This window comes from Schistocerca nitens, chromosome 5 (genome assembly GCF_023898315.1).
Source record: "Schistocerca nitens isolate TAMUIC-IGC-003100 chromosome 5, iqSchNite1.1, whole genome shotgun sequence".
Lineage (NCBI taxonomy): Eukaryota > Metazoa > Arthropoda > Insecta > Orthoptera > Acrididae > Schistocerca > Schistocerca nitens.
In genome coordinates this window covers 510,317,710-510,389,798 of record NC_064618.1, presented here as the reverse complement: position 1 = coordinate 510,389,798, position 72,089 = coordinate 510,317,710, and positions in this window count along the sequence as shown.

The following is a 72,089-nucleotide window of genomic DNA, read 5'->3' as shown; positions in this document are numbered from 1 at the left end:
GGTATCTAATACCTGTCTAGAGTCGTCACGACTGAAGAGAGAGCTGCAACATTTTGGCTGTGGGTTGACAAATTTTCACTTGTAGGCATTGGATTTATTTTAATGCCCGATTTCGGCTGATGTCGGAATTTCAATTTTATCGTATTTGCAAACTTTCGTCTCCCGACAGGATCACCCTACCAGTGGTTGTGTGAGCCAACGAGGAGACTGCACATTACTCACCTTTTTCAGGTCTTCAGTATTAATTTTTGTATCAACTGGCTGTAGCACAAAGGGAGGTGGAGAGGGGGGGGGGGCGGGGGAGAAGCTCTCACACGATATCTTCGGAAAACACCTCTCGTTGACTGCTTGCGTTGAAGTTATCTGTCCCTTTCATAAGAAAGAGAAAATAACAATTGAAGAGCCTGTGATTTGTCCCTTAGTATTTAGGCGACTGCCAGAAAACTTTCGGCGGAAAGGCAGAGAAAGATCCATCACCAAGCAGCAATGTCCCACTCGACGGGGTTTCGGCGCCTTGCCGGCAGAGACATTTACGACCCCTTGGTCCCTTTGAGACCAGTTTTCACACGGCCACAAAAGCCACACGACGACATGAATTGCATGTTTCTCTTCACCAAAAGAGCTCGTAACATTGCAGTAACGTACATAAAGCTCCACCATATCACATAATATAGTGGACGTTATATGCTTAACTTCCTTTCAATGAGTCACAATACAAACTAGAAAACGTGCAGAGCTGTGTTTTTATTTACATGCAAATAATGTTGACTTTGAAAATTTAAAACTCAAGTCAATGGAGAAATTCTAGTTGGATATCAAGAAAAATAGTCAGCGTTACATGCCACTGATAAACTTTCGTCAAAATGTAGACACAGAAAACAAACGTTAAAATACGTTTATTGAGTTTATATGCCGCCTGTTATTCCTTTTTTGCTTACTAAAAGCTACACCGAGAAGTTGCTGTGCGACATAAACGAAAGCTGATAGGCGTGTTCCTACATCTGAAAGAAGATGTCTATTTAAATTTCACGCCAGTCGTATAAAAGCGCCGCTAGTAGCGCCGCTATAAGAATGCAAATCGCTTTAAATGTAATCGTTGACGATCGTGAGCCCTAGCTACCTTAGAGATTGCACGTGGTGAGTTGATGTTAATCAAGAATGCCATTAAGACGACAAAGACGCCATTATCAACGCCTCACTGAGTTTGAACATGGTCGTGTAATAGGGTTACGAGAATCTGGATGTTCCTTCTGCGATACTGCAGAAAGACTTGGGAGGACTATAGCCGCTGTACATGACTGCTGGCAGCGATGGTCACGAAAATGTACGGTCGCAGGTAGACCGGGCTACGGACGGCGACATGGCACTACTGAGAGGGAAGACCTTCGTACTCGGTGTATGGCTCTGGCGCATCGTACTGCATCTGCACAAGCAATTTGAGCAGCAGTTGGCATCGCAGTAACACAACGAACTGCTACAAATCGGTTACTTCGAGGACAGCTCCGAGCCAGACGTACTGTAACGTGCATTCCGTTGATACCAAACAATTGCCATTTGCGGCTTCAGTACGTCAAGCAATTGGAGGACTGGATACGTCTGTTGTATCCGGTTCTGCCTCGGTGCCAGTGATGGCCGTGTGTTGATCAGGAGGCCAGCTCAGGGCCAGCAACTAAGCAATCTGTGTGCTAGACACACTGGACCTACCCTCGCAGTTACGGTGCGATTTCGTATGACAGCAGGAATAGTCTCATGGCTATCCCATGCACACAGACTGTAAAATTTTACGTCACTATGATAAATGTAAATGTCGTGTGACTAGGGCCTCCCGTCGGGTAGACCTTTCGTCGGGTGCAAGTCTTTCGACTTGACGTTACTTCGGCGACTTGCGCGTCTATGGGGATGAAATGATGATGATTAGGACAACACAACACCCAGTCCCTCATCGGAGAAACATCTCCAACCCAGCCGGGAATCGAACCCGAGCCCTTAGGATTGACATTCCGTCGCGCTGACCACTCAGCTACCGGGGGCGGACGTCACTATGATGATTCGACCTATTGTGCTGCCATTCATGAACAACATTCCACAATCAGAAATAACCGCCCCTATAATGATGGACCAAGTGCAACAGACACGAACTGACTTCTGGCATCTGTACAACACGATGCATGCCGGTTTGCATGTTTGAATTCAACATTCTGGTGGTTATTAATGTCCCAGCATTTCACATTGTCAATGACTTTTTTCGTGCTTATATTAACCTGTGACCTTGCAATGTTAATCACTTACATACGTTACCTAGACAAATGTATTCCCGAAATTTCATTAAGCTACATTAGTTACTTTTTGGTGCTGCAATTTTTTTCCGTCAGTGTATTTTCACGTTGAATGTATTATTTTCATGTGTTCATAATAAAATGTGAGCGAACTGTATTATAAAAGCTGCATTTTTCGGCCGTTTTGGTCAACTGTAACAAAGCGCCAACATTCAACAAGATGGGCATGGGAATCCATACAATCGATTTTTAAAGAGCCTGCATCTACATCTAACCACCCTGCAGTTCACACGTGCCTGACGCGGAGTTCATCGAACCAGTTTCACTCTGTTTCACTACCGTTGTATTCTCGAACAGCATGCGAAAGAAACGAGCGCTTAACTATTTCCGTGTGTACTCTGATTTCTCTTATTTCATTACAATGATAATTTCTCCCTAAGTTTGTGGGTATACAAAAAATGTTTTTGCACTTGGAGGAGAAAGAGCCTGAAACTTCCCGAGAAGATCTCCCCGCAACGAAAAACGCCTTTGTTTTAATGATTACCATTCCAAATCGCTTATTATATGCCTGACACGCTCTCCCCTGTTTCGTGATAATTCAGAACAAGCTGTCCTTCTTTGACCTTTTTCCATGTTCTCTACCAATCCCGTCTGGTAAAAATCCCTTACTGCTCAGCTGTGCTCTACTACACTCTACCAGAGGACGGACAAGCGCAGTCTCTGCTGCTTCTTTAGTGTATATGTTGCATATTCCATGTGTTTTACCAGTAAAAAGCAGTATTTGTTTGGACTCGTCACCACATTATCTATGTGATCGTCGAAATTTAAGTTGTTCGTAATTCTTCTTCCTACGTATTTAGTTGAAACGACAGCCTTTAGATTTGTGTGATTTATCTGAATTCTGACGGATTCCTTTTAGTACTCACGTGAATGACCTCACTCTTTATTATTTAGGGTCAATTGCTAATTTTCTAACCGTAGAGATACCTTGCCTAAATCCTTTGCAATTTCTTTTGATCTCCTGGTGACTTTACTAAACATTTTCTGTAAAAAAATTTAAAACGGCTGCTCAGACTGTTCCCTAAATCATTTACGTATATTAGAAACAGCAGAAAGCCTATAGCGGTTCTTTTTTTATTATTGTCTAATGTCTGTGTTTATAATGCACGTTATACAATGTTCTTTTAGACATACGCATTAGACAATAAAAAAATAAAAAATAAGGGCTACAGGTCCTCTGCTGTTTCTGATCTATGTATATGATTTAGCTGACAACCTGAGCAGCCATTTTAGACACTACTGACGATCCACAACTGCTGTTTAAATATTGATAAAATTTCTATACCACTTCTCTGCGAAACGCCAAATGTCACTTCTCTTTTACTCTATCATTCACTTCGAACTGTGACCTTTGTCACAGCAAATGACGAATGCAGTCGCACAACTGAGACGGTACTTCATTGGCGCGCCTAGGACAGCTAACTCGATCGTCGTCCTGCCAGTTCGACACCTTATTGCGCACCAGTGCCAACTGCACTGCAGAATTTGTCCTTCATTATACGTCTTGCGCTGTGGTGCACTCCATACAGCTTTAGATCAGGAGAGGGCAGTTCTTCGATATTTTCTTCTCCTCACTTATGCCACAGAAAACTGTGTTTCTCCTTTTTGGCTGACGCATTTTTAACCATAGACCAGCTCAGCACTCGAAGTTGACGGATTATATATTTCAGTTCTATTAGTCCATCTCCTCGTTCCCCTTTCAGTCCATCTCCTTCTACCCCATCTCTCTGTCCATCTCCTCCACCCGCCCCCCCCCCCCTCTTCGTCTACATCGTCCTTCCCATCCATTTCACTGTCCTTCACTCCTTGCTCCTTCTACCTCCTCTCTCTGTATATCTCCTCGTCTTTCATTTCTCTTTCCATCTACTCCTCCCTTTTCTCTCCTCGTCTACTCTTCCCTTTCTCTGTGCATTTCTTCATACCCATCTCTTTGTCCATCTCCTCCTCCCCCATCTTTATTTCTGCTCACCTCTTCTTACACCTTTCTCTCTCCACGTTATCACACCAACGTGATTGACTCTTACGTCACAATATTTTTTCCATTTAGTAATGCGTGTCAAATTTGGATGAAATAAATGCAGGGGCTTAGAAGGAGCTTTTTACCCTCGGCTTTGCCAAGATTTGCACATTTCACCTATATTTAAGATATTTCACGCATATTTGTACACATATCTCACCTGTATTCGTATGTCTAACGAATTTCAGCATTCAATTTCGTTTTCACTCAGCTCATTGTTTATGACGTCATATTTTCTGAACTATGCGTCATAAAATGATATAATTTTCCAGGTACGTCCAGAGGCGTATGTGGACACTGCCTACGAAATGTATTGCTAGTGGAAATTGTAGTAAAGAAGTAATAAACTTTAATTAAATGAGCTGTGGGTACATGGTGAAACATTGTATATTTTATTAACTGAACGAATCAATTTTTAGCGTTGTTTTACAAACTTTATTGTTATTGTATGACCCAGGTTTCGGATTATAAGTCCATTTTCGAGTATGTAACAGATAAATTAAATCGTCATGCCTGTTGCAGCCTTTTTCACACTTCTCAGTTCTTATGATGTCATATCACCTGAACTGTGAAATACAATGATATATTTTTGCTGGTACCTCCACCAGTATACGTGAATAGTGTCTGTAAACTGTGTTGGGAATAGAGTTATTAGTAAAGAAGTTGTGGTGTCACCGCCAGACACCACACTTGCTAGGTGGTAGCCTTTAAATCGGCCGCGGTCCGCTAGTATACGTCGGACCCGCGTGTCGCCACTGTCAGTGATCGCAGACCGAGCGCCGCCACACGGCAGGTCTAGAGAGACTTACTAGCACTCGCCCCAGTTGTACAGCCGACGTTCATAGAAATGGTTCACTGACAATCACGCTCTCATTTGCCGAGACGATAGTTAGCATAGCCTTCAGCTACGTCATTTGCTGCGACCTAGCAAGGCGCCGTATTCAATTGATATTTATATTGTGAAGCATGTATCATCAAGAGCGATGTTCTACAATTATGGATTAAAGTTAAGTATTCAAGCCACTACGTTCTTTCTTTATTAGACTCAACTCCTTTAATTGTTCCAGACCTCACGCCAGTCTGCGTGAGCTTTGAACGCGTGTATTTCGGCCTCCTCTAGCAACACGGTGTTGGCTCTTCTGCCAACACTTCAGAAGTAATAAATTAAAAGGTCATGCCAGATGCAAATGTTCACTGCATGGAAAACGAAAATTTAGTGAGCGATAAACATATTTTCTTCGAAATTATGTGTGAAGTTTGTTGAGAGCCGCTAAATGCTCTCATTCTCAAATACCGTCGAGTACGGTCTGGCTGTTTGCACGTCGTGACAATGCTTCTTTTTTATGCTCACCCTTTTGAGAGGTAGGTGGTTATTACTCTCACAATGGTGCTTTCTAGACAGTGATACGTGTACCAAGATTGGTTGATATCAATCCAGTGGTTTAGGAGGGGATGTGAAACATACATTCACTTTTATAATATCTACGGCCTACGTATCGTATGTTCATGTTATTCAAAGTATAGTACAAATCGCTCTGCCATGCTGTGGGTCATATCGACAGTAAACACCACTTCAGACTTTCGACCCATGAGAAGAACTTTGACAGCCATTGAATCTTTCTGGCAGATTAAAACTGTGTGCCGGACCGAGACTCGAACTCGGGACCTTTGCCTTTCGCGGGCAAGTGCTCTACCGACTGACCTACAAAAGGATGACTCACGGCTTGTCCCCACAGCTTTACTTCCGGCAGTACCTCGTCTCCTACATTCCAAACTTCACAGAAGCTCTCCTGCTCTCGCATTGTTCATTATTGTTGCTTCTCGAAGTGTGTTTTGTAAGACAATTTGGAGATGGATTTGGAGTCACGAGGAAGAAAGCGATGGAGCGATAAGAGAACACTATCGTCGACATAAATCACACTGCGTCACGAAAAAGTCCTTGTACTAATTGTAAGTAGCAGACGGCCAGGACCGTCGCATCAAACATTGCGGTACTAGATGACAAAGTTATGAAAAATCAGAACAGTCTTTGACATTTGTCATAGGTGGCAGAAAGCAGCATTGAGGAAGACCTATTGATAGTGGGATAGATAGAGAGGAGGACCCCACAGCGGTCAAGTAGCACGGTTTGGCACGTCACTCGCACCTTGCAGGTACTCCGCTGTCTTTCGGGATCGTCCTTGAGCGGCAAGGTTGCGGCTGCAGCGTTCGCCACACGTGCTGAGTCGCAACTCCACTCTTGGCGGGACGATGAGGCCGTGCATTTGTATCCAAGAGGTCGTGCGTTGCATTCAGAATGGCATGTTCTCGCCTTAGATTCCCACGATCAACCTATATGGCTCCAGGTAGTCGCTCTGAAATACAAACACACACACACACACACACACACACACACACACACACACAACTTGCATTCATGCTTACACGAGTGCACGGCTGTAAGCAGTATTAAGAATTTCACTTTCCTCTGTCTTCCTTATTCGCCTTCACTTTCAATGACATTAAAAAGATAGTGGAAACAAGAAGAAAACGTTACTTGAGGACCAAATGAAGAACACATGATGTAGTAGGTCAATGTTTTTCGATGCGCTACTGAGAACTCAGAGGCTTTAATACAGTTTACTTTGTAAAAGTTACAGAACGCCTCAAAATTAGACAGAACAAAAGGCATTTCTTGTTAATTGTGACAAACATACTAACTGTGATTGTCACTTAGTATACATTCTGTTAAGAATTCGTTTTCGGCATAAGGGACGTCAACAAGTAACAGCCGGCCGGAGTGGCCGTGCGGTTCTAGGCGCTACAGTCTGGAGCCGAGCGACCGCTACGGTCGTTGGTTCGAATCCTGCCTCGGGCATGGATGTGTGTGATGTCCTTAGGTTAGTTAGATTTAATTAGTTCTAAGTTCTATGCGACTGATGAACTCAGCAGTTAAGTCGCATAGTGCTCAGAGCCATTTGAACCATTTGGACCAACAAGTAACAACTGACTGGGCGCTGGGGTCCACAATAAACACAGTTCTGTAATAGAACAGGTCAGTGGTGCTATTTTTTGTCACGCATTCGAGAGTATGATGCTCGCATTAAATTGATGACGCGATCCAATAAAATCAGAATCAAAATCAAAATCAAATGAGAAACGAACACTCGCCACAACAGGACCACAGAATGGTTCCATTCAAAAGTGATCACCACACGTGCTAAGACACTTATCCGACTGGGAAACGAGAGAATCAATTCCCGTTTCTCATTTAATCGTGCGATTAGCTAATTTCGATTAAATAAAAATCACATTACAGCCTGCTACGGACAATGTTTAAATTTATTAAACGTCTAGAGGCTGTGGATCCCCACAAATTCAAAGTTTTAATTCCCGTTTCGTAGAACGTAGTCGGCAGCTGACAGATCCACTCTCGCACTCCCACGCCCGTCTGAAACCGACGACCACGCATGTCTTTCTTCAGGTCGCCAAAGGTGTGAAAATCTCACGTCAAAGATGCGGCCTGTACAGAGGGTTTATGGTGTTTCTCAACCAAATCGCTAAAGCGTAGTCTTCATTCGATTGGCAGTGTGGGGACGGGTGTTGTCGTGCAACAGGATAATTCTGTTCGACAGCATTCCTGGGTGTTTTGACTTTATGCAGGTTCGAATCCTGCCTCGGGCATGGATGTGTGTGATGTACTTAGGTTAGTTATTTTTAAGTAGTTCTAAGTTCTAGGGGACTGATGACCTCAGAAGTTACGTCCCATAGTACTCAGAGCCATTTGAACCATTTTTTTGACTTTATGCCGCGGCGCAGTTTCCGTGAAGTTGCAATTTATAATGGTTCAAATGGCTCTGAGCACTATGGGACTTAACATCTGTGGTCATCAGTCCCCTAGAACTTAGAACTACTTAAACCTAACTAACCTAAGGACATTACACACATCCATGCCCGAAGCAGGATTCGAACCTGCGACCGTAGCAGTCACGCCTAGAACTGCACGGCCACCGCGACCGGCTGAAATTTGTAAGTTTTTGCTTCAACTGCAATAACTGGGAGAGGTGAAACTTCTAAATTTATTTGATTCTGAAGCAGCTGAGTGAAACTGAACGTACTGATCCTACTTTCTCTTTACTTATTCTTATCATTTCAATACCGACCTACAGAATTTACCCTGAGAAAGAGAACTCAAACTTTTCCTATTCATTAATTACTCACAATATTCAACGGTAACGTGATCTGACTGCATTAAAATTAACTCAAAAGGATGACCCTGAATTTGTAGAAATCCTAACAATAACCCATACATATCATAAGTCACTTACCTCACAAAAATCTTCATTACACGAACTACTTCCATACGGCAAGTGCCAATACAGCCAGCTAAGTAAAAGATTCTACTGTAGACTCTAACTAGTAATAGGCAAGTGGTTAGCAAAGGAAAGATTTTGTTTTAGAGTAGACATTGTACTCGTTTTTACCTTAATAACCTGACAACCAGTTCAAAAATTATATAATCATTAGTAATAAATTTCAATGACGGATATACATTCAGACCGTCCGCTCGCGCTAATACTGCAAACCGCCAACACTGCTAATTATTAACCTCTAACCTCCTTCACTACTGACTGCTCACATCTAACTTCCACCACTGTTGGCTATTCACCTCCAACATCCATCACCGCTGGCTGTTAACTTCCAACTGCTAGTGCGACCAGCCACAGAGTCTCCTACAGAGTGCGCACAGCGCTGTCAGAGTTATCAATGCAGAGCGCTACATAGCGCTGCCAACTTACAAACACAAAAACAGGCTACTTACAAACTGTCTTCATAAAGTTGAACACTGATTGTGGTTCTATGCTCGAGGAACTCGACGAGTAGAAGGCTCCTGCAGTCGAAGAAGAAGCTCATCATGACCCTCCCGGAACGTGTGTGAACAACTTTAGATTTTTTCGGCGATGATGATGTGGGACGTTTACACTGTTGGCTTTGCAGTTTGCCCTCGGGCTCTCGGACTCGAAATCTTCCTGTTGCATGATAACGCCCGCCCCCACGCTGCCAATTTGACGAAGGCGATTTGGTTTGGAAACAATGAAACATCCTCCCTATAGCCCGGATCTTCCACCACGTAATTTTCACGTCTTTGGCGATCTGAAGAATGACATCTGTGGACGTCGGTTTCAGTTGGACGAGGAGTGCAAGAGTGGGTGCGGTTGTGGATCCGTCAGCGGACGTCCACGTTCTACATAACAGGAATTCATTGTCTCGTTCCCAGTTGCATATGTGTCGTAATGCCTGAACGGAACCATTCCACTCTCCCTTTGTGGCGGGTGTTCGGGTTTCATTTGACTGCTAGTCGTCGTTACTGTAATTCGCGATAACATAACTAACGTGATCTTACTTGCGTATGTTTTACTAAGAAAAGTGAACATAAAAAATTAACAAAAGATTTATTTTCAGAAAACATAATTATTTTTCATATTTCCAGTTTGATTTGAAACTTTTATTATATTTGAAATTGTTGTCGTTACTCCTATTTTTATAATTTTTTCTGAATATATCTGCAAAAGAAGTATTTAATTATACACTCCTGGAAATTGAAATAAGAACACCGTGAATTCATTGTCCCAGGAGGGGGAAACTTTATTGACACATTCCTGAGGTCAGATACATCACATGATCACACTGACAGAACCACAGGCACATAGACACAGGCAACAGAGCATGCACAATGTCGGCACTAGTACAGTGTATATCCACCTTTCGCAGCAATGCAGGCTGCTATTCTCCCATGGAGACGATCGTAGAGATGCTGGATGTAGTCCTGTGGAACGGCTTGCCATGCCATTTCCACCTGGCGCCTCAGTTGGACCAGCGTTCGTGCTGGACGTGCAGACCGCGTGAGACGACGCTTCATCCAGTCCCAAACATGCTCAATGGGAGACAGATCCGGAGATCTTGCTGGCCAGGGTAGTTGACTTACACCTTCTAGAGCACGTTGGGTGGCACGGGATACATGCGGACGTGCATTGTCCTGTTGGAACAGCAAGTTCCCTTGCCGGTCTAGGAATGGTAGAACGATGGGTTCGATGACGGTTTGGATGTACCGTGCACTATTCAGTGTCCCCACGACGATCTCCAGTGGTGTACGGCCAGTGTAGGAGATCGCTCCCCACACCATGATGCCGGGTGTTGGCCCTGTGTGCCTCGGTCGTATGCAGTCCTGATTGTGGCGCTCACCTGCACGGCGCCAAACACGCATACGACCATCATTGGCACCAAGGCAGAAGCGACTCTCATCGCTGAAGACGACACGTCTCCATTCGTCCCTCCATTCACGCCTGTCGCGACACCACTGGAGGCGGGCTGCACGATGTTGGGGCGTGAGCGGAAGACGGCCTAACGGTGTGCGGGACCGTAGCCCAGCTTCATGGAGACGGTTGCGAATGGTCCTCGCCGATACCCCAGGAGCAACAGTGTCCCCAATTTGCTGGGAAGTGGCGGTGCGGTCCCCTACGGCACTGCGTAGGATCCTACGGTCTTGGCGTGCATCTGTGCGTCGCTGCGGTCCGGTCCCAGGTCGACGGGCACGTGCACCTTCCGCCGACCACTGGCGACAACATCGATGTACTGTGGAGACCTCACGCCCCACGTGTTGAGCAATTCGGCGGTACGTCCACCCGGCCTCCCGCATGCCCACTATACGCCCTCGCTCAAAGTCCGTCAACTGCACATACGGTTCACGTCCACGCTGTCGCGGCATGCTACCAGTGTTAAAGACTGCGATGGAGCTCCGTATGCCACGGCAAACTGGCTGACACTGACGGCGGCGGTGCACAAATGCTGCGCAGCTAGCGCCATTCGACGGCCAACACCGCGGTTCCTGGTGTGTCCGCTGTGCCGTGCGTGTGATCATTGCTTGTACAGCCCTCTCGCAGTGTCCGGAGCAAGTATGGTGGGTCTGACACACCGGTGTCAATGTGTTCTTTTTTCCATTTCCAGGAGTGTATATGGAGCTCTTAATATGTAAAAGGTATATTCTTCGTAAAATCACAGCTTTTGCAGTTGGTTATATCGCAGGTTGTTTTTGTTATGAAGTTGGTGCAAGAAGAAGTTATGGAGAAGTAGTTAAAATGAGTTGATTTTACAAGAATTGAGACAGAATTCGTAACATTATACTAAAATGCGACATGACGATAATAAAAGAAATAATGAAGAAATTTAATCGTGAAACGTCCGAATTTTCAAACGCAAACGAAGATGACCATACTGTCTAAACAGCATTGTTTTCAGCGAGCCATGATTTTAAACGAGCTACAGATATCGACGAGGACCTACACGAACCAAATGAGCAATTCGTCTTATTAATTATTTCGAATATCATTCTCGCTTAAAATAGCTGCACTGTATCTTAAAAAAAGCGCCCATGAATAATATTTGGTTTTTAGAAGTAATAGAAAGGGCTTCGTAATAGTACGCACATGAACAAAAAACTCAAAGATAAAGTTACTACTGGACACGTGAAATCTTTGTTCGTATCAGTAGGGATTAATTATTAGAACTCAGCTAAGTGTCAAGTTATGCTGTGTCTAAACGTCATCTACTGAGTAGTGAATATTTATGCATTGAGGAGGGCCAGCCTAAGGGTCATCCACAACAGCGGACCCAAACGTCTAGCACCCGTAAGGACAGACACTGTTCCCGCAGTCATACAGGATCGTACAACAATGTCATGTACCTTGAGTCAGGACATGGATTTGTTTGCAGCAAGACAGGTATCCATATGGACAGTGCGACGACGTCTGAGACACCACAGCCAATATTAATATAGACACGATACTGCTGTGTCCGTAAGTGACTGCACAAAGAACAAAAGGCTACTTGATTGCAATACAGACTAATTTCTACGATCACACAATTTAGTTTGTTTAAAGTGAAACATATAGATACTATATCACAGAATAAGGGCAGCATTTAAATTAGAGATATTTGTACAACGAGTATCACAATAATTGAACAAAACGTTGTATGATAGGGAATAACTCTAAAAATTCCGATCACTGACTTACAGTATAGTTTGTGCCATCTCACACTAGTAATCCTTTAGAATCGAATGACAGCAAGAATTTATGAAATTCAGTAAAATGAGTCTGGCTATCTTGCATCGTTTGATGCTGACAACATACACTTTCATTTGTACAACATACAGTATTTAACTCCCTCAAGGATTATCCTTTTATCGACATTTCAGTTGGCCTCTTTAATTGGAACTGTACCTGTAGGAATGTAGGTTTTCCCTGAATTATCTAACATGTTACCGCCTGTGGCTGATTTTAGATCTTTTCGAATATTTTGTAAGCTTTCTATAGCAAAATTATCTGCGTGTAACAAACTGAATATATTGGTGTTGCGCATGTGAACAGTGTCGTGAAATAAAATTTTAACCTCCAAGAAATACAAAATTTGAAATAAAGAAAATGAATCTAATTAAATGTCAAAAGAAACTAGTTCTGTGTTCAATGTAAACTATGTTACTAAAACGCAGTACCGAAGTACGTTGTGAACGTTGCGTGATTTGAGGTGCAATGTTTGACTTGGAATATCCACGAAAATAAATTACTGCTCCACTCGGAAGAAAACAACTGTAAAAAATTACCCAAGACTGTTGGTTGAAAATAATCTACTTGCTAGAGCGACACCTGACAATCCCAACTACACACTTTTTACTCAAGAACGAATGGTGAGAACAGTTCAGAAATAAAAGTGACTTCATTCTTACTGAACATGCTATTTTGTGTCTGGTGTACTGACGTTCGTGAAAGTAAACAGAAATCAGCAGATGCTGCAGCTCAAGAAAACTAAACTTCTATCAATTTTATTATTTTTGTTTGTCAGAAACAATCTGTGATTTCGTGTGGTGTAAGGTGCAATGCACAAACGACTTTACTATGAAGCATAGAATTAGTTTTACTTTAATGAAATTCGTTCTTGAGAAATCAAACTCTGATTATTGACAAAAAATTGTGCAATATAATTAGGCCCTAACGATTACAAATTTATTTCATTTCAAGGAAAAAAGTAGACGTTTCAACCACTTGAGCTATCTGTGACATAATGAAAAACAAAGAGCTCTGTTAGCACTAACCACAGAAGTTATTACTAGCTGAGGGACAAAAATTTCCTTCAATTAATAGTTCTCACAAACAGATATTGCATTCTTGGACATGCCTTCGTTACCTTTAAAATTCCTCCAAAATCTCCTCCATCAATGTAAAGAGCGAGAAAGTATTATAAATTAGTTTTCATCTCCATCATATTCAAAAATAACAGATCTCATTCTCTGAAAAACTCAACTGATAGTTACTATCCCTCAAATACGATTCCTCAGCATTGCATAACTGACTGACAAGCCAGTCAGCCACAGAGAAAACTAAACACAGAGTCAACGATTTTATTCACTAGTCATGCAGTGCGCTAATTCATCTTTGCGCTAGTACATTGAAGGTGAATTATGAATTATTTACGATAGCAGAAAACATATGAGAACCTTACTTTATCCCCTGCCCCAGAAAAATTTTAATACGGATTGTCTTAGCTGTGGTAGGGCAAGGAGAATGAAATTTGAAAAACGGCAAAGAAGTGAATACATTAAGTTACAATTATAAATAATATTGCAAGTGTTCGAAATTAGGCTACAAAATGTACAAAAGATTGTTCTGATTGTGTTTTAGATATGAAGATCGTCTTTGCACAGGGAGGAAGCACACAAACAATTTGCCATGTGCTGTAGACTGCAGGTAAACCTTGCATCACTCACAACCATCGAATACTTGCTGTAATGTATCATATAATTAATCCTGATGCTAGTATGTGAATACAACTGAAGGTAAAATGTTGCATTACTTAGCACAATCCTCTGGCGAAGACAAACGCGTGGTTCCTGAAGAGGGGCAGCAGCCTTTTCAGTAGTTGCAGGGGCAACAGTCTGGATGATGTCTGATCTGGCCTTGTAACACTAACCAAAACGACCTTGCTGTACTGGTACTGCGAATGGCTGAAAGCAACGGAAACAGCAGCCGTAATTTTTCCCGAGGGCATTCAGCTTCAATTTATGGTTAAATGATGATGGCATCCTCTTGGGTAAAATATTCCGGAGGTGAAATAGTCCCCATTCGGATCTCCGGGCGGGGACTGCTCAAGAGAAAGAAAACTGGCCTCCTACGGATCGGAGCGTGGAATGTCCGATCCCTTAACTGGGCAGATAAGTTAAAAAATTTAGAAACGGAAATGGATAGGTTTAAGTTAGACATAGTGCGAATTAGTGAATTCGGTGGCAGGAGGAACAAAAATTTTGGTCAGGTGAATACAGGGTTATAAATAAATACAAGATCAAATAGGGGTAATGTAGAAGTAGGTTTAATAATGAATAAAAAAATAGGAGTCGGGGTAAGCTACTACAAACAGCATAGCGAACGCATTATTGTGGCCAAGATAGAGACGAAGACCACGCCCACTACAGTAGTACAAGTTTATATGCCAACTAGCTCTGTAGATGACGAAGAGATTGATGAAATGTATGATGAGATAAAAAAAAATTTCAGATTTCTGTAGAAATTGTAAATAGCCTTTCGCTCCCTGCATTTTGCCCCTGCCACCTTCAAAATTTGAAAGAGTGTGTTCCAGTCAACATTGTCAAAAGCTTTCTCTAAGTCTACAAATGCTAGAAACATAGGTTTGCCTTTCCTTAATCTTTCTTCTAAGATAAGTCGTATGGTCAGTATTGCCTCACGTGTTCCAGTATTTCTACAGGATCCAAACTGATCTTACCCGAGGCCGACTTCTACCAGTTTTTCCATTCGTCTGTAAAGAATTCGCGTTAGTATTTAGCAGCTTATAAAACTGATAGTTCGGTGATTTTCACACCTGTCAACACCTGATTTCTTTGGGATTGGAATTATTATGTTCTTCTTGAAGTCTGAGGGTATTTCGCCTGTCTCATACATCTTGCTCACTAGATGGTATAGTTTCGTTAGGCCCGGATCTCCCAAGGTTGTCAGTAGTTCTAATGGAACGTTGTCTACTCCCGGGACTCTAGTCTTTCAGTGCTCTGTCAAACTCTTCACGGAGTATCATATCTCCTGTTTCATCATCATCTGCATTCTACTCCATCTCTATAATATTGTTCTCAAGTACATCGCCCTTGTATAGACCCTCTATATACTGCTTCCACCTTTCTGCTTTCCCTTCTTTGCATAGAACTGGGTTTCCATCTGAGATCTTGATATCCATGGAAGTGGTTCTCTTTCCTCCAAAGGTCTCTTTAATTTTCCTGTAGGCAGTATCTATCTTGCCCCTAGTGATATGACACTCTACATCGTTACATTTGTCCTCTATCCATCCCTGATTAGCCATTTTGCACTTCCTCTCGATCTCATTTTTGAGACGTTTGTATTCCTTTTTGCCTGCTTCAGGTACAGAATTTTTATAGTTTCTCCTTTCATCAATTAAATTTAATATCTCTTCTGTTACCCAAGGATTCCTATTAGCCCTTGTCTTTTTACCTACTTGATCTTCTGCTGCCTTCACTATTTCGTCTTTCAAAGCTACCCATTCTTCTTCTACTGTATTTTTCCCCCATTCTTGTCAATCGTTCCCTAATGCTCTCCCTGAAGCTCTACAACCTCTGGTTCTTTCAGTTTATCCAGGTCCCATCTCCTCAAATTCCCACCTTTTTGCAGTTTCTTCAGTTTTAATCTACAGTTCATAACCAATAGAGTGTGGTCAGGGTCCACATCTGTCCCTGGAAATGTCTTACAGTTTAAAACGTGGTTCCTAAATCTCTGTCTTACCGTTATATAATCTTTCTGAGACCTACCAGTATCTACAGGCTTCTTCCATGTATACAACCTTCTTTTATGATTCTTGAACCAAGTGTTAGCTATGGCCGAGCGGTTCTAGGCGCTTCAGTCTGGAACCGAGCGACCGCTACGGTTGCAGGTTCGAATCCTGCCTCGGGCATGGATGTGTGCGATGTCCGTAGGTTAGTTAGGTTTAAGTAGTTCTAAGTTCTAGGGGACTGATGACCTCAGAAGTTAAGTCCCGTAGTGCTCAGAGCCATTTGAACAATTTGTAAGCTATGATTAAGTTATGCTCTGTGCAAAATTCTACCAGGCAGCTTCCTCTGTCATTCCTTACTCCCATTCCATATTCACCTACTACGTTGCCTTCTCTTCATTTTCCTACTATCGAGTTCCAGTCACCCACGACTATTAAATTTTCGTCTCCCTTCTCTATCTGAATAATTTCTTTTATTTTATTAGACATTTCATCAATTTCTTCGTAATCTGTGGAGCTAGTTGGCATATTAACTTGTACTACTGTAGTAGGAGTGGGCTTCGTACCTATCTTTGCCACAATAATTCGTTCACTATGCTGTTTGTAGTAGCTTACCCGCATTCCTATTTTCCTATTCATATTAAACCTACTCCTGCATTACCCCTATTTGATTTTGTATTTATAACCCTGTATTCACCTGACCAAAAGTCTTGTTCCTCCTGCCACCGAACTTCACTAATTCCCACTGTATCTAACCTATCGTATCCATTTCCCTTTTTAAATTTTCTAACCTACCTGCTCGAGTAATGGATATGACATTCCACCCTCCGATCCGTAGAACGCCAGTTTTCTTTCTCCTGATAACGTCCTCTTGAGTAGTCCCCGCCGGGAGATCTGAATGGGGGATTATTTTACCTCCGGACTATTTTATCCAAGAGGACGCCATCATCATTTAACCATAAAGTAAAGCTGCATGCCCTCGGGAAAAATTAAGACTGTAGTTTCCCCTTGCTTTCAGCCGTTAGCAGTACCAGCACAGCAAGGCCGTTTTGGTTAGTGTCACAAGGCCAGATCAGTCAATCATCCAGACTGTTGCCCCTGCAACTACTGAAAATGCTGCTGCTCCTCTTCATGAACCACACGTTTGTCCGGCCTCTGAACAGATACCCCTCCGTTATGGTTGCACCTACAGTACGGCTGTCTATATCGCTGGGGCACGCAAGCCTCCCCACCAACGTCAAGGTCCATGGTTTATGGGGGGCAATTTGGAGGTAGTAGAAACAAAAATTGATCCAACCAGGCTAGATGGTGAATGTCTTTGCCAAAATTTAAAAAAACTTTGAATTTATGAACAGCGAGAAATTGCTTGTAATCGAAATTGTCATTCAGTGAGAGACGGAATGTTCTCTATTGCGCGTGACGGGCGGCTCACTGTCATATCTTGGTGAAAAGTATCGTTCTCTGGGAAATACACAAAGATGCAACAAATTTTCACTTTAATCACAAGTTTTAGCTCGTGGGTGTGAGTGTGAACGCATGAGGTTTTGGTGTCGTCATCACTGTTTAGTTTGCGTTCTGTATGTATCAATTGTTCTCGCCTTTTTTTAAGTCGCTTTTCTGTTGTTGATTCGCTTTAATCCGACTTTCTTAAAAATTCGTAAGCACCTGATATTCTGCTTTGTCTGAAAATAGTACAAGATGTGTGACGTCAGGATCATTGTCGGTATTTGTAAACATATTTGCCATCTTTGTCGTCAAATCTTCGAAATATTTTGTTCATTTTTGAGTGACGAACGAAGTTGCTCTTTTGTTCGTCAAAATTCAGTTTCAATGCATTTACCTGTTGACTAACTGTTTCAAAAGTAATATTAAGTGGTCGTCACATCCTGTGAGTTACGAGATTACTTCGTTCTGTACAGTGGTATTTACTCGTATTTTTGTTAGTAGCTCTTCTTTGTCTTTCTGTTGCTGAGTTTTTATATTATTTTGTTCAGTTCCAGGGCTGCGTAGCTTTGTCTGTAGCCTTATAATAATGGACTGTAAGTCATCCCCAATCCCTTGGCGGATTTCTACAGAAACGTTTTGCTGTTTTTCCTTAAGTTTCCGAATGGTATTGTGAGTTCATTTGTCATACTTCTGATATCTTTACTCACTTTTTGTGATTTTTTGTCTTGTTCCAGTGCTCTGTCCATTTTTAGTAGTAGCTCTCACAAAGTTGGATTAGTACTTTCCGTATATATGTTTGTTGGATTTGCAATAACTGAGTGTCTCTTTTAATTGATGTTGCCTGCATTACCGTCTGATTAAAAGAAACTGAAGCAAAACCCAAATCGACCGTCTAAAAACGTCGTTGCTGCGAAATTTCGCATGCCTGAGGCGACTTTTCTCCTGTCGATTCGTCTTCCAAAATTTCCGTTTCACTGTTGGATATCTATTCTGTTGCGTTTCCTATCAAAGAACTCAAAATTTCTATCTTTGCTTAGATAACTGAAAGTAATAAATTCTTTTACACAACAGAAATCTAGGTAAAACCGAAATATTTCATACAATTTGCACTATTGTCTGCCTGTAAAAAAAAGATCTTCATGAAGATTTTTCGCAAAATGAGAAAAAAGTTTCACACCAAACCACACACAGCAATGACAATGAAATTACATTAACAGAAAGACAAAATACGTGTAGTGCTGATTTGCTTTCGAGAACCTGTTTTGCAATCTGATTACGCAATCATAGAAATACCAGAGGACTATCGGAGGCAAAAAGGTTCGATACACGTAAGCCTTCTATAAAACATTCTATCAGATAAAACTGAAGGTATTGATTTCAAAAGCTTTGTCCTGATGTAGCGTTATACTTTAGATATCGTAGTCAATTGCTGAAAAAAACTGACTGTTGGTTGGCCCTGTGTTTCACATGTGAAAAGGGTCTTGAAACAAAACTTTAAACTTCTTAAAATCCAAAATTTAAGCTAAAGAAAATAAATCTAATTAAATGTCGAAAGAAATTAATTGTGTACTGAAGGTAAACTATATAAATGCTCTGAGATAAAAGTGACTTACTTCTTGCTCAGCATGCTATTTCGTGTCCGATGCACTGACGTTCTCGGAAGGGAATACAAATTAGCGGACGCAGCAGCTAAAAGAGAATAAACTGCTCATTATTAATTTCTGTTGTTCTGCTTGACAGACACAATATATGGCTTTGTGTGGAGTAAGGTACAACGCACACCCGACAAAATACTCAAAACGTTATTATGGATGATGGAGGAAGCTTTTACATTAAAGAAAATGGTTCTTGTGAAATCAAACCCGATTTTTGACAAAAAGACTGCGGATCATGACTGTGACAGTTACATGTTTATCTCATTACAAAAAAATTACAAACATTTTAATCAATTGAGTTATTTGTGACATAGTGAAAAACAAAGAGATTAAATTAACACAAATCAAGAAATTCATTATTAGCTGAGGGACAAAGATTTCCGTCAATAAATAGCTCTGACGAACAAACATTTCATTTTTGTGCGTGCTTTCTTTACCTTTGAAATTCCTCCAAAATCTTCTCCATCAATATAAAGAAGGAGAGAGTATTATACTCGTAAATGATTTTTCATCTCTTTCAGCTCTGAATCAATTCATGACTCTCCCTGGTCCTTTTAATTAAACTCCCATGTTGTGAGCCAGCTAAAAAAAAGCTCTCCAAGGCTGCAGAAAATGACAAGGACATCACCGTAATAAAATAAATCAGCTGAGCCATCACTGGTAGTATTGAATATTATCTGTAGTTATTATGCAGCGTTAAACAGTCGACTGTTTTGAGCATGGGTATGTGCATATAACTTTATGAAACATGTTATATTACAGTTTGAAGATAAGCTTCTACATATCCCAAGATATGACGCTGATTTGTACTATCTGCACCCCTCTGTTGATAGCCTAGTGAGCTTTGCCTAAATCTTCTGCTAGAGGTTTTCTAAGGGTTCCTGCCAGTCACTGTCATAATGCCGTAGGCCACGTCGTAGAAGGGTGAAACTGGTTTAAACTTTCCACCCTTCTTGTAGATCCTGTAAAACATTGTGAGTTGCTGGGTGGGAATATGAATTTGCTGACAATGTCTCACAGAACTCCCTGTTCTGCGCACATACGTAGCACACCGCGCCCAGTACACGTCCACCGCGGCGCTCGCAGCACCAAGTTCGTCACCTGAAGATGGAGTTATGAGAGACCGAAACGGGTCGTGTGATAATAAAAGAACTTCACAACTGAAGCGGTATTTTCAGCCTCTGGACTAAAGCTTGGATATGAGTAAAACTGCATTTACACTTGTGCACTGTGGGCAAGTCGCTGTGTGGCTGTGCTTGCCCCACTGCAAGTAGAGGCACAGGTGTAGGCACATCGCTATTTCTCAGCTGGTGCACTTGAGTGATCCCATTCACACCTAGATTCATTGCATGCGTCAGTGCGCTACTGTGACGAAATGAAGTTGTGCGCACATCGGCCACTCTACTATATTACAGAAATTATTGTATGAAATAATTTTGGTTCTTTTATTTAAAGGCTTAAGCATCAGCTTCAAATTGAACTTCTTATCATTTCGTTAATGGGCATAGTTCTTGTGATATTTAGGAATTATGTCTATCGCCGAATAATTTGCAATGAAAATAAGAGTCGCTATTAGTTTGTGTTTGGTGGATGTAAGGTCATATATTGCTACGTATCAAATGGTTTAAATGGCTCTGAGCACTATGGGACTTAACTTCTGAGGTCATCAGTCCCCTAGAACTTAGAACTACTTAAACCTAACTAACCTAAGGACATCACACACATCCATGCCCGAGGCAGGTTTCGAACCTGCGACCGTTGCGGTCGCGCGGTTCCAGACTGTAGCGCCTAGAACCGCTCAGCCACTCCGTCCGGCTGCTACGTATAAAATGTAGCTATTATATTGTATTCTTCTTTAGACTTGGGAGGATGTCTGCATCTACCTCCAATACCGAGAAAATCGATTTTATTTATATCATTCACTTCCATCCGTGTACACAATGATATAGCTATAGTGAATTATTCATGATCTCCATCATATTACGCAAACGGTTCAGGATATCGAAATGAGTTTGTAGCAAGAGGTAGCACCCAAAGAGAAGAGTATTTTGGGATGTTAATAAGGAATACTTTCATATATACTACATCAGAAGTAACTACAAATTTTTCAATGAGATATTTTTTTCGTTCGGTTCGAATACCTACATAATTTTATACAAAATTCATCAGATACGAGGCTAATTAACACATATATAATCATTCTTTTTATGAAAAAATGCATGTCTTCTTGTTTCTAACTACATATCACATGCAAAATTCCAGTCTTAATCACAAATATAAATTCTTAAATATCGATATTATATAAAAATTGTTTAAATTAAAAAAAGATAAGTTTATTAACAATGTTTTATAAACTACCGATAATTAAGACGTTGTTCAAAAATGGTTCAAATGGCTCTGAGCACTATGGGACTCCATTTCTGAGGTCATCAGTCCCCTAGAACTTAGAACTACTTAAATCTATATAACCTAAGGACATCACACACATCCATGCCCGAAGCAGGATTCGAACCTGCGACCGTAGCAGTCTAAGACGTTGTGTTTGCAATTTTGCATGCAATATGTAATTAGAAACAAGAAGACGTGCCTTTCTCATAAAAGTAATGATGAAATATGTATTAACTGGCATATAGAGAAATTTTATATTTAAATGATGTAGGTATTCGAACTGAACAAAGAAATAATAAAATTAAGAAAAACAACCACGGCAGTATTCGTACCACCGATCCATTGATTACGTATTTACGGTTCTCCCACACTACAAAGTGAGCCACGCTACCAGTCGTCCAAGTTGCCTTCGTTGTCTCCATGCTATACTTATTTGCCAGAAAAATAGACAATCAGTCCCCTTAATTTTGTCTTCATAATCGGAAGACTTGACGAATCAAAAATAAGGAAAGGAACTATAATCCTCCACAAATTCTATTTATTTCTCATTACACCAATTAGCCATGGCGGTATTGCAAACGCGTGCAAGGAACTGAATCTTTCACCTATCAGTTACAGTGAAACAAACCAGTAAACACAGAGAATTGTGGACACGTGCATGAAATATCTCAAATGAGACTGTCAGATTACACAAGTAACGGGTAAGGCGAACTCTAGATTGCGGTTTATTGATATAATCCTGAAACGATACAGTCCTTCAACAAAGGAAATTGCTTGCAATACTTTAGTTCATCCAGTCTTATAGTACTGTTCGTCTGTATGGGACCCTTACCGGCTGGGTCTGATTCAAGAGATTGAGAAGATGCAAAGAAGTGCGGCAAGATTCGTGACTGGCACATTTAGCCATCGCGAGAGCGTTACAAATCTCATAGAAAGTTTGAAGTGGGACACACTTGCAGATAGACGACGCGCTAAACTAAAGGGGCTGCTCACTAAATTCCAAAACCTGATCTTCACGGAGGATGTAGAGCATATATTATTATCGCCAACTTTCAAATCGCGCAATGATCACTATTCGTAGATAAGGGAAATTAGAGCTCGTACTGAGGCGTTCCCCTTCGTACACATAAGAGGCGTGCGTTAACTTCACACTGCTGCATATACTCTCTTGCCTCTATTTGCAATGGTCGAATGTTCGTAGTGCGCACAGAACGTCGCACAGATGCTAAAGCACCTTAACACCGTGTCGCTTATTGTGGACAATCCACACGCTTGCTTTTAGCGGATGTGAACTGGATACCAGACCATACTAACGAACGGTGCACGCTCAACCAGTTCTCGAATTAATCCAAATAATTCAGACGTTTAGAATAGTGAACTACGATTGCAACTTCTTTAGAACGGCTGTTACTAGGCAACTCTTCGCCGCTTTTTCTGTGCTAGATCAGAAGTAATATATCAACAGAATCAATCACTGGATTTTAGTTTTAAGGGAAATTGCTGTATTAAGTTAATTTGATGAGATTTTTGAGAATTCGTTATTTGGAAAATTAGTCGTAGGCGTGACTGAGTCAAATAATATGAGGCTTTTCTGAAACTTACTGCATAACGTGAAAATTTCACTTGTGTGGCAAGACTTGAGAATAAGGTATGTTGGTGCCCGAGAAATTCGTCTGCGTCTCACTCTACAAACATTTTTAACGTCCTCATTTTGACTTAGAATACGCCTATAGAAAGATACCCCAAACACTGAAGCGAACTGCAACTAAGCAGTCTGTAAAATACCTGACTGATGATCCGTGACATATGGAACCGAATGACTTTTCTCGACCTCGAGCCGCTGGCTCCTGGTGTCTCCCTGAACCAAGAGAGTCAATATTCCAATATCACTTTCCATTAAATAGTTCCTGAAACCGTCACATAACATTCACTTGCCCACTACATTATCGAAAAAGGAAATGATAAAAAGAATGTGCCTCCACACTCGAAATTAGCATGTAATGATGAAATAGAAAACTAATTTTCTCAAGAATAAAGCAGGATTTCGGATGCTGTGGTTCACAGTCTTAAGAAACGAAAAACTCTTTTCAGTTCTTTGCACCACACAACGCGACATGGTCTTCCATCTGCTTCTCTGTCAGAGAGAGAGGCACTCAAAAAGAAGTAACGGTTGCTCACTTTAATTTGTTTTTGTTTTATGCGCTCGTTTGCCCCTACCTTGTCACAGGGGACCAGACTAGTCATGTTTTACGATTTAGATAGGCACATTTGTATGTGAAATTTATTTTTAAAATGTGAAATGGATCACCTCTCTAATGTTACGGGACACGTTGTTCTATTGTCGAGTGTTTGCATCGTAGATGGACTTGGCCAAAACACCTATCCTTTAACTGGTTGTTGTTGTTGTGGTCTTCAGTCCTGAGACTGGTTTGATGCAGCTCTCCATGCTACTCTATCCTGCGCAAGCTTCTTCATCTCCCAGTACGTACTGCAACCTACATCCTTCTGAATCTGCTTAGTGTATTCATCTCTTGGTCTCCCTCTACGATTTTTACCCTCCATGCTGCCCTCCAATGCTAAATTTGTGATCCCTTTATGCCTCAAAACATGTCCTACCAACCGATCCCTTCTTCTAGTCAAGTTGTGCCACAAACTTCTCTTCTCCCCAATCCTATTCAATACCTCCTCGTTAGTTACGTGATCTACCCACCTTATCTTCAGCATTTTTCTGTAGCACCACATTTCGAAAGCTTCTATTCTCTTCTTGTCCATACTAGTTATCGTCCATGTTTCACTTCCATACATGCCTACACTCCATACAAATACTTTCAGAAACGACTTCCTGACACTTAAATCTATACTCGATGTTAACAAATTTCTCTTCTTGAGAAACGATTTCCTTGCCATTGCCAGTCTACATTTTATATCCTCTCTACTTCGACCATCATCAGTTATTTTACTCCCTAAATAGCAAAACTCCTTTACTACTTTAAGTGTCTCATTTCCTAATCCAATTCCCTCAGCATCACCTGATTTAATTCGACTACATTCCATTATCCTCGTTTTGCTTTTGTTGATGTTCATCTTATATCCTCCTTTCAAGACACTGTCCATTCCGTTCAACTGCTCTTCCAAGTCCTTTGCTGTCTCTGACAGAATTACAATGTCATCGGCGAACCTCAAAGTTTTTATTTCTTCTCCATGGATTTTAATACCTACTCCGAATTTTTCTTTTGTTTCCTTTACTGCTTGCTCAATATACAGGTTGAATAACATCGGGAACAGGCTACAACCCTGTCTCACTCCCTTCCCAACCGCTGCTTCCCTTTCATGCCCCTCGACTCTTATAACTGCCATCTGGTTTCTGTACAAATTGTAAATAGCCTTTCGCTCCCTGTATTTTACCCCTGCCACCTTTAGAATGTGAAAGAGTGTATTCCAGTCAACATTGTCAAAAGCTTTCTCTAAGTCTACAAATGCTAATAACGTAGGTTAGCCTTTTCTTAATCTTTCTTCTAAGATAAGGCTTAAGGTTAGTATTGCCTCACGTGTTCCAACATTTCTACGGAATCCAAACTGATCTTCCCCGAGGTCCGCTTCTACCAGTTTTTCCATTCGTCTGTAAAGAATTCGCGTTAGTATTTTGCAGCTGTGACTTATTAAACTGATAGTTGGGTAATTTTCACATCTGTCAACACCTGCTTTCTTTGGGATTGGAATTATTATATTCTTCTTGAAGTCTGAGGGTATTTCGCCTGTTTCATACATCTTGCTCACCAGATGGTAGAGTTTTCTCAGCACTGGCTCTCCCAAGGCCGTCAGTAGTTCTAATGGAATGTTTTCTACTCCCGGGGCCTTGTTTCGACTCAGGTCTTTCAGTGCTCTGTCAAACTCTTCACGCAGTATCGTATCTCCCATTTCATCTTCATCTACATCCACTTCCATTTCCATAATATTGTCCTCAAGTACATCGCCCTTGTATAAACCCTCTATATACTCCTTCCACCTTTCTGCCTTCCCTTCTTTGCTTAGAACTGGGTTGCCATCTGAGCTCTTGATATTCATACAAGTGGTTCTCTTCTCTCCAAAGGTCTCTTTAATTTTCCTGTAGGCAGTATCTATCTTACCCCTAGTGAGACAAGCCTCTACATCCTTACATTTGTCCGCTAGCCATCCCTGCTTAGCCATTTTGCACTTCCTGTCGATCTCATTTTTGAGACGTTTGTATTCCTTTTTGCCTGCTTCATTTACTGCATTTTTATATTTTCTCCTTTCATCAAATAAATTCAATATTTCTTCTGTTACCCAAGGATTTCTATTAGCCCTCGTCTTTTTATCTACTTGATCGTCTGCTGCTTTCACTACTTCATCCCTTAGAGCTACCCATTCTTCTTCTACTGTATTTATTTCCCCCATTCCTGTCAATTGTTCCCTTATGCTCTCCCTGAAACTCTGTACAACCTCTCGTTCTTTCAGTTTATACAGGTCCCATCTCCTTAAATTCCCACCTTTTTGCAGTTTGTTCAGTTTCAATCTGCAGTTCATAAGCAAGATATTGTGGTCAGAATCCATATCTGCCCCCGGAAATGTCTTACAATTAAAAACCTGGTTCCTAAATCTCTGTCTTACCATTATATAATCTATCTGATACCTTTTAGTATCTCCAGGATTCTTCCATGTATACAATCTTCTTTTATGATTCTTGAACCAAGTGTTAGCTATGATTAAGTTATGCTCTGTGCAAAATTCTACAAGGCGGCTTCCTCTTTCATTTCTTCCCCACAATCCATATTCACCTACTATGTTTCCTTCTCTCCCTTTTCCTACTGACGAATTCCAGTCACCCATGACTATTAAATTTTCGTCTCCCTTCACTACCTGAATAATTTCTTTTATCTCGTCATACATTTCATCAATTTCTTCATCATCTGCAGAGCTAGTTGGCATATAAACTTGTACTACTGTAGTAGGCATGGGCTTTGTGTCTATCTTGGCCACAATAATGCGTTCACTATGCTGTTTGTAGTAGCTAACCCGCACTCCTATTTTTTAATTCATTACACTGGGCAACAACCAAAAGAACGTCATGGGTTTCTCAGCTGATTTAGACTAATTTTGGTGATCTGAGTCCGAATATCACATTGATTTTGCTCTATCAGGTCAACTTTTTGAGATACAGCCATAGGCCTACATGACCATTTTTCCCTGAAATATAAGCCTTTTTATAGGCTTCAATATGCTAATATTAGGGGTTTTAAGGGGATTATTCAGGACATATGAAAACGAAAGAAGCCTTTAAGATTGTAACAGTTAATCATTCCAATAGATGCCTTTTTTTCTTACTATAGTATAAAATTTATTCTAATTTTTATTGTCTGACAGTCAACTGCATATTTCTATTACTATTTCAGATTGATATGGCTTCTGCGCGACGTTCATGCATGAATAATGCAGACGTTTTCTGCTACATCTGCGGAGAATACACGCTTTCAGTGGACAGGAAGAACATCACTGGATTTGTGAAGAACGCCTACCAGGCTTACTTTCAAGTCAAGCTGGGTGACCAAGATAAGCCCTGGGCACCGCACACGGTCTGCAAGAAGTGCGTGGAATACCTCCGGCGGTGGACGAAGGGCACGAAAACTTCACTGAAGTTTGGGATTCCGATGGTTTGGAGGGAGCCCTTTGACCATGCATCGGATTGTTACTTCTGCGCCATCAATACTACTGGCATCAACCGGAAGAATCGGCACAGCCTCCAGTACCCCGACCATCCATCTGCCCGCCGTCCAGTTGCTCACTGCGAAGAAATTCCTGTACCAGCGTTCACAGAGCTTCCAAACATCGTCGACGAGGCCACCACTGCAGACGAGGGAGGATATATAGCAGACGAGGAGTATGAAGCACAAGATGGTCGGCAGCTCTTTTCACAACGTGAGCTTAATGATCTTGTTCGGGATCTCAGCTTGTCGAGACTTCATCCGAGCTGTTGGCCTCCAGACTCAAAGAGAAAAATCTACTTGGCGAGGACGCGCGTATCACTTTCTTTCGTAGAAGGCATGAGGACTACATGGGCTACTTCTGCCAGGAGGAAGACCTAGTGTACTGCCGAGATGGCGCCGGTCTTCTTGTTAAACTCGGGGCTCCTACGTACGATCCGAGAGATTGGCGACTCTTTATTGACAGCTGCAAGCGCTCTTTGAAGTGTGTGCTCCTCCACAACGGGAACGAGTTCGCCTCAATCCCTCTTGCTCACTCCACAACTCTCGTAGAGAAATATGAAGCAGTGAAGTACGTGCTCGACAAAATCCAATATGAGCAGCACCAATGGATCATCTGCGTCGACTTCAAGATGGTGAACTTTCTACTTGGTCAGCAGTCCGGGTTCACGAAATACCCATGCTTTATATGTATGTGGGACAGTCGAGACAGAGCCCAGCACTATGTAAAGAAAGTGTGGCCGTCACGAGAGCAGTTAGTACCTGGTGCGAGAAACATCATAAACGAACCTCTTGTTGACCGGGAGAAGATATTGATCCCACCGCTACGCATGAAGCTTGGGTTAATGAAACAGTTCACGCGTGCTCTGGACAAGGATGGGAGGTGCTTCCACTACCTGTGCCGAGCCTTTCCGCGACTGACCATTGAGAAGCTGAAGGCCGGCATTTTCGATGGGCCACAGATACGGCAGCTCATAAAGGACACAGAGTTCGAAAACTCCATGAACACGCGTGGAAATCGTTTGTGCAGGTGGTGAACAACTTCCTGGGGAACACGAAGGCAGCAAACCACGCCAGACTCATCAGCAGCATGATAGAGGCCTTTCAAAAGCTCGGGTGTTTGATGAGTATAAAGATGCACTTCCTGTACTCACACATGGAGAAGTTTCCTGAAAACCTTGGGGCGATGAGCGACGAGCAGGGAGAAAGGTTCCATCAGGACATGCGCCAAATGGAGGATAGGTACCAGGGGAAGTGGGACGCAGTCATGATGGCGGACTACTGCTGGATGCTGAAGAGAGACAACCCAGCAGCTGCTCACAAACTGTAATCGAAGAAACGCCGATTCATGCCGTGAACTCTGAACTTTTGTGTCACGTAACGCTCATTGTTATACTAATATTATGATAAATATGCTTATTTACTTTGATGGAGTAAATAAAAACTTAATGAATTTGCATACGTTGACTTTTATTTCTTGAGGAAAACGGAAAAAATCTTCCGGGGTTTCTCAGCAGATGATACAAAGAAATTTGTTTTTTTACGAAAAATCGATTTTTAAAAATTTCTGTAGCAAAAAATCCTGACCTGATAGAACAAAGCCAAGGTCATTTTCGGACTCAGGGCATCAAAATTAGTCTAATTCAGCGGGAAAACCCTAGACTTTTTTAAAAAAATCTTATTTTGTTGCCCAGTGTTATTAAACCTACTCCTGCATTACCTCTATTTGATTTTGTATTTATAACCCTGTAATCACGTGACCAAAAGTCTTGTTCCTCCTGCCACCGAACTTCACTAATTCCCAATATATATAACTTTAACCTAACCATTTCCCTTTTTAAATTTTCTAAACTACCTGCCCGATTAAGGGATCTGACATTCCACGCTCCGATCCGTAGAACGCCAGTTTTCTTTCTCCTGATAACGACGTCCTCTTGAGTAGTCCCCTCCCGGAGATCCGAATGGGGGACTGTTTTATCTCCGGAATATTTTACCCAATAACTGATATCATACGATTTTGTAACGTAGCCCGAATCATGGTGTCTTTCGCACCCCTACAGTTTACTATTGAATTATTTTATATTGTTTTAATTTCTTGTTGTTTATTGAACTAAGCTAACTGTAACATATGATTTCAAGTATATGATAACAAAAAGCAAAGTAAAATGCTAATCACCAAGGAAGTAATAGAAAAAAAATTGTATGTGATATTCCAAAATAGTGAACTTCCCTACACTTCTCGAGAGATTAGAAATAAAACTTCCAATTACTGATACTATGCAAACTCGGCTATGCTGATCCCAAGTCTTGAACCTCATTGTGCAAGTTGTGAAGAAGGAGGAGGGAGAGGAGTAACAGCCTTACAAAACATCCGCGGTTCACCTGGCTCTGTAAGGGCTCCATGCTATATTTATAGTGAAGATTTCAACAGTAGTGAAGGTGGAAAGAACGGATCTTGTAACGGGGGAACTAGCGGAATACGTAACACAAGAAAAAAAAATCAACAATGCGTCTGACTTGCAGCAAGCAACAGTGGTGAGCATGTGTTCACCAGAGGTGCGGCTGGAAACATATTCCTCAGAGCTAACAACCCTGAGTAGTATTATTAGGGAACTTGTTAGCCTAACTCAAGAAACAATGAACAGTAGATATGCACTTTGTAGGAAATTTTGCCCCAGGGAGCTCCCAATCTCCCATTTCCAAGTAAATGAAAATTAGGCATTCAGATCCTAGGGGACCTACGACACAGTGCAAAGAATGAGTCGGACCATTCTGAAACATGCTAAAAAAACCATAAAATCAAACACTGAAACATAAAATACCTAGCCACTTTCAATATAAATGCACTTTTAAAAACAGCTAAACTTAAAACATTCGGTAAACTTTGTAAAGGAAAAAATATATAGTGATAACAACTCTGCAGGAAACAAGAATTGCTGATGAACTTCCTTTCAGTTCAGAAAGATTCAAGATATTTAAGTGAAAATAAGGAGAAAGAATTATGAAACCCATACGCCAGTTAGTGACAGATTTCATTCTAAACAAAAATATATTAAACTCAACAATAGAACTTAAATCAATTAATGAAAGACTTTCTACAATAACACTTGAATCATCAAATAAAGTTTGCACTATTTTAAATACACATGTAACTGAAAAAAGCAGAACACAGAAAGAGCAAACAGAAAATTTTTCCAAACTGTGTCAAACACCCTCCATTACATTTCATCGAAAAACACACTCTTACTTGCTGGGGACTTTAACGTACAAATTGGCAAAGAATGTCAGCACAGATCAATAGCAGAAAGACTCCCTGCACAGAAAAGAACCATGCAAACGGAGGAAGACTTTTAAGCCTATGCAGGCAGTATAACGTAGTGCTAAAATCTAAATTCATCAAAAAACTTCCTAGAAACAAACCTCATGGGTATCACCAAATCGGATTTGTGATGAAAAATAACTCGATTACGTTGCTGTAAGTAGACACTCTGCAATGGAGGTACTCAATGTAGAAGTTGCCAAGAGCACCGTTTTAGGGTCAGACAACCACCTATCATTAAATTCAAGGTTAGACGAATATTTAGAAAAAATAACCAATACTAACCCAGAATGTTTGACATGCAGAAGCTATCTACAGAAAATGACTAAATAATGCAGTTGGGAAAAGAGAACACCTAAATACCGGGAACAAGTTAAAAAATTATTGAGACTCCAAAATGGAAACATGTTTAGTGGAATGATGATTGTGGGGAGTTAAGTATATAAAGAGACAACGAGCTTGGGATATCTGGAACGCAAATAAAAAATGGTAATAACAGGAAATATTTTATAGAAGCAAGGAAACATGCATCAAAAGGTCTCAAAGAGATCAGGGTGCAACATATAAAACATCAACTAATATCAAATGAATCGCGTTTTAAGCAGAACAACACAAGGAACATTTATAAAACATTCAAATATAGTTTAAAGAAGTACACACCAGCAAGTTTAAAGTTTATAGATCCAAAACCACAAAAGATTTCATTTAATAACACGGAGAACTGTAGAATATTTGTGGACTATTTCAAACAATAACACAACTGTGATTCACCAAAAGGAGAATTTCATTTTGATAACGTAATCCAAAAGCAATGAGACTCAAAGACATCAACAATAGTGGAAATCAGTGAAACTATAAAACAAGTTAAATAGAGAGCATCAGGAGAAGACAACATGGTTGCTGACCTCGACAAGAACTCTAGTGACAAAATTATTCTATGTCTAAAAGAAATCATTATTGAAATCTGGACAATAAACAACTTACCATCCGAATACTTCAACTACAAAAAAGGAAAGAAAACTGATCCCAACAATTATAGAGAAATCTCCCTCTTACCAGTCACATATAAGATCTCGTCCAGAGCACTTTTAAAGAGAGTTGAAGCAATACTCGATCCACAGCTAGTAGAGTGTCAATCAAAATTTGAGAAGGAAAGGTCTTGCGCAGAGCAAATATTACCACCCCTGCTTTTTAGTTGTGCACTACAGAAGGTATTGAGAGAACAGAGAAAATCGATCAATACTAAGGGTGTTCAGCTAGGGAGAAAACCCAATAAAATCACTATAGATAGTCTAGCTTCTGCAGATGATATGGCATTAATTACTGAGTCACTGGATAGTAACAAAGAACAAGTCATAGAACTACAGAAATAAGATGATAAAAATAGCAAACAATTCTGTCAGAGGGGCATCCATAACTGAGCATTATAGCAGAAGTTGAAAATATTTCTACAGTTGAGTACTAGACGCGGTGTATCTACAGCGAGCGCAGAACTCCGTGATAGTAACCTGTCGTTGATCCACAGTCAGTTTCAATGTTGCCAATCATTTTGATACGGGTAGTTTCGCTATTGTTATGTTTCTCAACACCTAATTCGTGAATGTCAAAAAGTTCGTCATCCGTAGATGGTGAGTTAACCATTCGTGCACTATCTACTCGTTTAATACGAACGAGTAGACAATATGTGAAGTCATGCTTCCGTCAGCTGGTGTGACCACATACGTTTCCATTTATAATTTCAATACTGCAATATTATATTCAGTAATCGACGAAGTAGTTCAACATGAGAAGGAAACTACTGTTACAGCTTTGAAACTCTGAACTATCTCAAATGACATACTAACGTGGACAGTTTTCATCACGCACTGGGAGATCTCCAGTCTTCCACTCGCAAAACCTTGAGATGAGCTTCACTGAAAAATATTTCGCTACATTCCACCCTCTCAGTGAAGCATGTGTTCATGATCGCTGATCAACAGCTGTGAAAGCAAACGATAGGGTTAACCCGAGTTCACAGTTATAGTAGAAGGATAGGCGGCTCTGGTTTTGCAGTGCAGCATCTTAAATGCTGCGCCCACTTGTGTACGCAGGCGGATACTAGAATACACGGTAGGGGTCACTCGCACTCGGACTGAGTTGTTACGTCATCGTGAATCCTCTTGCGAAGCCGCACTCCCTTGAACCTTATAGGCATAGTCGCATACGTCTTTTAACTCTTACGCGATACGAATGTAATGAAGATTTTCCATGTTTAAGTGTATTTAGTGTTATTCTTTAGCTTTACATTAGTTGGACTATGTTTAACGGTCGATAAAATGTTAGTGTAAAATCTCCCTATGATGTCCACTTCTTTAAGCATCTCCGAGAGCACCGCCTTTTTTTTTCTCCTGGGAGAAGAACCTCACACAGGCTCACAGATCTGCAGTACGGAGAAACCGCTAAAGTGTCATTTTAAACTCTTTAACCGTATTAACTGGTTTTCTTTACCTATTCTGGAAAATTATGTTACAACTTTTTTCATTTTTTCAGATTTTGTCTTTGCTCACTCTCAGTTAGGTTACTACGAAACAAATCTCGTTACATAAGGGCTGAAATACAACATAGCCCCAATACTACAGAGAAATTCCGTAAGGCATTTTATAGCCAATGCTAAAGTTGCAATAGATGTAGCGAATCTCTCATACAGAAAACAGAATGAAATTACAGTTAATGTAACAAACGTTATAGATAAGGAACTAAGCAAACAAAATGCATACTACACCAAGACGGAACAGAAACTGCTATTAAATGATGGTATAGCATTAAAAGCTGGTAAAGGTAATAGTGTGGTCATACTTAACAAAAACGACTATGTAGATAAGGTCATGTCATTCTTTGGCTCTAACAATCTTATCGAATTCCCACACAACCATTTCAACAGGTTTGCAGCTAAAATAAAGGAAGCCACTAAAAACTGTAATAACATTCTCACTGAACATGAAGAAAGAACATACATGAGAATGGATCCAATTACATCAAAATTACGAGCCCAACCAAAGACACATAAACCGGTAGTTCCGATTCGGCCCATCATATCTGATAAGGAAAAAAACTAAACACACTAATAACAAAACTTTATACTTTCAACAAAAAATACACAATTAAAAACTCGCGTACTCTGGCAAGAGATATAAAAGACATACAAATACCACCTAATCTATACACCAATGCGCCAGTACTGGAAAGTATCCAAATAATAAAATATAACTTGATACAATATAGGAAAATATTCATGGCTGGAACACTTGAAAGTGTAAATCTTTTGGAAATAACACTATCATAAAATTATTTCGAATTTAACTACAAAATCTGTACCCAAGCAGATGGAGTCGCCATGGGTAATTGTTAGTAGGCACATTAGCCGATATTTTGCTAAATTCTCTGGAAGAGAAAATCTTTAACTCGGATTAGCCTAGTCTCAACCAAATTAAATTCACCATGGAAACTGAGTACCATTAACATTCTAGACTTCACGACTGGCAAAAATAATAATCGCCGCGCAATTGACATCTACAGAAAGAATACCAGTTCTGAGAATATTAAAAATGCCAATTCCTGTCATCTAATGTCTCATAAACTAGCATTTTTCTGTTCAGTGTTTAATAGACTACATAACCTGCCTTTAGAAAAGCCAGCACTCAAAAAGAATTTAACAAACTTTGTTATATAGCCTAAAGAAATAATTCTGACGCCAGCATAATCACAAAATTATACTAAAAATGTAAAACATCAGATCAGAACACAATACACAGGGAGATATGCCCAACTTGAGAAACATCACCGACACAGAAAATAAGATACGTTCCAGCAGTCTACCTTGGTAGAATCTCTTACAGAATTTATGCACTTTTTAAATCCACAAATATTCATCTAGCCTTTCGAGCCAATACAATCTTTCAATAAAACTACGTTCCGCCACCATTAGAACATCAAAATATGATAACCCAGGCATATATAACATTACACGTGGCTGTTGTAGTAGCTTTTACAGTGGCCAAACAGGAAGAAATTTTAACGTGAGATATAAAGAATACGTTTAAAAGAGCGAATACAATCAGTCGAGCTTCTTTCTACACTTGAATATCAAAATCATACTGTTGGTACGATCGCAAATGCACTACAGACTCTGCACAGAATACCAAAAGCTTTTGCAACGAATATTCTTGAAGAATTAGAAATGTATATGTACACCAGAAAATACCCATAAGAGATATTAAACGAACATACAAAATTTAGACACAGTACTGCCTCAAAAACTTAAATGAATTTTTAGAACACGAAAATGGCTAAATCAGAAGTAACATACGCAACAACTAAAGACAAAAATTTCAGTTAATAATAGTGCAATCTTTGTAAATATACAGCGTCGTAACAGTGGAACTGTCAAACTTCTGATACACAGTAATTAACATTTTATTTTCAACATCTTGATATCATTTACCATCTTATTAAACCAGTGACAGTTAAAAAACAGTCCACTAACTACGTAATATGGACTCACATCAATCTAGAGGTGAGTACAATACAGCTACTTTAATATAAATGAAATTGGCATCCATTCCTGTTCTCACCGAAATTGTAATTGCAGGTACTTGAAAATGGCGATAAAGCCGAAACAGTCTGCCGTAAATAAAGATTATTTATTATAAGCAGCTGGTTGGTGTACCTACTCCACATAATCAACTCCACGGAGAGTTTACGGCAATATTTAACCTCATAACATATCCGTCAACATTTCTTCTTTGTGGCTGCTACACATAGCGATTTTGCGGTATGGTCGCGCAGTACCGCTGATGTTGCGGACTGTTGCATATCGCTGCCGACGTTTTCCCAAGGGGTTTCTGGTGTTGTCCGCCAAGGCTGGAGAATATTTAGAATTGTGGAGCAATATCTATCTCTGTCCTTACCCGTAAACGCTTCCCAGTCGCTCTCTCTGTTTCCTGCTTCTCTCATCAGCAGCACTGCAGTTACGTACAGGAGCGAAAACAATATCGTTTCTCTATTGTTCGACCGTTTGTGCTACTATTTTCGTAGTTTTTAGTTGTTGTGAGTTTGTTGTGTAAACCAATGGAGCAGTGGACAAACGAGAGGACTATGAATTTCATAAATGCGAGTAATCTACAATCAGAGCTATGGGACGTCGAAACTAATCTATACAAGGGTTAAAATTGAAAAAGGACATTTGCTAAGCTGTTGCCGATGAACTCGGAATCACTTTTGATAAAGTACACAAAAAATTCCGAAGTCTTTGAATCTACGCCAAATGTGAGGCCAAGTAGTTACTTAGGAACACCACATGATTTGCATTTGATGCCCTGAGTTTCGCCATATCATGAGACGGGCGTGACGCAATATCTGATAGTGTAATAGTGGTGTGCACTGCTGAACTAGAATAAAATATAAATAAAAATTTTATTCTTATTTCAAACTTACCGTAATGTAATTCTTCAGTTCTTCTCCACAGCATTGCATACTTCTTATGCCAATAGTGATGAAAAGTGCGCTTCAAAGACGTACATTAAACTTCTATACGAATAACCAGTAGCTAAAAACTGAAGAATGACCAACAGTCTGGTTGTAAACACTACACATTTTCATACTTGTGGTGATTTCAGAAAATCTCGGACTAAGTGCTTGTACGAGATATTTGGAATTGTGTGTCGACATTCTGGAATAATTCTGGACAAGATGTATATCCAGCATGAGCTGAGGAGTAAAATTTTCCGATGCATTCTGCTTATTTAAAGAAAGAACGCAAACACGAGGCCCGATTCGTCTTGTTCATTCTAATTTTATTCCTTGTTTTTTAGGAAACCAACAGACCCGCTCTCACTTTGTAACGCCCCCCTCCTAATCACTAATTTGATAGTGTTTCGCATGTGTCCAACATCAACGATAAAATTTTGAATAAGGCTACTGTTTCAGAAAACATCCGAGAGGGAAGATGTGTACAACCAGATACTCCGAAAAATAGCATTCCTCTCCTACTGCTCTCCTGCTATTAAAATTTATTTTGTCTTAGTTGACAATTAATGGAATCGCTCACGTAAAATACTGCAAGAAAAGAGGACCCCAAGAAGAGACTACCCACAACAACGTTCGATAAATTAGTAATGACCTGAAAATTCGTTGTTAGAAATAATACTGAAATAATCCTTGGGTTACAGAAGGCGCACACACACGTAGTTAAAACTACAAGCAAAAAATAAGAATAAATGAATATTGCAATAAATAACTTAGGATAAATAATGTAGTTAAATGAAATAACCTGGAATATGCATTGAAATGCAGAACACTAAATTTAGAGGAATTGAAGCTCACTATTGTTACGCCAAAGTTACATAACCGCACGCTATTGATTACTCGACACCAGCAGTTTTTTAGAAAACACAAATGAATTGAAGTTTAATAAAATAGTTCATAATACGATTCTGTATCCCTCTTGAAAGTTAATTTGAGTGGAAACTGATCATTTGCTTCCTTGATTACGAGAACTGCAACGCATCACTGATAATGCACTTTGAACCAAGCCAGTACAATCAAGGATAATGATGTTCCATTACGTTTCGGGTGTGGAGCCGCAAGAAATCTCCTTCTTCTTTTCATATTTCGGCTGTATAACGTTCAGCAATCTTCAGAGTGAGCCGCAAGACTGCTGCTCCGGTTTTTTTTTCTTTATTGATTTTTTTCAATTCCCCTGAAGGGGGCGGGCTGGCAGCAGCTTAGTACGCTGCTCTACAGCCTACAGACTTTGTTTCTAAAAACGGAAGAAGAAAAGAAACAAGAAAAACAGGCAATAAAACGGTGATTTAAAGTGTAGAATGGCGGAAAAATGCGGAAAGTTAAAACAGAAAGCAAAAGGGGTTGTCAATGTTTATAAAAGATACAGGAATCAGACAAGTAACATAGTACACACACAATTAAAAAACATGGCGACAATCTGGTTTCTGCTCGCAAGAGATAAAAAGCACACCCAGAGACAGTATGATGGCCGTTCGCAACACTTCCCAAAAAACACAACACAGAACACTCACTGTAAAACACTGCACGAAAATGGCGGCACAAAGATGACACTCCCGAGCCAAAGGCTGATGGGGGGGGGGGACCTGGAGGAGGGGGAAGAACAAGGAGGGAGGAAGGAAAAAACGAAAAGGGGGGGGACCAAGGAGGGAGAGGACTCATAAAGGGGGAGAGGGGCAGGGCAGACGCGAGAGGGAATGAGAGGAGGCAGAGGAGGGAAATGCAAAAGGACTCGGAGAGAAGGGGGCAGAGAGAGGGGAGGTGGGGAAAAAAGAGGATGGAAGGGGGGGAGAGGGAGCCTGGGAAAAGGACAGAGCAGAGTAAGGATCAGAGTTGATAGGAGGGATAAATGGAGGGAGAGAGGGCATCATCTGGGAGGGGGAGTTGATGGAAGCCACCTTGGGAAAGGAGATGAATGGTGTAGAGATGGAGGGTAGGGGGGACACAACAGTGAAGACGTGGCACGGGGGTGGGGATGGGAGAGGAGCAACCAGGGGGTGAGGGGGATCAAGGAGGTGGGAGGTGTAGAGGATGTGGATATGTTCGAGGAATAGGAGCAGATGGGGGAAAGGAATGAGATCATAGAGGATCCGCGTGGGGGACGGGAGGCGTATACGGAAGGCGAGGCGGAGTGCATGGCGTCAAGGATCTGGAGGGACTTATAGAATTTGGGGGGGGGGGCAGATATCCAGGCAGGACTGGCATAACAGAGAATGGGACGGATCAAGCATTTGTAGGTGTGGAGGATGGTAGAGGGGTGCAACCCCCATGTCCGGCCAGAGAGGAGTTTGAGGAGTCGGAAGTGGTTGTGGGCTTTGGTTTGGATGGAATGGAGATGAGAGATCCAGGTGAGGTGACGGCCAATGGTGAGGCCAAGGTAGGTGAGGGTGGGGGTGCCGCTCCAGTGCTCGCTTCGTCCCTTTATACTCGTGTGCCGCGCGACTGCGCATGCGGCCACAGATGCAAATGCATCAGAGACGTTGGTCGGCGGCAGAGACGTGCATAATGCGCGGGTTGTATCTATGACTCCGCAGTTGATCTGCGTTGGCGTATCGATGTACGAGGGCGGTTCAGAAAGTAACCTCCGATTGGTTACAGTGCGGGTTGTGGGGGGAGTAGCGACGCCATCTGTGCGTTCACGCACTCAACAGGTCAGTCGGCATCAAGCCGTGGTCGAGTGAACGTCGTACCTGCGCTAGTTTAGTTTTTGTGGCAGTTTGAAATGTGTGCTGCAATAGAAAACCCCGCCAAATGTGAAGTGCGTGCGGTCATAAGGTTTTTTACAGCCAAAGGATATTCTGCAGCAGCTATTCATCGTGAGCTTTGTGCCATGTACAGACCAAGAGTTATGAGTGAAGGAGTTGTCCGTGAATGGGTACGTTTATTTAAAAGTGGACGAGAAAACGTTCATGATGAAGAGAGGAGTGGTAGACCATCATTGGTGACTGACGAACTCGTTCAGACAGTTGATGCAAAAGTTCGTGAAAATCGACGTTTCTCAATGTCGGAGTAGTCTACTGGTTTTCCACAGATTTCTAAGACTCTCTTGTACGAGATAGTGACAGCAAGATTGCGTTACCGTAAGTTCTGTGCACGATGGGTGCCCAAAATTCTTACCGACCACCACAAAACTCAAAGAATGGCCTCTGCATTAGACTTTCTGTCACGTTATGAGGACGAAGGAGAACCATTGTTAAACAGAATCGTGACCGGTGACGAAACCTGGATTAAGTACGTGAACCCTGAGACAAAAGAAAAATCAAAGATGTGGGCACATTCAAATTCGCCTACCAAACCAAGAAAAGCCTCGCAAGATTTTTCTGCCAGAAAACTGATGGCAACGGTGTTTTGGGATGCCAAAGGGGTGTTGTTGGTTGAATTCATGGAACGTGGTACGACCATTAATCAAGACGTGTACTGTGAAACAATAAAAAAGTTACGACGGGCTATACAGAACAAACGTCGTGGTATGCTGACTTCCGGTATCGTTTTTTTGCACGATAACGCCCGTCCTCACTCTGCTCGCAGAACAACGGCCCTTCTTGAGTCCTTCAAGTGGGACGTTATCAACCATCCACCTTACAGCCCAGACCTGGCGCCAAGTGATTATCACCTCTTCATGCATTTGAAGAAATGGCTCGGGTCACAGTGGTTTGATGACGACGAAGAGCTCAAAGATGCGGTCACAGGCTGGCTCCAGGCACAAGCAGGTGATTTTTATGCAGAAGGAATTTCAAAGCTTGTGAAGAGATACGATAAGTGCCTCAATCGCTATGGAGACTATGTAGAAAAATAGTGCAAAGATGTAGTTGTAAGATGTACATATTAAAATATTTTTATTTAACTTCGTGTATTTTTTTAAATCAACCGGAGGTTACTTTCTGAACGGCCCTCGTATCATTGTGAGCTGCACTGTGACGACGTCTTTGCGAGTTTATTACAGCAAGGTTAAAGGATGTAACAGTATAATGATATTGTTTCACTTATTATTTGAAAAATGAACAAAATCAAGTCGCTGGGCAATGCCTCAGTTTCTACACGACATAAATTTGCATTAGCCACAGCAGATTCAGTGGCAAGATATTCATGTAAAAGGTGTTTACTTCATCTGTCCACTCTTGCCATGGAGCAGTGTCTCCCACCCCATACGTATTAAGTGGCTTCACGTAACCACAGCCATACAGAGCAGGCTGCTTCAGCCTCCAAAAACTTCCATCACTCAACTCTCAGTGAATATCTCTTACCTCACTCACTCTCTGACGCCATGTCTCACTCACCAGAGACTATGCTCTTTACGTAGCTGTTACTCTTTTACCATTGCCACTTACCTAGTATCATTACAGTGTTTAACATTAACAATTCTAAATTAGGTAACACAATATTTGACGTATTTACATTACAAATAAATAGAAACTTATTACAATTTTACATAATATCGATAACACAATACGTAAAATTGGCGAATATATTAGGTGGCACTTTGTCTTAAAGATGTCACAACTTCCTCCTGCTCGTGTTCATTCATGTTTTGGCAACAGTGTGGCCCTGTGTCAAAACTTCTGGGTCAGATACGTTTTGTAGCAAACGGGAAACAGTGTTCAGTAATGTTGTGTATGTGACTGCCACTCGTGTGGCCGCAATGTTGCTGGCCAATATGTTCTGGATGTTTGTAAATGTACCGTTACAAACACTGGGATGCTGATTCGGCCATACTATACTACAAAGCATATGAACGTCACAGTAAAATAAAAAGAAAGTAAGGCTGCAGGGCAATTAGGTGACAACGTTTTGCAATCCAACTACAATCGCAGGCTGTTCTTTGAGCGGGCGAAGCTGGTCTCTTGCGTGGCGCCGGGGGTGTGGCATGGGAGAGAGTTGGCGAGGGTGCGGGGGAGGGGGAGGGTGGAGAGGCGCCCGTCCCACCAGAGACAGCTACACCCCTCGGAAGACAGATTTCAGCAATGATGAGTTTTCTTTCTCGAAAGAGCAGTTTCAGAATGGACGTCACGATCGCCGCCCCCCTCCCCCCCCCCCCCCCCCCCACCTGCAGCCCACCATACCTGACCTCGAGAAGAGAGAGATTGTGAATGAACAGAGAGTGGGAAGAGACTAGGCTTCGAAATACCGAATCCTAGATTACGAGCTAAAACAATACGAAGTTTCAAAACTAAAAAGACTACTATTATGGGGAGATGTATACAAGATAGTCAAAAACAGTCTGAAAAGCTTGTTATGGCGTTGCATAGGATGTTGTGCTGAGGAATGAGAAATAATTCTTCGGAAAAAAATTGATACGTTGCGCGTTTTCAGAATTATTTAGCACTGGAGTTAGTCAGTCAAGTTATCATGGGCGTAAATTCAAGCAGTCTGCCAGAGGTGGTGTCACCAAACGTGTTCTTCGTTTGGTTTCCTCAAACCGAACAAACCTAGCTTCACCTAGGTTACATTTATCTCTGCCTAAAAAGGTAAATTTAATGGAAATGAGCATTTCAACAAGTGGTAATTCACAGACTCACAGATGTTTGTACATTATCGCGTTTTAGCGCGTGCAAGTGCTTGAATTTGCACACGCAACGATCTGATGGGCTAACTTCAATGCCAAATAACTCGGAAACGGCTTAACGTATCAAATGTTTTTCTTAACAATTATCTCTCAGCGCAACATCCACTAAAACACCCTTACAAATTTTCCAGACTGTTTTGCCCACCCTGTATTTTCTGAATATTACGTAGTGATTCAGTAGTTGAAAAGAAAAAAAAGGGGGGGGGGGCTGTGGCATGACTTGTGGTGAGGAATTGGGCGAAAGGCGATTGGCTCAGTGCAAAAATCGAGCAGTTAACTGCGATGAGGACCCCAGCTCGCTAAAGCATGAGAGCAGGACCTCACTATTAGCTGCAATTTGATAGAGGAAGAACGTGTCGTAGCTGCTCCAACAGATTGGCCGAGTAAAAATTCCATGAAAGTGGAATAGCACACATGGGTGAATATCTAATGTTGGCCATATAGTGAGCCTACTGCTATGCGAGTAACATACTCGTATAGCAGCAATATATTGCTGCCAGGCTGAAACGTATAATAATACTTTGTGGCAATTTTAGGCAATGGTAAATAACAGCAGTAATGCCATTTTTAGGTTAAGCAAAATGGAGAACAATAAACTTATATACCACCGAATGCCGGTATGTAGTTCCATAGAAATACCATCTACATGTTCTCTGCTTTCAGCACTGGTGGAAGAGAAATGTGACAGAGGTACAGTTCTGATAACTCCGTACGACGATCCAGAACGAAGTATGAGTCTATCGTGTGTAGCATCCAACAGGTGTTTGTGAAGAATAATGTGATGCTTGTGTTGCTATGTATGAGTACCAAATAGAACTCGTGACAGCTACGACTTAAAAGTTTGCTTGAATTCAGCGTCCCCAATTGGTGGACGAATTACCGTGAATAGAGGCGCACGTTCTCACTTCATGAGACACTGCACAGAGTATTCACACAACAATCTGGTAATTAAGAACTTCCCTCTCCTCGGTGGGCAGATACTTTATCATCTGGATTCGAACGGACCACCCCCGAGCTGTCATTTCACGTACATGGGTTAGTTACCTTGTTTGTGGTGGCTGATTATCACGTCAGAAATTATCCTGAACGAAGTAAGATGAGACAGAAATTGTGATTCTTTTACGAATAAACTGAGTATTTTCTTAACACAAGAAAAACGCACACGAATTATATATTATGCATATAAACGACAAAAAAATTGAAAAAAGAAGAAACCAAACAAGCGGACCAGTAAACCACAATGTTGAGCTACGTCTTTAATTCGTTTATCTTGTGTGTGACAGCTATTTTGTTCGTCCTCCTTCTTAAGATGACACTTGGCGGGCACGCCCTAATGAAGTCGTAGTGGTAATAAAGCAAATCTCATTAGAGAACAATTGTTACCTGCGGCGCTTGTCGCTTCCTCATAATTATCGGGACGGGACAATGGACAATGGAAGACACAGCACTCGCTGCGACAATGGATACAAAATGGGACAGGGGGGAACTTCACGAAAGTCGTTTGGGGACGTCAGAAAACTACCTTAATGTCGCCCATAACGAGCGTGGCAGTGGAAAGTTGTCCGACCCAGTAAATACAGCTTTGTGGGCTGTGTTTTTTATTCCGGACAGTGTCCAACCCATTACACACAATATGTGTCTCGAGAAACAAGCTCTCGTCTGATACTTACAGTGAACAACCAGTGCAGGGAACAACTTTTAACAATTAAATATGCTGATGTTAATAGAGGAAAATAATGGAAGCATCCAACTAATACATGATTCTCTTAAGACTCTATACTCCAAAATAAAATTCACAGTAACTTTAGAAAATAAAAAAACAACCATAAATTACCTAGATTTTATCATAAAAGCATCAATAATGCATACGAATTAGTGATTTATTGGAAACCGACCACAACAGACAGCATTATTAACGTGCATTCCTGTGATCCAAACCCCAAAAATACGCTTATATTCGTGCTATGATTAACTGATTAATAAACCCGCCCAGGGAGCACGATGCCATACAAAAAGAGATACACATCCTAAACCATGTTGCAGAATGAAATGACCTTGATCCTGAAAGTGTCATGTAACTACACGATAAAAACACTGAGCTTATAGAATTCACCATACGTAAGGAAATGACGCTGCCTAGAGAAATGCCAACAAAACAAAAATTTACATACATACACCCGGCCTATGTCTAGGAACAACATCTCACCCAGTTAACGCATTACTAACACACACTAACATAAAATTTGCATACCAGATACGACACAATCTTCGAATCCATAATATTCTAGACAAACAAAATCAACCATATATTCAAATGCAGGGATATATAAAATTCTGTGTAGAGTATGTGATAAATTCTATTATCCGTGGGTCAAACTGGATGGAATTACAAAATTCAATACCGAGAACATATTAGAGATGGCGACAGTAAACCATCAACTTTCTTCCAGCTCTTGAAAACAGAATGACACGCAACGAACAATGTAGGACGAACCGTCGATGTTCTACACATTGCACATAAATGACCATTAATGAATATTCTTGAATAAATGGAATTATATTCACACACGCAAAATACCCTCAAGAAATTCTAAATGAACAGATCAATTTCAAACACGCATTTTAAATAGAAATTTGTATTGAAATTATTCTTCCAAAAAAGAGATGAACAGAAAAACAAAATCTACAAACATATCAGAGACAACGCTAAATCGAAATTAAAAGTAAGCACTGGAATGCTTGCATTTACGAAAACAGCATCGAGAAACGGTCACAAACCTCGCTCACTACAACACTACCTGGCACAACTAATTCCATAAGAATTCCATAGGATTAAATTACATATGATAGCAGTACGACATAAACACGAATCATACAAGCAATATACAATATAGCTGATAAGAACGAAGATATAACTTAGGAAATACCAAAGAAGGAAACAGTCTGTAGCCATGTAACATCACAGCTGTCACGAAATACATTTTCATAATTCGAGAACTACATAAACAAAAGCTCTAACAAAAATGTAACTTCTACTATAGATCCAACAGCATCAAAAGAGCAAACTTATGCAACAGTGTGATATATGACGGCCACTGAGACATCGATGTCATATGGATATCAAGATCACCTGATGTTCGCAGCAAACCATAATTCCACAATTGGTTAAATTACCTACTCAAAAATTTGAAATATTGTATCAAACTACGAGCACGTACTTTTCACAGATGACCTGAAGATGGTAATCACGCCGAAATAGGCCTATAGTAATAAGCAATATAGTAAAACACAAGAACGTCCTTGGTCTCACAACTTAACATAATAATGTCCTTATATGACACATACGATGCAGCGGGCCCAGATGAGTACAAATTAAACAAAGACGTTGGCAGGCAACATCCTTCATGAAATGAGTGCTATAACCAGGGCTGGTTCGAGAACTTTTTTCCACACAACCGGCCGAAGACACACCTCCCCCCCCTCCCTCCCACCTCCACCTCATTTTCTTCCGCACACTTTCTCCCGTGTCAGTTTCCGCTACAAATTGTGATCCGCACTGTACACAAATCTTGCACTTGGGCGCCCTTCTCCTTCTCAGCTTGGCACCCCAAGTGGCAGTTTGTGTCGCTTGGGCGCTACACTAGCACTGCGGGCACTTCAGACTGAGGTTGTGCAGTGATTAAGACAATGCAGTCAAGAAGACCTGGGTTCATAACTTAGCCCGGAAAATCTAAATCATAATGACCGTATGGAGATTCGAACCTCCACCCTCCCGAATACAACGCCAGTCTGTTTAAACTGTCCTACCTCAATCTGTATATCCCTAGCGTACAATACTATTTTGCGAAGAAGTTATTTGACAATGTAAAAAGTTAACGCCACACCTTTCATTCATTTCTCACTCCCGATCGCTGCACTCACTACACACATTGTACACACATTATTTCATTACGTAGCGCTACACACACGATCACCTGACATCAAAACCATAGCGACGGTGTTTGTTTCCCGTTTCGTGTACTGGAGCTTCTCTTTTGCTAGCCTGAGAAGCTGAGTTAGCAATCGTCTATAATCGGTGAGAAGTTGATATGAGTAAGATAATAAGCTGTAAGTACTATACATTGCGTAGCTTTTGGAGTAAGGTTTTACACAAAAAAAGGTAGTATGAAAGTGTTATGTGTAATCATAGATATTTTATTATTATTATTTACTTGCGTTACATTTTTTATTAAATCCCGACTCCGTTTTATCTAGACAGTTCTTCAGAGTATAGAATGCACTACTTAACAGGTTTTATTTTCTTCCATTATAAATAACTTCTTTTTAGTAATCTCCGTAATCTGCTTGGGAAATTGCTTGCACAGTTTGATTCATTGGTACAAACAGCTGTTACGAGTTTACGTTTATTCATTAGTATTAGAAGTCCGAAATTTCTTCCTCAACCATCGTCGTCTTCCGCTTCCCAGTTCACGAGAACTGAAGATGTGCTATGTCTGTTGTCCATACATTCTCCAAATGTCTAGAACTCTTCAGTCAGCCTCCTCGTCTTCTTGGAGGAGCATCAGTTTCCATGTTTTTAAAAGACCACCTCCCGTGCTCCACTCTAGAGGGTCAGAAGATATTTAGCGTGCATGCTGTAGTTATGGAAGGGATACTGGTGTCCTGAACACTTACTATCATTTTATATCAACGATCTGACCTACACTCCAGTCGTATGCCTCATTTATAACCTATGAACGCCTTACTGTTATCTCTCTTGTTCTCTTACACAGCACAAAGCATCGGAATAGATTACATTTTCTGTAAACAAAAAAATTAGTTAGAAAAGCGGAGAGACAATCTGAAATAGGGCTTTACATACAATCTGAAATAGGGCTCTTCGTATCTGAAAATAGGCAGATGATCCCAGTTTTGAAGAACGGTCGTCGAACAGACACTGACAGCTGTAATCCACTGTCGCTTACGTTTGTACCTTGTAGAACTTTGGATCATGTTTTTTGATCGCATATTATGCTGTTTCTGGAGACTAAAATATCCCCTGCAGGAATCAACATGGATTAAACAAACAACGATCGTGGAGAATCCAGCTCACTCTCTTCGTCCTCAGGATACAGGAGACAGTAGAACCGGTGCCCAAGTGCATGCCACGTTCCTAGACTTTCGGTATGTTTTCGATACAGTTCCTCAGTGTCGCTTGTTGAACAAATACGCGCATAAGTAATTCGAAGCGTCTGATTAGATTGAGGAACTCCTAGCTAACAGAACGCAGCATGTCATTCTTAACGGAGAGAAATCTCAAAAGTAGCTTCAGGCGTAATGTAAGACCATTACTGTGCATAGTGTCTATTTATAAATTACCTAGTGCATTACGTCGAAAGCTCCATGAGGCTGTTCGAGTATGATGCTTTTGTAAACAGAGAAGTTGTAACGCTATATATAGGGTGTTCACATAAAACCTGTACCCCTCATACCCGAGATCCGAGTAACAACGCACTAACTAAAAAAGAATAGATAATAGTAACGTTAAAAAACACGTAATTACCTGTTGTGGCCATGAGCATTCAGGCATCGCTGACCTCGTGTGATGACGTTGCCAGTAACGACCTGTAATTTTGCAGGCGTGATGAAGTTAATTTCTCTAGTAATGTTCCGTTTGAGATCGTCTATTGCGCAAGGATTCTCAACATACGCTTTACTTTTTAGTGTGACCCACAAATAAAAATCACACCACGTTAAGCCCCGGGACCTTAGTTACCAGAGGTCTCTAATGAGAAGTCTGTCTTCACATTGGTAATGTGGGCCATATTTTGGTTGGAATACTGCATAGAGCCTCTCTGCATCTGTTAACTGTGCACAAAAGGAGTCAAAGATCTCTAGATATCTCGCACTGTTTAAGATGTAATTGAATAAATATTGGGCCAATAATGTGCTTGTCGTACTAAGCACTCCAAACACCTACCTTCTCTGACTGGAGAGGTCCTTATGCATAATATATGGGTTCTCCTGAGGCAAAATCTACAATTTTGGGAGTTTACATAATCTGACAAATGAAATGAGGCCTCGTATGACATGAAATAAAGAAAGGTGTCCAAGAAACCGCTAACAATTGATCTTAACAGACAGTTACAATAATGAGCTCTTCTTTTTTTGATCCTCAAAGCTCATCCCTTGCACCACACTCGCGCGTTACGCTTTGAATTTCATATCATTTAGTACAGGACGACACGATGTACGAGATACACCAACGATCTGCGATAGCCCCCTTACCGACTTGTGGTGACTTCTCGTAATGTCCAAGTGAATTCTGCCTATAACTTCAGGGGTCCTCACTGTCACTCAGCTATTCCCAGCACTTCCTGAACGGATCCTACAGCCCTCAATTTCTTGTACAGATCTTGAATAGTGCTGGTCTGGGAAGTTTCCTTTCAGGACACTTCGCTTAAAACATTTCTTTACATTCCTTGACGGAGCCTGTCTTTTTATAACACTTCACAATATCAATTCGCTGTTCTAACACAAACTGTCCCATTTCTGTAACAGCTCAACAATATGAGATTCTCAAAACAGCTGATGCACGAACACACAGCATCTTTCCGATAAAATGCAGTGTAGCCAAGTTTCGAGACAGTGTTGCCACATCACAGGAGACTGCGCCACTCGAACTCTCAACACAACTGGCACTGCTATGAGTATCCTATAACTTTCACATCGCTGGCAATGGGTTATAAAAACTTTGAAACACGTATCTATTTTGTACGAGTTGTAAATAAATAGTTGCCACTATTAAAGTTCCAACTCTCATATGTTAAACCTTTCACCTGCTGACATGCAGGAGACTCCTTACTCCTATAAATTTATATGCCTTTTCTATGTTTGTCTGTCTCGACAGCAAAATCACAGGTCGAAAGTGAAGTCACAATAGTTACTCTTTTGCAGGTGTGACAGCAAGTTTCTGGCGCTCATACTGATGGAGTATCCTAGTTATTTGACACTTTTTCAGAAATAAGTGTCTCTAGCTGTTACAACAAACTCGAATGCTTCAAGATGTAGGTGTGAAAGCAGAGAAGTGCTATTACTGTGAATAAGTAACGTGATTACAAAGGAGGATGTTGCAGGTTAAAATCAATTGAAAACACGAGATGTGTGAGAAAACTAATGAGACTGACAACACTGTTAGCGATCTGGCAACACTGTGTTGTTCTGCTTGTGTAAACCGGTGTATTCGTCCCTTCAAGAAGATCATCTCGAGTTTCAGCTCCGTACAGCCAACGTGTGTTTCTTGAGACCGCCATCGATAAAGTTGTGTGATTTTTGTGTGTTACGGGAATGGAACAGTGGAATTTAGAGCAACATTATGCAATCAAATTTTGTGTTAAACTTGGAGAATGAGACCTTCGAAAAGTTGAAACAGGCCTACGGGAATATTCCTTATCAAGAGCACAGGTTTTCCACTGGCACAAATCATTTTTGGAAGGCCAGAACACGTTGAAGATGAACTTCACTCAGGGAAACCTTCAAAAATCAACGAAAACGTCGAACATGCATGTACAATTGTGAAGTCAGACCGATGTTTAACAATGAGGATAATTGGTGACCTGTTAACACTTTCACTGTACATCAAACTTTGACTGAAGATTTGCACTTGCAAAATGTTTGTGCCAAAATGGTGTGCCATCACAGGTGATGAATCCTGGATTTTTTTAGTACGATTCTGAGACAAAGTTGCTAAGTGAGAGTGGCACACTGAGACATTTCCTCGCCCGAGAGAAGCTCGAATGAGCAAATCAAAGATCAGAACAATGCTGATGTGCTTTTTTGCCCAAGGGGTATCGTGGATAAGGAATTTGTGCCTCCAGGACAAACTGCCAACCATGTGCTTTACATAGGTGTCCTTGAAAGGCTCAGGAAAAGGGTGAATCGAGTGAGATCAGACATTGCCGACAAACGGATGCTGCATCGTGACAATGCCCCATGTCACACTCAATTTCCATCACAGAATTTTTGATCTGAAAGCAGCAAAGTTTCTCCACACCTGTCTGGCTTAATAGTCCAGACGTAAAAAAATAGATGTACAACATAACGAGGCCATGTGCATTGTTAGTGGGTCAATAAGATCCCACATATGCTGGCTACCTATCTTGAGGCACATTCTACCTACTAATAACAGACGGAACAGTGCGCTACTGCGTGAACACCAGAAGATTGCTAACAACACCGACCTTCCAATAATGGATGATGTATTCCCTGCAGAGCGGAAAAGACTAAGCTCAAGCCATGCCACACTCATCACAGCCAGAACTCTCATGGAAACTGAATTCGTTACCATCGATGAATGGAAGCGCTGCTGGGAACAAAAATGTTCCCCACAATGCCTGAAGCTGCCCTGCATCTAGAAGAAACCCCCTGGATTCGACCAGCCTCGGGCATTTTGGACTACCTTGAACCGCATCTGAACAGGCCATAGACGATTTTTATACACTCTCTACATTGGGGGGAATCTTCATCACTATCGTGAGACTCTGATGCAGAACGACAGACAGTTGCTGATGTTGTATCAACATGCCTCGCACGTGCCTACAAGGGTCCTTTCGAAGATTTACTCACAGCAATGAGTGATGTTATGAAATACACGAAAGACCTTGATATCCACATATATTGTGATTTGTGTTATTTTATGCTGGAGAGCTGTGCTTAAATGTTGACATGTAGTAGTTTTGTAATATTAGTATATGTATTACCATACGATAAATAAATAATGATCTCAAAAGGCATTCCTGTTGTTCAACAAAAGACCCATATTTATCTGACCTGAGTCCTAGTGACGTTTTTTCTTTTCTCGAAATGGAAAAATATCTTAAAAGGACGTAATTTCGGACTTTGAGAACAATTAAAAGAATGTGACCAAAATATTTAAAAGCCCGACCAGCTGAAGCCTTTCAGTGCTACTAGCAACTCCACTGATGTATAGTTGCCGGAGCGAACAATATTGATGTTTGAAAAAATAAAAACTTTGCTCGATAAAAAATCGATCTCATTACCTTTCTCGCACACCTCGTAGTTTGTTCATTACACTAGCCAACAAAATTTTACTTCTTTTCTGTAACTGGCATGATAACAGCTAATCTTCATGTTTTCGGGTGTGCTGGTAACGAAAATATTAATGAAATTGCAAGATTGGCTGTCATTTTTAAGTTATGATAACTTTACGTTATTACCTATATAAGCTTACGCATGTCTTTACTTCGGTGTTATCCCTTAGAAAAAGGTCACTAAAGGCGTAACTGCTTGCCTGACGTTTGTAGTTTTCTGATTGTGATACCGAGATTAGTGTCCATCAATAATCAGGTAACACTAATGCATTCACTTTCCCTGGTACCTCATTCCCATGTTCGAAATTTGCTGGAGGAAGCGTCCTCTCTACCTGTTGGTTTTAGAACGACAGTTCTCAGGAAAGAAATCCAAGTGGGAATCCAGGACATGTTACTTTAAGATCATGTTGCATCCCCCCCCCCCCCCCCCAGTGCAGAACATTTGCCGCTAGATCTTTATAATCTTTTGCATACTTATTTCCCAGAAAGTTTGTTGTTGAACGAAGGCATCCTACGCTAACTTTTCGTCACCTGATACGATGGTGTTGAAATGCTCTTCTTTGTACAGTTGGCATATCTGAGGACCTATTTTCGCGTCACCAAGACGTGGAAATTTCCCGCACTAATAGAGAAATACTTCCCCAGTTTTACTTAACGAAGTTTTTCAGTAGGCCCAACCTTATATGAAGAGCACGGAAAATTATGTTGTTGGATTCAAGTGCTTTATGTATTACATTGTGAGATCCTGCTTCAAGTACTTAGGCCAGTCTTTCTTTTTATAATGACATGCTTTGGCACGTCTATCCCAGAGGCATAGGAAGCAACAGAATTTGGTGGGCCATGCTGTAGCCCAAGTAACATGCCTATGACTGTCAGATCTCCGGCAAGCTGCCATTTAAACTTGTCATAGTTCTATCACAACAACAGTTGTTTCGTATAATCATATGCTTCTTTCATGTCAGGTTCATACACCAATCGATAATAACATGTTGCCATTACGCAGTACTACACACTTGAGACTTACTTCAGAGGAGTCGATGAATAACCTCCACTGATCACTTTTTTAGTCAATGCCCATAGTCTCCATCAGTCCCTGTACATCACCTTAAGTTCTTTTCACTTTCGAAAAATGGAAGGAATGGCATATGGCTGTTACGGAACGCAGTCATATTTAACGTCTTATCAACGCGATTCCACTGTTGTTGTCCTGACGCTAATAGTTCAGCTTTACTTTCGGCAATCCCAGATATTTCACTATGTCTTTAAGTTCACACTGTGCTACTTTCCGAATCTATATACACTTATCGTTATACATAAAATCAGGGTCTTTCGAAGAACTTGGTTTTGAAGGCGGTGGTGCAGCACTAGCTTCACTATCGCCCTCGTCACTATCACAATCAGGTGGGGCATGAACAGGCAGTCGGGAGGCACTGGTCGCATGGCCGGTGGTATGTTGGGATATGCCAAGGAAGACTTTTCCTTCTTGGAAATACCATGTGTTAAGGAAGTCGTAATATAAAAGTAACACCCACTCATATGGTTTGGTGTTTCTCACCAGATCATGGGTATAGCAAAGCCCACGGAAGATCTTTTACGATTGAACCACGAATGAAGACTCGATACACAAGATATACAACATACATCGGGTGCCGAGGGCTTGTCCTGATCCTCGAATTCACAGCCGAAATACATTCAGTACGCCTTCCTAATTACAGCGTTATTGACCTCCTTTGCGACTTCATAGTAGGCTGTCCGCAAATGTTGCAAAAATTGTCAGCACTGTTTACACATTTTCGAGGCCTATTGAGTCACACGCACCACCTAAACTTCAGTAACACTTTCTTCCAGCAACGAATAAAACATAGCTTCTAAACACCCTGAAGCTACGCTTAAATGAAACATGCTCCGCTCATCCCTTCCACTTCGCCTTTTCCTTGTTGCTACGCGCCCAAGCTGAAAATAGTAACAAAATACACACAACTATTGTTGCCTGAAACATCATCACTCTGCCTACCGTCGACGGGATTTAGAAGCTTATATGGGAAGGGACTGACAATGAATGCAAATAAAATATAATTAAGTCGTCCCTCTTTAACTTAGAAAGGAGAACTGATTCGAATTTTTCATTGTCATTTTCGTCATTATTGTGGCCGATATGGATAACAAACATTTATTTCGGTCCAGTTACATTTGCATTGTTGATTGGTGTTACTGATAATCGATAATGGCTCTTTCAGATTTTACTTTTTGTCGGTAATGATACATCTGATAAATATATTGCCTTCTTTCGTATTGAGGATATGAAACGAATTGGCACGAGGGTGAGTCAAATGAAAACCTTAAATTTGTAATAACAAATCGAAATTTCGCGCCATAGTCCTGTAAGTTGGTAAGCGTGCTACAAACGGCGTGCAGAATGGCCTGTAGGTAGTAATGCAACTCTATAATAACACATTATGAGATACGCAAAGCACAAAACTGTAAGAAGATACGGTATGACGGAATATAGACCGCTATCAGCAGAGAACAATGATAATAGATTTGGTAGACCATTTTCGTAAACTGGTCACTGGGGACGGAAAAATGAACCCTGGTATATACAGTGCAGATGCACACATACCGTCGCAGCATCAGTATAAAGATGGCCGCCCCACTTGCGACTTGCACCATGGGAGAACAGTGTTCCGTTATTCGGTTTTCCGTAGTGAAGGTGTGAAACCTATTGAAATTCATCGACGAATTAAGGTTCAGTACGGTGATGCATGTTTGTCACAGCAGAAAGTCTACGAATGGAGTATGAAGTTCGCAAATGGTGTGACTTCAGTGGAAGATGCTCCTCGTCCAGGTCAGGCACAACGAGTTGTGACTCCACACAACATTGCAGCAGTTGAAGCCATAGTGAAGGAAAACCGCCGAGTGACACTGAATGACATTGCAGCATGTTTACAGATGACTCATGGGTCAGCACACCACATTGTGAATGATGTGCTCCAGTTTCACAAAGTGTCTGCAAGATGGGTGCCATGGCAGCTGACTCCTGAAATGAGAGAACGAAGTGTTGATGCTTGTGAAGAACTTCTTCGGCACTTTTAACGAGAAGGTGGCTTCCTTGCAAGAATCGGTACTGGGGACGAAACCTGGGTTCACTCCCACCAACCGGAAACGAAGAGAGCGAGCAAGGAATGGCGCCATTCCTCATCACCAAAACCAAAGAAGTTTCGAGCAGAACTATCAGCAGGGAAGATTATGCTGACTCTCTGTTGGGACGAAAAAGGCGTCATTTTGGAGCATTACATGCCTAGAGGGAACACTGTCACCAGTGCATCATACACAGATCTCCTAAAAACTCATCTTCCGCCTGCAATCAAATCGAAGCGACGTGGATTTCGGTCAGCAGGTGTCGTTTTGCAACATAACAATGCAAGGCCCCACACAGCCCGCACATTAGTTGCAACAATCACAGACCTGCATTTTGAGTGTCTTCCTCATACACCATACTCACCAGACCTTGCCCCAAGTGATTTCCTTATGTTTGGACCACTCAAAGACGCAATGGGAGGAAAGAAGTTCCGTTCTGATGAAGAGGTACGCCACGCGGTGCATGAGTCGTTGTGCAGACTACCAAAAGATTTTTTTTTTCTAACGGAATTTATGCACTTTGTAAGCTCTGGAGAACTCGAATTGAGGGGGGGGGAGTATTTAAGGTTTTCATTTGACTCACCCTCATATATTTCCTGTCAACACATGCAACAAATCAGCCATATAACGCGAGTTTTGCGCGGATTAAAAATGTAGTACCCAATGTAATTTAAACAGGTCTAACTTGTAACAGGTAGCAGGTGACAGGTAATAGGTAACAAGTGACCACAGATCGTCTGAAATCTCATTAGATATTCTGCAAGGAAATTATATCACATCTTTAATATGAATTGTATTGCCGAATGCATTCTGTTTTACAGTATATGGCCAAAGGGCTGGGGGCTGCATACTGAAATTTCCTTGTGTGACCAATGAAATCATTTAAGCTGACTCAGTACAATGGTTTTCTGTGAGAGTGAGCAAGCCGAGACAGTTGAGGGATTTCAATGATGCATGATTGTAGTGGCCTAAAAGAAAAGACATGCGTCAGGTATATTTCACAGGAATTACGGCGCTAGACCCACACTTCTCTGTGCTGGACGTAAGAAATCAGCTGGAAGGAACCAGGAAGGGAAAGAAAATTTCAGGCTTTAACGTCTCGTCGGTGACGAGGTGATTAGAGACGGAACACGGCTCATAATGGAGAAGGAAGAGGAAGGAACCACCCCAACATTCGACTTCACGTCAGTATTCGACTGCGGCAGGATCGTGAGTGCAGTTTATAGTTCGGCACACGGCTGCTCGCGTTGCTCGAGATCCCGTGACTGTGCTGCGAAGATGGGTTCGGGGCTGCCGCTTTCAACATCGTCTTATAGGCTCAGAAGCTGGTGTCATGGTATGGGATGCCACTGGGTACATAACACAGTCGCCTGTGGTCCGCTTACGAGGAGAACACGGTTGAGTACCATCACCCGATTTCCCAGGAGCTTCGCTCAATAGAAGAGGGGTCGAAATAAGTGGACACGTATCTCGACTTACCTGCAGGTACTCTATCGTTTCTGAAAAAACAACGGTCAAATGTTCAGACAAAATGGTGGCGTAATGGCTAGCGTCGCGGCCCCTTAATCTTGGCCCCGTGAAGGTAATCTCTGAGCTAGCACTTCGTCTGAGGATACCACGCGGTAAAAGGGATATAAAGTACCTCGAAAATACCTCTAAAATTTGACCCTCGCTTTTTCAGAAACGGTCGAGTATCTATGGACAAGCTTATTTCGACCCCTCTTCCACTGAGCGAATTTTCTGGGAAATCGGTTTATGGCACTTACCGTGTTCTCCTCGTTAGCCGGTAATGTGGACAACTTTTTACGGTTCTGGCTTCTTAAGCCCAATGAGTCTTGCCTATAGTTCAGGTCTCCGTTACGTTATCTTTCGACCAGATGACACACTAACTGCAAGTTGTCCATATTATCCTGATATACCTCGGTACACAGGGTACTCTGCTGTTGTCCTGATCTGCATATTCTCCAGATCTCTCATCCACTGAAAACATCTGGTAATGAGCCGCTGAGAGACTGGTTCACCATCACTTGTGAGCCACTACAGTTTATGAACTTCGGCATAGAGATGAAGCAGCATGGAATGACGCACACGTATCTATCATCAAAGGTTGAATTGCATCGATAGCCAGCTCGGTTAAATCCATTGTTGCTGACAGACGTTGTACCACTAGGTACTAAATTGCGCACCCTGTGTAAATGTAAATCGCCTATAAATTTAATCTTCCAGTCTTCTTGCTATAATACATATACATAATAACAAGAATTTCGTTATTTGACACCTTTCCTGTTGCATTTTTAGTGACCAGGCTTGTAATTGAAAGTGTTGTGTTAGCAGCTAATATTTTTCCTGTCGTAATTGGTAACACAACAGTTTCATCATGTGCATCAGGAAGGCGACAGAAAATGAAGTGCACAGATCAACCGTCTATGGTATGTATCTACTGCACTTGACAATACGGCAAGTTAACAGGAGTCCACTTAAGGAAACATCCCGCTTATACCTGTGTCATCCAAGCACCTCTGGAGACCTCACGGGCTGCAGGTGACAGACTCTAGCAGAATACCAGTTGCATCTCACTGTTGCGAAGCCGTGCCTCGGTATGATGTCAGTTGCAGAAAGTGTGATGATTTGATAGGGTCGCATTAATGACACGTTCGGTTTACTCACAAGGAACGCCTTGTGTGCGAGGTCGGAAGCTCAATCTTTACTAAGGCTTATAACTGAAAGTGTTGTGTTAGCAGCTAATATTTTTCCTGTCATAACTGGTAACACAACACTTTCACCATGTGCATCAGGAGTGCGACAGAAAGTGAATGTCCGTGAGGTGCAGAGATCAACCCTCTATGGCATATATGTATTGCACTTCACAAAATGGACATCTTCGACGTTCAGGAAATGTTCAAAACAAACCATTAGCTTGCACCATGAACACCGAATGAAAAATGGCGCGCCACAGTGAGCACAAAGGTTCGCACAATCAAATCGGAGGCGAATTCCTTGAGAGGTACAAACCGTGCAGGGTGTTCAGCAAGGTACCAACTCGTAAAGAAGTCATCCAGAATAATATTGGTGTAACGGGGTGATGAGAACTGATGGAATGTGATGGCACGCAACTGAACGTAAAACAGTCTGCCTTGGAGCTTATCCTGAAATTGGCTATCCTTCAAAGCCTTGCTGCGTACAGTGCGATAATATTTTTACAACCACGCAAAAAAGAGACGTCTAGGGGCTGCATTTGTCTAAGTTTCCACATGGTATGAATTACAAGGTCACAAAATCTTCGGAGTGGACAGTATGCTGCAAAGGAGTGTGATTTTCATACACATACCAGGAATCAAACAAAAGCAAGTTTTTTTGGCCAGCTATTGCCCAAGAGCAGTACTCATACCATAATTATAGTTCCCTTTCGTCCATTTTCCCACTTTTGGTTGCTGTGACATAAATATTCCCTAGTGTCCTAGCAAGATCACGCACACGAGAAAGACTTGTAGGGGGAAGAGCACCTCCAACTTCTGGCAGCACAATAAATAACTTTCCAGCCAATTTACCATCTACATTAACAGTCGGCATAATTGTATACGAATGCGTTAAGACATTGATGTTAGCTGATCTTGATTCAGTTCTCTTGGTACCTCTAATTTCAGGCTTACTTTCATACGCATTTCCTCTTCAAATCACGATTAGTCGGAGATGAATAAAAATTCCTTTCTGAACGATGGGATGAGTTTGTTCATTTCATCTACAAATTTTTGGCCGATTCCATAGTTACGTGCACGTCAAGCTAAAGCTTTGTTTGATATTTCTCTTACCTTACGTCTTCCAACTCTGTAGCACTGTTTGAAGTTACGCAACTATCCACTGTTTCCCTTGAATCTCTGTAATCTATATGTCGCGTGCAATTTGATGGGCACTACGTAGTAGCCCACTATCATGCACACCCTGTAAATCGCATCGCGCATCACTGAAACGAGCCAACCCCAGTACTTGTAACAAGTGCCTCCCTTGAATGTCCATAGTTTATCTTATGAACTATGCGGTGATATTGCTGTGAACTTATTCGAAATCTGTTCATTTTTTTTTTTTTTTGCCTTGGTTGGTCTTCCGTGTACATATATATGTCTAGTACCCTCTCCTTGGACAACGACTGGTCTCTACTGTGTCTCGCTGAATGCGGGATTTGTGGCTCCCTGTCCGAGAAGGATGATGAGCTACATGGATCGATATCTGTTTCAGTATCGCTTTCGCCTGTTGAGCACGTATCGTCATCATTGTACTCCTCAGGTGCCTTGTCCACGCAGTCGAGTGAATGCGACAGCACACATTCCACTGACTCGTCTTGCAGAAACGCTAACATTTCATCTGCCACTTCTTTCTCACTCTGCGAAATTACTTAGGTTTCTTTATGATGAAAAGTCAGCTTCTTTAACTGTTTTTGTAGATATAATACAATGTTCGCTTCGTTTATCGTTGCCATTATACCAACATCACTATAGTGACAGCAGGGGCTGTGGGCTGTGATTCTCCCGCCTCTCGGCTTTGTTGCCGTGTAGGTCCGTTAGCAGTGCGGTAGGTCAGAGGAGCTGAAAGCTCAGTGTTACCGTGCTATATCGAGCGTTCACGTCTGATCTCAGTGCCTTACTGTCTTTAGAAAGGTGCTTTGACGTATGTTCGATGGTGAACAACAATGCAGGACCAACGGCCTACTTGTAATACTCCTCCGGTCGGTGTGCGTAAAGGGCGGAAAGACATTCGTAAACAATCGAAAATTATCATATCGAATGTATTCAAGTTTTTTACTGATATGGCCGACAATGAAGAAGCGAGGAATAACTTAAATTTTGCGCAAATTCATGAACTTACTGCTAAAGTGTGTGGTGTCTCCAAGTCAACCGCAGGCCGTATTAGCAAATCTGTGTCATTGGCAGAAACTCCGGACATGAACGAATGTTTCGATTCTCCAAGAAAGGGATACGAACGTGAACGGAAATCAAGCGACTTTGTCGATTTTAACAAAGAGCTCGTACGTAGAACTGTACTTTGGATATTACGACAGAGTATCCAACTGCTAGAAAAATACAGGCTGACCACCGTGAAAAAATTAATTACTCGGGCTCAGAGACCCCCGTTATTCGTCTTCTCCACTTCCTTGGTTTCCGATTCAAGAAGTGTAATGACGGACGGAAATTGTTAATGGAACGCAGAGACATTGCAGCAGCAAGAGCGAAGTTTTTGCGTACAATGCACTTCTTGGGTGCTGAAGACGCCAAGCCTGTAGTATACTTGGATGAAACTTGGGTTTCAAAGATCCACACCAATAAGCATATATGGCACGACTCCATAGGAAATGGCGGTTTGAAAGTGCCTGCTGGTAGAGGTGGCCGATTAATCATCGCCCACGCTGGTTCATTAACCACAGGCCTCATACCAGAGGCCAAACTTGTTTTTCGTGGTGGGAAAAGTTCTTGCCAATCCGATTACCATTCAGAAATGAATGGAGAAGTTTTTTTAGAATTGGTTTATTCGAATGTTGTCTGCGCTGGGTCAATTATCGTGATGGATAACGCCAGCTACCACTCCATTCAGATAGAAAAGCTGCCACGTTCTAATTGACGCAAGGCAGATATTATGGAGTGGTTGAAGAGAAAGAATGTTTCATTTTCAGTCAGCGAAACGAAGGCTGAACTCCTGTCCGAGGAAGAAATCCTTGTTGCCAAAAAGACTTCGATTTGGATCAACTGACAAACGAAATCGGACACCAAGTGGTACGTCTACCACCGTATTACTGCCAGTATAATGCCACTGAATTGATATGGGCCCAAGTAAAGCGAGATGCAGCGAAAAGAAATACTACTTTCAAACTTGCTGATGTCGAGAAGCTAACACACAGAGCTCTTGACAATGTTACTCAGCAGGACTGGGAAAGGTGCGTAAAGCACGCAGAAGCATTGCAAGAAACTGATTTCTTGAACCAAGATTCAAAAAATGGTTCAAATGTCTCTGAGCACTGTGGGACTCAACTTCTAAGGTCATCAGTCCCCTAGAACTTAGAACTACTTAAACCTAACTAACCTAAGGACATCACACACATCCATTCCCGAGGCAGGATTCGAACCTGCGACCGTAGCTGTAGCGCGGTTCCAGACTTTAGCGCCTAGAACCGCTCGGCCATCCCGGCCGGCAAGGTTTAAGAGACACTATAGTGGGATCTATGATGATACACCTGGCTGAAACTAGCGACAGTGAATCTGAAGAGCCGAGCGGGATAGCCGTGCGGTCTAAGGGCGCCTTGTCACGGTCCGCGCGGCTCTCCCCGTCGGAGGTTCGAGTCCTTCCTCGGACATGGGTGTGTGTGTTGTTCTTAGCTTAAGTTAGATTAAGTAGTGTGTAAGCCTAGGGTCCGATGACCTCAGCAAGTTGGTCCCATAGAACTTACCACAAATGTCCAAAATGAATCTGAAGACACGGAGCCAGAAGATCCTTCTGTTTAGGTAAGTGCCGTCTATGTAAAAAGTTGACTTGATTTGAATGTTTGTCTATTCATTTCAGTTATAGAGGAGATACTGCGAACGTTTTTCCCTTACAGTAGACTTCTGATAAATTTATCACAAGTGGTGGCGATTAGTTCACTCGACAGTAACTGTCAATTAAAATAAGATTGTCAATTCTGCGTAATTAACAACAGTTTTCCTAAAAACCTGTATCGAATGTCTTTACATTCGGATATAATCTTAATGCGTTCGGTTTACTTGTACATTCGAAATTTAACTCCTTTTTTCATAGAAGGATTTACTGGCTGTTTCGTAGTAAGGGTAATGCAGTTCATAAAATGACAAAACGTTGTGGTGCTTCTGTATCGACTGTATATATAAACAGTGCAGTAACGTCAGAACAATCCCAGCACCTATTCTGATTCTCCGAGAAGAGCGTAGAAATCTATGATATTTGACGACTTTTACAAAAAGCCAGAACGCAGAATTGTATTACTTTAGTATGACAGAGGATGGTATCCGATGGCTAGAGAAATTCAGGGTAATGTCCGTGATAAAACTGATTATTCTGGCCAGTCACTTCAATGCACTTTCTCCGCCAACTTAGCTTTTAATTCAGAAACTGTAATGATGGACTAAATTTGTAGCACAAGTGAGAGACACTACATTAGTAAGAACGAGGAGTTTGCGTACCAAGCACGTACTGCATGCTGAGAATAATAGGCTTAGAGCAAATTTAGATAAAACTTGGGTTTCACAGAACCTTTCGAACAAATATTTTGCACGACTTCAGTGAAAATATTGGCTTCAATATGACTACAATTACTTTTGCGTAGCGTACATTGGCGTTTTGAGTGATGGATGCAATGACGAAGGATATGTATTAGCAACCAGTAAAATACTTTCGGGAAGTAGGGAATATTCTCCGTCATGTAAAAGCGAGCCGTCCCAGCAAAACTCTTGGCTACGGCCTACGACTCGCGCGCTGCTGCGCACGGAATATCCCGGAAGTAATTTGCCTCTGTACGTGATACGATACAATAAAGATGTCTGAAATGTTACCAAAGATAATTTTCTAGTTTTCTTAACAACTCTCTCGCGGCAAGTTTCTTCACAGTCCTACAGAACGAAAATTCATCAGCAACTACACTCCTGGAAATGGAAAAAAGAACACATTGACACCGGTGTGTCAGACCCACCATACTTGCTCCGGACACTGCGAGAGGGCTGTACAAGCAATGATCACACGCACGGCACAGCGGACACACCAGGAACCGCGGTGTTGGCCGTCGAATGGCGCTAGCTGCGCAGCATTTGTGCACCGCCGCCGTCAGTGTCAGCCAGTTTGCCGTGGCATACGGAGCTCCATCGCAGTCTTTAACACTGGTAGCATGCCGCGACAGCGTGGACGTGAACCGTATGTGCAGTTGACGGACTTTGAGCGAGGGCGTATAGTGGGCATGCGGGAGGCCGGGTGGACGTACCGCCGAATTGCTCAACACGTGGGGCGTGAGGTCTCCACAGTACATCGATGTTGTCGCCAGTGGTCGGCGGAAGGTGCACGTGCCCGTCGACCTGGGACCGGACCGCAGCGACGCACGGATGCACGCCAAGACCGTAGGATCCTGCGCAGTGCCGTAGGGGACCGCACCGCCACTTCCCAGCAAATTAGGGACACTGTTGCTCCTGGGGTATCGGCGAGGACCATTCGCAACCGTCTCCATGAAGCTGGGCTACGGTCCCGCACACCGTTAGGCCGTCTTCTGCTCACGCCCCAACATCGTGCAGCCCGCCTCCAGTGGTGTCGCGACAGGCGTGAATGGAGGGACGAATGGAGACGTGTCGTCTTCAGCGATGAGAGTCGCTTCTGCCTTGGTGCCAATGATGGTCGTATGCGTGTTTGGCGCCGTGCAGGTGAGTGCCACAATCAGGACTGCGTACGACCGAGGCACACAGGGCCAACACCCGGCATCATGGTGTGGGGAGCGATCTCCTACACTGGCCGTACACCACTGGTGATCGTCGAGGGGACACTGAATAGTGCACGGTACATCCAAACCGTCATCGAACCCATCGTTCTACCATTCCTAGACCGGCAAGGGAACTTGCTGTTCCACCAGGACAATGCACGTCCGCATGTATCCCGTGCCACCCAACGTGCTCTAGAAGGTGTAAGTCAACTACCCTCGCCAGCAAGATCTCCGGATCTGTCCCCTATTGAGCATGTTTGGGACTGGATGAAGCGTCGTCTCACGCGGTCTGCACGTCCAGCACGAACGCTGGTCCAACTGAGGCGCCAGGTGGAAATGGCATGGCAAGCCGTTCCACAGGACTACATCCAGCATCTCTACGATCGTCTCCATGGGAGAATAGCAGCCTGCATTGCTGCGAAAGGTGGATATACACTGTACTAGTGCCCACATTGTGCATGCTCTGTTGCCTGTGTCTATGTGCCTGTGGTTCTGTCAGTGTGATCATGTGATGTATCTGACCCCAGGAATGTGTCAATAAAGTTTCCCCTTCCTGGGACAATGAATTCACGGTGTTCTTATTTCAATCTCCAGGAGTGTATATTTTTTGCTACGCAGTCGGCACAGTTTCGCACCTCTTATAATATTTTATTTTTTATCTCAGAATACTTTGATGTTTACGAAATAAAAGACGCAGCATATGCATCTGTAAACTTTGAAGATCTTCATATATTTGTTTTCAGTCCAATTACATTAGAGATTCTGTTACTACCACAGGTTGAAGTAAAAAATTATCTTTCTCCAAAATTTAATTGTAACGTCAGTTTTCATTTTTTTCTAGCAGCCAGTGAGAATTTTCTTTTGGAAAGTACTCCATCATATTCTAGACTAAATATAGGGTTGCACAATATTTTTTTGAATTTTTACGAACATTTGAAATTATCACTGTAAAAAAACTGGCAGTGCTGTAAGACGGCGAGATAACCTCGAAGCCGTATTTCCGTGCCCGCCACTATAGCACTGTACCACTGTTGTGACTTACTTGTCGACTAAGCAGCTCAACTGCGCTCCGTAGCCTCATGCTGTGCCCACCACTGGATACCTCCAGTCCCACCCCTGTTGCCATTAGCAGCCAGTATTGTGGTTGTGTGGTAGACGATATGTGGCACTTCGATACCCGTGAACACCACTGACGGTTTGCGATCTTGCACTCAAGGAATTCCTTGACAGAAGTGACATCAAACTGACATTCACTCAATGTGATCACAGCAATCGACAACTTTGGAGACGCCGTATTGATTTCGTTGCTTTTGTGGTATAACTTGCAGGCTAGGGTACTATACCGTTACATGGTAACAGCACATTGAAGTTTTATCACAAAAACGTCATCCTCAGTGCTATTCCTTATAATTAAATGTCAGTTAATGACGTATTGGCGATTAAGGCTTCAGGAGACAGTAACATTAATGTAAATATTGTGGTGATTGGCATGTGTTCAGTGTGGTCTTGTGGTTAGAGATGTTGAGGTCCACAGTCGAAAGAAGTAGGATGACACCAGATTTTTTTTTTTTTTTTTTTGTCTTCTGATTGGTTTGATGCGGCCCGTCACGAATTCCTCTCCTGTGCTAACCTCTCCATCTCAGAGTAGCACTTGCAACCTCTTTCCTCAATTATTTGCTGTATGTATTCCAGTCTCTGTCTTCCTCTACTTCCTCTACTCTAGTACCATGGAAGTCATTCCTTCATGTCTTAACAGGTCTATCATCATGTCCCTTCTCCTTATCAGAGTTTTCAACATATTCCTTTCCTCTCCGATCCTGTGCAGAACCTCCTCATTCCTTATCTTATCAGTCCACCTAATTTTCAACATTCATCTGCAGTACCACATCTCAAATGATTCGATGTTCTTCTGTTCCGCTTTTCCCACAGTCCATGTTTCACTACCATACAATGCTGTACTCCAGATGTGCATTCTCAGAAATTCCTTCCTCAAATTAAGGCCGATATTTGATAATAGTAGACTTCTCTTGGCCATCATTGCTAGTCTGCTTTTGATGTCCTCCTTGCTCCGTCCGTCATTGGTTATTTTACTGCCTAGGTAGCAGAATTTCTTAACTTCGTCTACTTCGTGACCATCAGTCCTGATGTTAAGTTTCTCGCTGTTCTCATTTCTACTACTTCCCATTACCTTCGTCTTTCTTCGGTTTACTATCACTCCATACTCTGTACTCATTAGACTGTTCATTCCATTCAGCAGATCATGTAATTCTTCTTCACTTTCAATCAAGATAGCAATATCATCAGCGAATCGTATCATTGATATCCTTTCACCTTGAAATTGAATTCCACTCCTGAACCTTTTTTTATTTCCATCATTGCTTCTTCGATGTACAGATTGAACAGTAGGGGCGAAAGGCTACGTCCTTGTCTTACACCTTTTTTAATGAGAGCACTTCGTTCTTGGTCGTCCACTCTTATTATTCCCTCTTGACTGTTGTACATATTGTATATGACCCATTTCTCCCTATAGCTTACCCCTAATTTTTTCAGAATTTCGGACATCTTGCGCCATTTTATATCGTCGAACGCTTTTTCCAGATCGACAAATCCTAGGAAAGTGTCTTCATTTTTCTTTAGTCTTGCTTCCATTATTAACCGCAACGTCAGAATTGTCTCTCTCGTGCCTTTACTTTTCCTAAAGCCAAACTGATCGTCATCTAGCGCATCCTCAATTTTCTTTTCCATTCTTCTGTATATTATTCTTGTAAGCAACTTGGATGCATGAGCTGTTAAGCTGATTGTGCGATAACTCTCGCACTTGTCAGCTCTTTCCGTCTTCGGAATTGTGTGGATGATGCTTTTCCGAAACTCAGCTACTATGTCGCCAGACTCATACAACCTACACACCAACGTGAATAGTCGTTTTGTTGCTACTTCCCCCAATGATTTTAGAAATTCTCATGGAATGTTATTTATCCCTTCTGCCTTATTTGAAGTCCTCAAAAGCTATTTTGAATTCTCATTCTAATACTGGATCCCGCATCTTTCCTAAATCGACTCCTGTTTCTTCTTCTGTCACATAAGACAAATCTTCCCCCTCATAGAGGGTTTCAATGTATTCTTTCCACCTATCCGCTCTCTCCTCTGCATTTAACAGTGAAATTCCCGTTGTGTTCTTAATGTTATCATCCTTGCACTTAATGTCACCAAAGGATGTTTTGACTTTCCTGTATGCTGAGTATGTCCTTCCGACAATCGTTTCTTTTTCGATGCCTTCACATTTTTCCCGCAGCCATTTCGTCTTAGCTTCACTGCACTTCCTATTTATTCCATTCCTCAGCGACTTGTATTTCCGTATTCCTGAGTTTCTCGGAACGTTTTTGTATTTACTCCTTTCATCGATCAATTGAAGTATTTATTCTGTTACCCATGGTTTCTTCGCAGTTACCTTCTTTGTACCTATGTTTTCCTTCCCAGCTTCTGTAATGGCCCTTTTTAGACATGTCCATTCCTCTTCAACTGTACTGTATACTGAGCTATTCCTTATTGCTTAGAGAACTGAAACCTTATCTCGTCATTCCTTAGTACTTCCGTATCCCACTTCTTTGCGTACTGATTCTTCCTGAATAATGTCTTAAACTTCAGCCTACTCTTCATCACTGCTATATTGTGATTTAAGTCTATGTCTGCTCCTATGCATTACAATCCAGTATCTGATTTCGGAATCTCTGTCTGACCATGTTGTAATCTAACTGAAATCTTCCCGTATCACCCGGCCTTTTCCAATTATACCGCCTTCTCGCTATTACTAGCTGAAACTTATTACAGAACTCAATTAGTCTTTCTCTTCTCTCGTTTCTTGTTCCAAGCTCATATTCTAATGTAACCTTTTCTTCTACTTCTTCCCCTACAACTGCGTTCCAGTCTCCCATGACTATTAGATTTTCATATCCCTTCACACACTGTCTTTCGATATCCTTATACACTTCCTCTATCTCTTCGCCTTCATAGTGCGACGTCGGCATATATACCTGAACTATCGTTATCGGTGTTTGTTTGCTGTCGATTCTGATAAGAACAACCGTATCACTGAACAGTTCACAGTAATACACTCTCTACCCGACCTTCCTATTCATAACGAATGCTATTCCCGTTATACCATTTTCTACTGCTGTTGATATTACCCTATACTCATCTGACCAGAAATTCTTGTCTTCTTTCCACTTCACTTCGCTGACTCTTGCCATATCTAGATTGAGCCTTTGCATTTACCTTTTCAGATTTTCTAGTTTCCCTACCAAGTTCAAGCTTCCGACATTCCACGTCCTGACTCGTAGAGAGATCGCCAGGACACTTCTTCAATTACAGGCCACATGTCGTGTGGATACACGTTACATGCCTTTAATACAGTTGTTTTCATTGCCTTCTGCATTCTCATGCCTTTGATCATTGCTGATTCTTCCGCCTTGAGAGGCAGTTTCCCACCCTTAGAACAAGAGAGTGCCGCTTCTCCGCCCTCTTTGACAAGGCCGTTGGTGGAATGAGGGGTTACTTTTTAGGCCAGAAGTCTTCGGCAGGCAATCAAAACTTAAGCAGCTGTGACCGTAGCAGCAGCGCGGTTCAGGACTGAAGCACGTAGAACCGCTCGGCCACACAGGCCGGCCACGTTTGTGATCGTATCGAGTTCTGAGAAGTGGGAGAAGTCATATGTCATAGGTTTTAAAATGCTACATATGTTCTATGAATATAGACTGCTTCATGTATTGAGCATATCTTGAAAATGTGTCACTGTTTCCACGATTTGTTATAATTAAATATAAGGTAAAAGCATAACAGCAGTTGCAGTCTTTAAGATTTCAATGTAAAACAGTACACCAGATAGCTAGAGTTCACAGTTGTGTAGTGCTTAAAGAGTTGGTTTACACATAGGCTCGTATCCTTCTTCACATAAATGTTTTTTTTTCTTTTAATTTTTTTTCGTCCTTTCTTCTGACAGATTTTGGGGGTTCATTAATTTTGTGTGTTTACTGCTGTGGGACCCTTAACTAATATGCAAGTTACGAGGCAGAATCATGATGTTATGCACATTACACACAAGTAGGTTTATACTGAATCTGCAGAAGGTGTCTAAGGCAATCTTATAATGCCCTGATACATATCCTACGGCCGGCCGGAGTGATCGTGCGGTTCTAGGCGCTACAGTCTGGAACCGAGCGACCGCTACGGTCGCAGGTTCGAATCCTGCCTCGGGCATGGATGTGTGTGATGTCTTCAGGTTAGTTAGGTTTAATTAGTTCTAAGTTCTAGGCGACTGATGACCTCAGAAGTTAAGTCGCATAGTGCTCAGAGCCATTTAGAGCCATATCCTACGTGGAGTGATTACCCTCTCATACAATTTAGTCATTAAACTAATTGATCGAAGTTCCTCTCCAAAAATGATAATGGGAAATGAATCTGGTGAGTGTGACTGTTTTAAGGATAAATGCCATCCTAAAAAAAAAAAAACATTTAATTTATTTTTTTTTTTAAATTGGAAAGAAAACTGATCATGAATTTCTACAAGGAATTATCATGTATATAACGTAAAACAAACATGTAAATAGCCTCACCTGATACAAATGTTGGCAAGAACCTAGTACAAACGGCACTGCATGGAATATTGTACGCTTCTCTTTGAGAAAGGGGGATCAAAGAGAAAAGATCAAATGTATAACATCAATAAACAAGTTGGTAATTGGATGCAGTACCACAAGTGGTTCTGCGGATGCCACAGCTGAAAAATCTGAGTTCCAATTTTGGGCGACTGAAAAATCAAATAAAGTCCTTTAGGCCAGAGCTGCGTATATTACCGACAGTTCGGTGCAAGGCGGGGTGCTGATGGTGGCTTCTGTTCGTGGTCGGCTCCGCTGCATTGAGATGGTCTCTGCCTTGGTGACCGATCGAAGTGCAAGCGCAAAAAACTCTAAGTATCTGTCCGGGTGGCCAGACGAGTGAAACTGTGAATGAAATTATTCTCCAGAAAAGATGGCAAAGTATACGACCGACTCCTGGTGCAGCCAGGAACTAACTTCCCTCAAGCTCACTTCCACCCTGCGTCCAGAGATCGACTGCTCCACTGTTCCAGAACTCGGCCAGTCGTCGCCAATAAACAAGGCTTTCGCCTATTATGGACTTAAAACAAATTTGTCTAGACTCCCACTACCGTAATCCATCAGGCTAGGCGCCAATTCCATTCCTTCCTGCCAATTTCTGACGGTGACTGCAAATGTGTGCTGACGTAACAGTCGAGTCTCCCATCACAGCCTCCGCCAGGAGTTTGCGAGCGAAGCCTTTTGGTGATGGGCACCAACGGAATATGACAATTGAGGTGCTAAGCGTGGCGCCGTTCTGTCGGATATCTCACGGAGCTTGGTGACAATTTCTCCGAAACATTCCAAGCAGTAGCACAGCCATGACGCCGAGCTCGTGCGTTCCTGACAAAAACTTTAGGTTTCGCGAGAAAACTGCTCCAGCCATTGTAAAAGCACCGAGCATCCGTCGCTTCGACCCCTGAGACCTAACATCAAAAGAGAAAGCCGCCACCAATGGCGGCTCAGGACTCCGTTCGCAATTCCCAGTGACTGGATGCTCCCCCACCCTTCCGTCCGTTGGCAGCTGTTTTGAGCGGTCGGCCTCCTCACAGCCCATAAATTCCTACTCATCTCCAACGTGAAGTGAACGTAATTATGATATGCATGCATCCTACCCGTGATCGTGTACATACAGGTAATACCATCCGATTACCTACTCTGCATGACAATGTAATATGGTACTGAAATGACATTAATTTGCATGTAAGTGAAGTCAGATTTTAGAAATGTAAGATAGGCTAGTTTGATGGCCCTTAAGGGGATACGGAATCACCTATCCCCGCAATGTTAATATATGCCTACTATAGGGAACATTTTCTCACAAACTACTGGAGACAGAGAGGTAAAAATTTTACTGTATGTGCATTCATATGTTACAACAGTACTGAAACAACAGTTTATTGTCAAAGTATTTTCTTACAGAGATATTGTACATTGATTTTTAAGTAAATTTTTTCCATCGCTTTTTACTAGACTATCACCCCTAAGTCTTTTGTAAATCAAGTAATTAAAAAATCGTTGTTTCAGTATGTAATAGGGACCTATGTCACTAAGTCATAAAAATTTCAGACTTCTAGGTTGACCAGTACCTGAGATAATGTTCCTAGATGAAGTAAAAAGTAAACTTACGGGAAACGGAGAAAGAAGATTAAAACATTCCTGATCCGTAGCTAATACCCCCTTCACAGTCTTCATAATCATCTTCAAGTCTTCTTTTGGCACCCCTCTGCACCTGTCTTGCTTTTTTCACTAATGTCTTTATTATATTATCAGCATGCCTTAGTCTGTGCTGATCTAAAAAGAACATAGCACGTACCGTACGGGAACCAACACACATACCCAACTTTTGAAGGACCTGGCATTTAGTTATATTTCCAAGATTGAAGGTTGCCACAGCATCATACACACCAAAATGTAGTGTATTAATTCCGACAAACACTGTTTTTGGGAGACGATGCCATATCACACTATTCAAGCACTCGTTGGGGTTCTGCGTTTTTCCGTGAAGACATTTCATCAGAAGACTTCTGTCAGCCAGATCTCTGAAAATGGGCTTTATTTCTGCCATGATGGCTGATGGTAGACTGTGGTGGTGAATGTATTTCTCTCCTGTTGTTAGTCCCCTATTGTATTTACACCAGCTGTTTTCACCTTTGGGGCACAAACCATGTTGTGGATGCTCATCCGTGGATGCGGTGTGGAAATATAAAGCCCATATAGCTCTCCTCATTTCTTCAAGATTGCCTGTATTTTGCCTGATTGCAAGGCCATAGCAGTTCTGAATGTGGTCTATTATGGAATCAGTCAATCTTCCTCTGCCATCCAAGGTTTTCCCATCATCTAGTTTTTTCCCTTTCATAACTGATTTTAACCTTCTCAGCCTGGCACCCATTCTCTTCTGCACATGTCCTATACATTCAAGTTTGCTTATATTTACATTGTTCCCATATGGTTTGCTTTCCAAAACTTCTTTGAATGCTTTAGAGTCACCATCTCCCAGATATTTGACATAGCGAACATTATACCATTATATAAGCGCAATACCCGATCTCACAAATATATAAAAATAAAATAGTTATAATTGTAGTAGAGCTATGTATGATACGTCATTTTAAAGAGGAAACATGGCAGAATATAATACGCCAATAAAAAAAATCCGATTTTTTAACCCAAAATCCGATTCCGTATCCCCTTAATAAGCGTACGAAGAGGCCAGAGGCCCTGCAATCTTGTAATTTAAGGAAAGTATGTTCTAGCATATTTGATGTTACGTACATATGAGACCGCTATATCCCAGGAGTGAGTCATCATTGTCAATAATTTACAAACTGTGTTCTAAATTCGTTGATCATCTGATAAAATAAAGTAAGTACTACTCAAAACAAAAAGCATATAAAAGATTGATACATTTGAAAAAGAATTAAAACCTAACTCAGTCTCAGCTGTCTATAAAATGTTAAAAAAAAGAACATTTACAAGATAGTTATTTTAGAAGACTCTTTTTTCCGAACATCTTGTATGTATGCAAAGGAAATGTATTCTGGTGCTAGTACATAAATGTACCTGCCGCTGTTTTTCTTTGTTGTTTACAGCCACTTTCGAAAGTGCAAATAGTGAAGTTCATTTTTCTCGCAGTAAATTGTGATTTTTCGCCCAAATTAGAACATACTTCGCACAACCACCACACTTTCACCATAGGAAAATCCTATTGTTAAGTACTTTTGTAATACATAATTGTAGTGTGTAAACAACGAGTATTATTTTGGCAGGATTTCACTGTCAAAAAAGAAAAAGTAAGAATAGTTTCCAAAATTGCAATGAGTGTACCAGCTGCAGATATAAGATGCTGCTTTACTTGGTGAGTAAGAATGGCTAACACACTCACAACCATACCTCGTATTAGAAGTCTTTTTACAGTTTCAGAAGATTGTTAAGATAACACTACATTTATTATTCTGGACAGCAAAAAACGCTTAATTTTGTATATGTAACTAGAAGAAATTACCTTACGTATATGGTACTCAAATAAAAAGATTGATCATTTAAAACGAAGTCAGTGAACATAACAGATGGAATACGATGAGGGAAGATGTGACTTATCCACTGGAACACAGCCTATAAATCTGTTTCAGTTTGTTAATACTACTGAGGCACACACAATGACTGAGTACTTGCAGACCATTTCTGAGAGGAATGTAACTTCTGTTATCCACACATTACTTTCATGCTTGGAAATGTTAGATAAATAAAGCGTTCCCTAGATGGCGGCACGTATCAGCACAATGATAAAATTTGACAACCCAAGTGAAATCGCGAGACTGTAGCCTCAACGCGGTGATACCTCTTCATAAACGGAAGGTGTATGACCGTTCCACGATAGGCTCACAGGCCTCACCCCCGATACGACAACGAAAGTCGTTAGACGTCCACGAGAGTCAAAACTACGTTTGCGCA